At 46.0% G+C, this 70,993-nt stretch overlaps 4 protein-coding genes across 4 annotated transcripts; 2 read left to right on the top strand and 2 right to left on the bottom strand.

Moving 5' to 3' along the window:
- Window positions 1-20,142: 20,142 nt before the first annotated feature.
- LOC115311899 (myb/SANT-like DNA-binding domain-containing protein 3) lies at window positions 20,143-24,994 on the bottom strand. The gene is made up of 3 exons (XM_040207988.3): window positions 24,303-24,994; window positions 23,525-23,737; window positions 20,143-20,787 (listed from the first exon to the last, which is right to left on the bottom strand). The coding sequence occupies exons 1-3, from the start codon at window positions 24,619-24,621 to the stop codon at window positions 20,411-20,413; spliced, it is 909 nt and encodes a 302-aa protein (XP_040063922.1). The 5' UTR covers window positions 24,622-24,994; the 3' UTR covers window positions 20,143-20,410.
- Window positions 24,995-43,375: 18,381 nt separating this feature from the next.
- On the top strand, window positions 43,376-44,704 carry LOC8040954. The gene has a single exon (XM_040500144.1). It carries the CDS (start codon window positions 43,376-43,378, stop codon window positions 44,702-44,704), a length of 1,329 nt encoding a protein of 442 aa, XP_040356078.1.
- A 5,108-nt stretch (window positions 44,705-49,812) lies between these two features.
- On the bottom strand, window positions 49,813-65,603 carry LOC115324952 (acyl-CoA-binding protein homolog). Its single transcript, XM_029985644.4, has 4 exons — window positions 65,443-65,603; window positions 55,279-55,393; window positions 53,467-53,529; window positions 49,813-50,152 (listed from the first exon to the last, which is right to left on the bottom strand). The coding sequence occupies exons 1-4, from the start codon at window positions 65,455-65,457 to the stop codon at window positions 50,079-50,081; spliced, it is 267 nt and encodes an 88-aa protein (XP_029841504.1). The 5' UTR covers window positions 65,458-65,603; the 3' UTR covers window positions 49,813-50,078.
- A 284-nt stretch (window positions 65,604-65,887) lies between these two features.
- On the top strand, window positions 65,888-70,660 carry LOC8040946 (60S ribosomal protein L37a). The gene is made up of 4 exons (XM_029985643.4): window positions 65,888-65,975; window positions 66,151-66,279; window positions 66,385-66,467; window positions 70,554-70,660. Exons 1-4 carry the CDS (start codon window positions 65,973-65,975, stop codon window positions 70,615-70,617), a joined length of 279 nt encoding a protein of 92 aa, XP_029841503.1. The 5' UTR covers window positions 65,888-65,972; the 3' UTR covers window positions 70,618-70,660.
- The last annotated feature ends 333 nt before the right edge of the window (window positions 70,661-70,993 follow it).

The following is a 70,993-nucleotide window of genomic DNA, read 5'->3' as shown; positions in this document are numbered from 1 at the left end:
CCCTGCCTTGCGGCGCATTTTGTGCAAATAAGTCATGTACCAACTCGCCCATCTGTCACTATTGATGCTAGCCTGGGCTTTAACGTGCATTACGCAGTAGTGACACACGACCGCAAGCCTGTATACGATGCACATCCAGATCGAAACGGGGTGGGGATTGAACCCTGATTTCTGGGTTCTTCAGCGCGAGTTGGTGTGTGCTACCGCGCTATACGTATACTTGGCCACCAGTCCCCTGGAGGTCGACGTCTATTGTTTCTGCGTGTCGCTCGAGTGGCACTATGCGCCAAGAAACTGAGAGAAAGGAGGAGACGAGAGCGCGCTGGGACGTCAGAAAGCCGAGCCCTGATTGGACTAATTAGTGGGTAGACCTAAAGCTAGAGCTGCCTTTGCCTCCACTGCACTCGTCGAACGCGTTAGACTTAGAAGGCGGAATGGCGGCGTCCAGCGTTTGGCTTTCGCATTCGATCGCGTTCGACGAGTGAAGGGGAGACAAAGACGGCTAGCATCAGGCCTACCCCAGACGTTGTAACAAAAAGAGACGCGTATTTAAAGCCGCTAAAGCTATACGCTCTGTCCAGTCTAGTGGCAGAAATACGCCGGACGCAGCTGTTGCTTACAAAAATTCAAATAAAAACGCTAGGCTAAATTCTCATAATAGACCTTGCCGTCAATGTTACTAATTAACCTTCGACAGATTTGAAATGTTGTGTCTGGCCGCGATAAGTCATCTCTGATTTCACTCGAAACTGTAGATGAATTTCGCATTGAAGAATCTTTGTGTGCTTCAATCTTTAATCAAGTTTTCATCGAGTGTTTTTCTAATCCTCGCAGAAATACAAATCCACCTTACCAGGATAACGATTTTTTATTAATGGATCATATTGTTATCAACCATAATACCGGTGGCAGCTGTGCTAACGCTCCTGTTTGCGGTACAAACGTCGCGTCTGTGCGCGTGTTACGTATTTCGTTCTTTTTGCAAATAAATCACCAATTAATCGTCACTCTATTAGTGCAAAATATGATACGCATTTTCAAAATTTAAAGCACAATAAGAAAACAAAAAGTGCAAGTTTAGATATTTTCAAAGACATACCTTTATGCATTCCAACTTTCTAGACCTGTAATGCATCCAAGAGGCTTTCTTATTTTCCTTTTTTATTAAATAGATGAAGGACTCGTCTAGTTCCGTGTGTACTTGTTTTTCTTAATTAGCACACTCACATTTTTTTAAATAGTTATTCAAAAGGAGTTTTTTTTGTGAGATTTTGAAGTCCCATAACTCACTTTCACATCATAACGCAGCAACGACATTTAAGGGAATGCTTGTGGTAAACATAGGAACTCAATACAAAATATTAGAAGTGCAACGCCAGCCGTTTTCTGTAAACACAGCTTGATTGTGTTAAAATTTCTAAGAATTCCCTTAACGCGTTCTTGGTTTTCTCAAACAGCGTTCTGGCATCTAACCAATTTTTTTTTTTAATTGTATGCTAGAGGAATTGAGCTCGTTCACTGTAAGCGTGATTTTTTCGTATTCATATTCAGATTTGTTTAAACTAATTTTAAATCATTGGACTATCTTGAAGCTCGACTCTGTGTTCCACGCACCGCACGTACTGGCGTCTGCAAGAGTAACTATTCTAAAAGAAAAAAGAAAAGTCTAAAACAAATGGCATTTTGCACGCACGTTCATTAACGCTTTATTTTGGTTATTTACGTCGAATCTTTTATACGGGGAAAGCGTGCCCGTGCGGCGCGTGGAACACCATTTCCCTGCATTCTCCTTGATGCTCGGATAATTTAGCAATAGGTCTCTCGTGAACATATCAAAGGAGCCCCTTACTGCTAGAAAATGTTAACGAACTGTTCTCTTCTGCGGCTGAAGTAAAAATTTGTAAGTGCGGCTAGCCTTTCGACTGTTCTCAAGTACACATCAAAGTTGATCTTAAATTTCAAATTGTACATTTTGCCGTTTATCAGAATTATAACAAAGGCAAAGAAAAAATTTCATTTTGACTTTTCTTAGAACTATGATGCAAGGGAATGTACGAAACCTATTAATATACTTATTGCTATATTACCCAACCATCAAGGAGAACGCAGGGATTGGTGTTCCACGCGCCACACGTGCTGACGTCACCCGTAGTAACTTTTCTAAAGCAAATACCTAAAATAAATGGCACCTTGCACGCGCGTTCGTCAACGCTTTATTTTGGTTATTCACTCCGCACCATTTATACGGGGAAGGCGTGCGCGTGTGGCCCGTGACAGACCAATCCCTGCATTCTTCTTGATGCTTGTGTAAAATAGCTATAGGTATAGAGGCTTTGCAGCAGCTGTGCATGCACGCCGCCATAAATGACCCTCAGTTTTTGTTTCCTCTTATTCCGTTTATTTCACTTCATCATTACCATAGCAGGCCAGGTTACTGCCATATTAGATTCAACTGTGTCCTATTCTAAAGCATCGACCCTTGTAGAGGATCGTCAACTACCGTTTCAGTTGCTCGGCATCTCGGTAAGACAAGAGAAGGTCAGCAATGGCGGCTGTAATTTGGCGCGTGTGGAAAGCGTCTATATTGATTAATTCTTCGATTAAAACTGACACCCAATCCTAGTTATAACTTAGTCCACGGGACATCTGTGCCTCATATGTCGCATGCAAATCTACTCTTTGAGTTTGATCCCGGGCCTCATTCAAACCACGAATGTCCCGTAGACTTCGAACTTAGTGTATAGACCGTTTTACTGAAAGAGGGCGAGAGAGAAAAGGGGAAAGGGCTACCGGCGCTTTCCCCCTTTCTGATTGTGTAGAAAGAGTAAAAGACCCGGATGAGAGGCTTGGCCGGTGTTGGGTGTCTGCTGTGCCCCAACTTCGTTCGCGCTTTCTTTTCTGTTTTGAACTAGCAAACTTGATTAGAGTAACGGGCTTCGATGGCAACAGTTCCCCGGTCATCGGGACACCATTGCTCGGTCATAGGGTGCACGAATAACGACAGAAAGCGTCGAATACCGCCCAAGGACCTATGTAGATTGCAATCTTCTCGACTGTGCTTGGAACAGCTTGTGAATGGAGCGCGCACCGAACGCTGTACCGCCGATGAACATGGGGTACGCTCGCAAAGTGCGTGCCAGTTTTCTCGTGATAATTGCTGTTTCAGCTTGTAAAATTTTGTAACTGAATTTATCTTAATATTGATAATTTGCAGTGGTGACTGACTCGATTTCATCATTTACAACACTTAGTTGAAGGCTTATTTCCGCCGCCGGGTCAGGCTAGAAATTGTTGAAAAGGTAGTTCTATCGGTTTTCCTGAATAGCGATCCCCTGTGCGATACCAGAGAGCCGACAAAAGCTCTCCTTGGAGTGCCGCTGGTGAGTTGTTTGGGTTGTTTCCGTTGATTGGGCGCTGTGAAGCGCTGGATAGTTGCTCCAGGGTACGACTCGTGTGTTGCGATCTGCGTCTTCGAGCCCAGTGTGTACGTTTCTTTGTTCGAGTCATGGCATCCGCCAGTGCGGCAACGGGGGAAACAGCGGCAGCGAACGTGTCAGTGATAGAAATTGGAGGTTAGTACTCAAAATATTGCATCAAATAGTAAAATAATTCGTGGCTGCTTTGACGCTTTCTGCGGTTCGATATAAGCACATCTAGAACGTCTTCGTCGTTCATCCACAATGAAATATGAGAACACGGACACGCAAGATAAAAGCAGCGCAGCAAAACGATATGTAGCAGCTCCGGGTGTTTACAAAAGTTAATTGAGGTTCCCGTTTCGTGTATCGCTTGTTCATTACTAAAAACGGCTGCGTTAAAATGGGCCTATTGCAAACAAAAATTTATGAATGGTTCATCATTTCCAGTCACGCGGAAAGCGTTGGAGCTTCAAAACATTGCAGCCGCAAGTGCCTTGCCGAATTCCATGCAAGCTACGAGGTCCTTGGGCGGTATTCGACGCTTTCTGTCGTTATTCGTGCACCCTATGACCGAGCAATGGTGTCCCGATGACCGGGGGACTATTGCCATCAAAACCCGTGGCTCTAATCAAGTTTGCGAGTTCAAAACAGAAAAGAAAGCGCGAAAGAAGTTGGGGCACAGCAGACACCCAACACTGGCCAAGCCTCTCATCCGGGTCTTTTACTCTTTCTACACAATCAGAAAGGGGGAAAGCGCCGGTACCCTTTCCCCTTTTCTCTCTCGCTCTCAAAATGGCGCTACCCACGATAAAACGGTCTATACAACGCTGTCAAAGCTGCTTGAGCGAGCATGGCGTTTTATCTCGCAGATCTTTTGCACGTGTTCTCGCGGAAACGAAACCATAAATGAAGCCACGCGCCCACGCAAGTAACGGAGTATACAACTTTCCATAGAAGCGTACAAGGTCGCGTTCATTGCTGTGTTTGTGTGTTATGCACGCGCACTTTCTGGCTGGCTGCAACTGCGATCGAGCGCTGGCTGGACCGTGATCACCGTGACCGTGATTTAGCATGCGTGGACTGTGCTTTTTGTGAACAGTGGAAACGTGCACCGATGGCGAGAGACAAACGTTCGTTGTATAGACCTTTCCAGCGGCAGTCTCGAACGAAACGATTTACAGCGCGCGTCCCTGGTTTTGAGAGTGTACGTCAGTGTTTCCCGACTGCGCTGAGCTGTGGAGTTTCTCGTTAGTGAGCAACAAGTGAGCGTCAGTTAATAATAAAATAACAATCCTTATTTCCAGTCATACATGTGCCTGAGGGTCTGTGGCAAAAGAATACAAAAGGAAATTCGGAGAAGACACTTCAGACATGCTTACGTGTGGGAATGCGAAAGCATTGTAGTCCCTTCGGTGAAATGTTTTCGATTTATTTCTTCGACATGCGTGAAAGTTATTTCTGCTGATTCGATGTGTGACGCGCGGGGGGCAGCACGCTTTTTTAATACATTCGTGACGTGGCGCCAGCTTCTCCCCATTGGGTGCGCCGTCACGTGCCCAATGACGCATGCACTTGGCCACACCTTCAGTCAGCCAGATGGTTGTGACGTGACGTGTGCAATGACGCACGCACTTGGCCCACCTTAGTCAGCCAGGACCGTGGAGCTAGAGTGCCTAGAATATACTGGCTAGTGTGACGAGCGCCAGCGCTCCCCTAAGGGAGAGGGTGGCAACTCTTGTTATGAATGCCCACCGAAGGCAGCAGAGGGCGCTGGCTGTCGGGTGGGTGCTGCTGCAGCAGACAACGCGGCTTTCTAGCTTTGGAAGTGTACAAGCGGTTGCTCTTCTGCGTATATGTGATTGTTCTTCTGGTGCGCGCCCTTTTTTGTTCACCGAGCTACAGCGGCTGTTCTTGATGCCACTTCTGCAGGCATTGTCACCATAAAATGTCCAAGCCCAAGAGGCAGTGCAAAGAGCGAACATGTTTTGTCCCGCTGTGCACGAGTGGCTACCGTTCGAACAAGCAGCAAGTGTCTCTGTTCACGGCACCTGACGACGCTACGCGGCTGGCGGAGTGGGAAAGGGCGATAAAAAGAGAAGACAGGAGGTTGACATTAGCATCTGTCGTGTGCGAAAAACATTTCGAGGACAGCTGCATTGAGCGCGCGTTCAAGGTGACGGTAAACGGCGTGGTGAATGAGATCGCTCGAGACAAACCACGTCTAAAGCCTGATGCTGTGCCAACATTGTTTGAGCAATATCCGAAGCATCTAGTGCCCAAGAAAGCACCAAAGAGAAAGGTGAGGAACCTTTGCTTACAGGAGCCGCCTCCACAAAGACGCAGAGAAAAATCCCATCCGCTGGACGGCGGTGTGATCGGCAACATTGCAACGGATGAAATTGAAAGTTCCGTTTGTTCTGACGATTCGGCCGCGTGTGCCAAACGCACCGAAAGGTTGGATTCGCAGGGAGAGCCGGCATCACAGTCTCAAAGCGACAACCAGCCTGTACTACAGTCATCAACCGAGAGTGGCCACCCATTTAGTGGTATCTCGATTCCTGCAACATGGATGGAAGTTCCAAGTGTATCTAATGACTGTTTGTCCTACGCATCCTGCGAAGCCGAGGAAAATAATTTCGGAAACCTCTTCATTGAAAGAATGGTAATTTTTGGCAAGGCCTTGCCTGAGCGGGGGTCCATTTTAGCCACCGTGTATCTAAGAGGAAGGGAGCATAGCAAACAGGTGCTTGCAACCCGAAGTGAGGCAGAATTGTTGGTGAAGAAGATTTCCATGATGATCCTTTGCTGTGGCTGTGGCATGAAGCCAGTGTCAAACAAGTACTCCATGTACAGAAAAATGTTCTTTGCTGCAAGGTGCCTGTTAACAACTGAAACCGAAGGAGGTTCTTGCGCCCAGTGCAAATATCAACGAGTGCTTGCTCAGAACAAGATGGGCAGGTTGAGAAAGCAGAAGGGGTCCACATGTGAGAAAAGAAAACACCACAACACATCCCGCACTCTCACAAGAACAAAAAAGAAATTGGCTCGCGTGCAGGCACAAGTGGCTCAAATGAAAGAGGAAAATAAAACAATAAGCGAAGAGGCTCTAGAAGCGAGGATCCGGGCACTCCCTCAGAAACAGAAGCTTGCTGTCAAGAACTGCTTCACTGCTGCTCAACGGAAGTCGCTCAGAGGAATGACTTACGATGACGAATGGATTGTTGAGTGCATAATGATGCGGATGCGAAGTCCGAAACTTTATGAGCACTTACGTAAAGAAAAAGTCATGATCCTCCCAGGCCGAACCTGCTTTAAGAAATATCTGCAACGCTTTGAAGGCGGTTTTGGTTTAAACCCAAAGGTGTATGCTGCTCTGGCTGAAAAAACGAAGGACATGGATGACTTCAGCTGCCATGGTGGTCTCGTAATCGACGAGTTGAAGTTATCAGAGCACCTTGATGTGAAATCTAATGGTGAGTTTCACTGTTGAGTCCAGAACCCTACTGAAATAATAGCGTATTGTTGCATTAGTCACATTGGTTTAATTTGAGGATGTCCAGTTCTAAAAGCTCATGAGTATGCTTGGTCTAAGCTGTGCATTCCGTTTTCTGAAGGCCAGCTCGCCTTGGCCTCAATTGATGCCTAGGCAAAAATTCACAAATGAAGATGTGTAAGAAAAAGTTAGGGACTAAATATATTGTATTCTTTATTTTATTTTTGCAATTCAGGTGGCATTGAGGGCTTCGTTGATCTTGGCGAGCAATCACCAAGTGACCAGAAAGGCATTCTGGCAGACCACGGCATGGTTGTACTTTTCCAGCCATTCACCGGTAAGCCGCATCAAATCTACATTCCTTAGGGCTACGATTTAGGGACTGTTGCCAACACTACATCCATGTTATTTCTGATTGTGCCTGTTTTAGGGAACTGGACACAGATACTTGGTGTTTTTGCTGCGAGAGGCAATGTGAAGGCACCAACTCTTGCTAAGATCATCATAGAAACCACCATCCTTGCAGAACAAGCTGGCTTGGTTGTTAACACCGTAACATGTGATGGTGCCAGCTGGAATAGAAGCATGTGGCGACACTTTGGTGTACAAGGTAAGGGGGTCATGCAAACTTGCAGGGTGTAAAGGGAAGACGCGGGTTCCAAAATCGAAAAAAACCTGAAAAAAATATTGATTTTCTGGAACTGTTTTTTCTACTCTATATGGTGCAATATATCACCCAGTAAAGTTCCTCTGCATTGCTGGGTTGAGTAATGCCATGTTAGCGATAAAGTAGTAAATGAGCCCTTAAAACGTGATGAAAAGGCGCAGCTTTGGAGAATTTTAAATCGCGAATGGCATGGCGGATTTTCGCCTTCTTGGGCACGTTCGAAAGGACGCCTTTTACACTGCGCGGCGAAACATTAAAAATGTTGTAACTTGCAAACTGGCGGTCGGATATGCCCCAAACTTTGCACCGCCTAATCTAGTAACGAAGTAGAAAACTGGTGCAAATTTCAACAACCTATTTCTAGCATTTCAAAAGTTTCAAACCCATGTCCTCCGTCAAATTGTTATCACTTCTTTTGTTTTAGTCTCTGCAGATGGCCGCATCAAAAACAGCACACGGCATCCTGTGGACCCAACGAGGCAGCTCTTCTTCATTTCAGATTTTCCTCATTTAATTAAGAATGTTCGGAATGGATTTGTCGCAAAGGGCTATTTGACACCATGTGGTCATGTCCACAGTGGCGTAGTACAGGCAGCCTGGGACGTGGACCGTGACAATGTAACATTGAAGGCCATGCCTAGCATTACGCTTGCACATATCAAGCCTAACTGCTTTGAAAAGATGAAAGTAAATCTCGCTTTCCAGCTTTTCGGGGATGAAGTTATTAAGGGGCTCTTTGAACACAGGAAACACATTTTATCACGGTACAGAACAATGGAGCCAACAGAGGATTTTATTCGGCAGATGAACAAACTCATTCGTATTATGACAGCAAGGATGAGCGCCAGAGCATTGAAGCCTGGCAGTCCAAACGCAACGTTTTTACAGAAATTTTTAGTATATCTGAATGAGTGGGAGGCCCACGCGAAGCCAGCTGGAGGAGGTTTTTTGACAGGAAGTACAGCTTCTGGGCTCAGGGTCACAATTAAAAGCACGCTTGACCTGCTATCTTACCTGAACTCTGTTGCAGGATTTACATACCTTTTAACTGCTCGTTTGAGCCAGGACAAACTAGAAAATCTCTTTGGGATAATCAGGCAATCCGCAGGCTGTAACGACCACCCAACCGTGTCACAGTTCTTAGTAACTGTCAACGTCTTGTCCTTTTACAACCTTGCGAGGTCACCAAAGGGAGGCAATTGCCCTCCTGCAGTCGTTAAATCGCTCTTGAGTACTGCAGATGTGCCCACTGTCACAGCGAAGTGTCTGTCGGACCAACTGGACCATTTTCTGGACAATGGAAACATTGATGAAGCAGAAGACGTTCTTCAGTCCATTCACCCAGAAAATGACCATGAAGGGTATTCTAACAAAAAAAGCAACGCGGCTTTGGTGTACTACGTTGCTGGCTATGTGTCTAGAAAAACGGTAGCTAAGAATGCATGCACGAGTTGCGCAGCCGAGTTGTGCGTGTCTCAAAAAGAAGCGATGAATGATGTTAACTCTTATTTCACGGCTCATTTTGATAACGGTGGGCTTATTTATCCCACTGATAACCTGGCAAAGACAGTAGCAGCCATGGAGGATGCATTCACTAGCTTCTTCAGCAAGAACAGTGTGCCTGAAAAGAGCATGCAAGAGTTTGCACGGAGCCTGCAGTCCTCGAAATTGCCTCAGATAGGGTGCCCCGAGCATGGAAAGAAAACCTTGGCAACTGTAGTGAAGTTCTATATTCTTTTAAGGTTTAGATTTTTCTTAAAAGGTTCGAACAGAGACCGCGAAGGCCAAAGGCAGCGACTGAAATATCTTAAGTTGCGCCTCTGCCAATAGCTTTTCCTTGCTCAAATTGATGTTAGAAATTTTGAATGCAGGCTTTCATAATTTGTATTTTGTTCCTATTTTGTTGATTCCAATAAATGTCTTACATGCCTAATAAAGTAAAACGTGAAACTATTTCGAGTCCCGTTATTTTTCTCTTCGCGATTATTATTTAATGTTCTACCACAGAAAACTGGAATGGACAGGCTAACAACTGCCACCGGCATGGGCACATCACCAGCCAGTTCCAAAAGAAAAGAAAAAAGCACGAAAGAAAGAAAAAAAAAAACCAAGCGCAACCTGATGCCACAACACCGCTCAAGTACCTGCAGTAAATGCAAAAACAAAAATACCCGGATAACGCTACCAGCTGAGCGGTGCCGGCAAGAACTGCTAACTACGCCTGAGAAAAACATTCCTCGCAACCCGACACTAACACTTAAAAATACGGCCCAGCGACGCCTTGCTCACGACGCGCGATAGGAAACCTGACAAGCGAGCGGACCGGCAGCACCCACCCTTACAGCAGCGCCCCTGCGCGGCCGCCGATGACATTCATAGCTCTCCGTGCCACCCCAGCGGGAGCGCTCGGAACACTAGCCAGTATATTTCTAGGCACTGTAGTGGAGCCGCCGTAACGTCGACAATAAAGAGAAGAAGAAAAAAAAAAAGCCGGGGCGTGGTGTCGGGGAAGCGTGCCCGTCTCGCACCCCGGAGGTTCGGGTTCGATTCCCATCCAGTCCGAAATGTAACAGAGTTTCTTCCAAAGCCATTTATTTACTTTGTTTATAAGAACCTTCTTGAAAAATGCGACGTCAATCCGAGCATATCTAACGTGTTTTTACTCTTTGCGCCGTCGGCAATTTTTGGTGCCATCGCTCGGTCATGCCGCCGACGGCGACGCCGGATTTGCGCGTTACGAGGCAAATAACCTTTTCGCATTGAAAGGTCTTCTGACCAGGCCATCAGCCCCTTTTTACAGCATTCAACGGTGTACAGGACCACCAGCATAAAAAGTAATTATACATAAAATATTCAAATTTACATTAGCTAAGCATCGTAGTCACATTAGTTAATATCAACGTCATCAAACGTTTTAAATAAAAATCAATCACATCGACATCATTGAGATCACATTCATTAACACACAATGTCAGCGTTACAGTGAAATTCTCCATATATGTTGCATTCATACAGAATATATGTATATATATATAAAGATACATGTAAGACGTTGGTATATTTTTTCAACATCAAATTATCAACAGATTTAATTATTAATAAAAAATATCAAAAGCACTATAAAAACACTATGAAATCTGCTAGCCACTCGGCTGACAATTTTTAGGGTTGGGACTAAAAAAATATACTTTTACTCTTTTCTTGAACACGCAGATTCTTCGACCTCGGCGCACTATTTCCACAATATATGGAGTGGTTATTTATAAGGTCAGATAACTGATAATCAAGTTTAATCAAATTATCATCAAAATGATGAGTTATATAGAGCGTCCCTCTGAACTCCCGTCTTGAAAAAGAGTCTGCTATTTCTTGTTTTATCATAAATCAAAATGCAGTCAAAGGCTAAGGTACACAAACACAATAATAATTGGGGTTGTGGGGATATTTATACAGCGTGTAGTTGGTCTGCCATTAAAGTTGCGACGAGTCACACGCTGTAGATGAGCAATTTAGCCAGTGCAGTACAACCGCTAGCCTGGGGTCTTTAACGTGCACCACGCAGTAGTGATACACGACCGCACGCCGGTACGATGCTCATCCAGATCGAAACGGGCAGGGGTGGGGCTCGCATTCAGGATCCCTGGGTTCTGCAGCGCGAGCTTTCGCTCCACGCGCGTCGAGCTGGGTGTGCGCTTCAGCTTACTCGGCCACCGATCCCCCCTACACAAACACAAATACGCATACTAAAAGCGCAAGGGAATGGTGCATGCTCTGCGCTTGATTGCTTTGACCGGTGAAAACAAACGGACTATAAGACGTTGAGCTCCGTGACATAGTGTTTTTGGCTCTGCTTGATTGGCCTCATTGACCTGTTATATCGGCTCCGCTCCGACTTACAGCGAAAATGAATTGAAACGTTTATGTCGTGCAAAAGCTCTTTCATTCCCGAAATGCTGACAAGGTATGTCTTATATGTTCTTTATCCTTTGACACTCTTCACTGATTGATTGACTATGTTTTCAATGCTTTAATAGTTAAAACGATAGCTACTGGTTTGGGAGCCTCTAACAAAATCGCTTTGCCAACCCTGCAGGGCGGAACAAAGCCAGGATCAAAAAACCAATTTTGACCAGCTAGGCGCTCTCGATCGAGTCGATGAGCTAGCTGGGCTCCGCGGCTGTGCGAACTGGGCACTGCTAGCACCACTGGCACGCTATTTGGCATTTGTGTCAGCGGGAGTACCCGCTGAACGCTGAACGTGCACGGACAAGCAGCAGAAAGGAGGACATTAAGAGCAGAGGAGGAACATCACCGCCACGAGCCTGCTTGGTGGTGGTCACCGTGGTGGTGGTTAAACGTTTTTTTTTTTTTGTTTTTTTTGTTTTTTTATTGATGAAAGGGTTATGTCAAGGCCTCTTGATAAATATCATCTGGCCTTGATGTGGATAGGGAAATGGGTGTTCAGGGTAGGAAAATCGGAGGAGGTTAAATGAACCATTTCGTCGTTTACCCTGAGACTGGGTTTTTTTTTTAAGAGCAGAAGTAACAGAAAAAACAGACAGGTCTCAAACTCAGTTATACGTTTATTTCAACAACTTCCTCTTATATAGTTCGCTTTCGTCGTCAACAACCAATCACATACGACTTGTCCTTTGCACCGTGACTTTACAGGTTCCACTATATCACAAAAGAAGCGGACACTCCCAACGTTTCCAAGTGAAAGCAAGTCCGCTTCTTTTGTGATCACTCTAAAAAAAAAAGGTGTCAAAGGAGAGTAACTGCCCTAAGTTACCCTACTTTAACCCTCTCTTCATCAAAGTTACTCTTTCGCGACCGCTTCTTTCGATGATACTCTCCCTTAACCCTCACTCGAACTCTAGGGTAACTGTAGCTAGAGTTAGTTTCTCCTCGCGATATCACGGGCTGTCAACAGATGGCGCCGCTATGGGGTCGGCGCATTTTCGACGCTGCTCGGCGCAGATTTTTGTTGTTGTGTTTTTCTTTTTCCGGGGAAGGTTTTTTTTTTTCCCTAGCCGGTTTTTTTTTTTTGGGGGGGGGGGGGGGGAAGATGGGCAAGGATATTTTAATAAGTGAGTTGATACAGCCTACCTTTACTTAATTTTGTCAACGCGCAATTCAAATGTTTTTTCTGCTAATTAAAAAAAAAAGTGCAGAATTTACAGGTGGTTTTTTGCTGCTCCTTTGTGCATATGCGTCGCCATCGATACGAGCTTATATATAGGGACCACCAAATGAGGCCGCCGATGTCCGCGTCTATGCATCGCCCTCCCGTCGCGGCCAAACGCATGGGACTTTCGCTTTCGATTATTATGTTGACTTACGATCTTGATAGAAAAGCTTCATACCCTAACTACGGGTTTATGGACTGCACTTCGTGTCAGGAGAAGAACATTTTTTGGCTCCAACATGGTGACAAGGCACTGATAGTAGACGACAATGTTGGTTTTGACCTACAGTTTAGCCGGAAGTGACGTTAGCTGCAACAAACCTATAGACAATTTCCACAGGAGCGCCGCCATCTTGAATTGTCGTCACTTCCAGTATGGGCGACGACAAAATAGTAAAACGTTTCAACCTGTAACTAGTTAAAAAATAGAGGGGAGCCAAATCGAGAATGTGTGACGGTTAGGCTTATATCCTAAATGTCTTCTATTGGCGTGGTGACGGCAAAACAATGTTTTCGCCCATACTGGAAGTGACGACAATTCAAGATGGCGGCGCCCTTGTGGAAAACGTCTATACTTAGAAGCGCCAGAAAAAACAAACAACCGAACTGAAAGAAGTAGTAGTGCAAACTCAGAGCGGCTACCGGCAGCTCAATTTTATTTGGAAAACACGAACATATTTGCACACCAGCGGCGTAGCCAGGGGACGGGGTGTTGGGTGTTGAAGGGTCGGGACGCCGCCGAAGTTTCATGGTTGTCCCCCTTTACCCCTTCCGCTTTTCCAATGTCAGTATTTTTTGTGTGTGTGTTTCGTTTCGACAATCCACTACGGCGAGGGGCGGTGCATACCCACAACATACCGAAGCAGAACGGAAAAGACGACGCTGTCCGTGGACTGCGTGAAAAGCACATCTCCAGCTCCGGCTCTTCGAACAGCCCTCTCCAAACTCGGCCACGTTTGTAACCGAAGCCTTTCTTCAGGTTCGCAGGTGCGAATGGCTTAGCTCCCGACGTCATAAAAGCCGCGAAATCCTGACCTCCAAAGACGCTGGCCTCGCTTCGGGGAATGCAGGCGGCTTAACTAAAGTTCCCCTACCCTTTGAGTGTCAAGGACTCGACGACAATTTCAGGGCAGCACAACAAAATTCCAAAATAGCAATGATTTGACTTTACGAACCCTACAATGCGGAGAAAACCGGACGACAAAATAACAAACAGCTTAGCGTTTTTTTTTTTTTTTGCTCCGTCTTTTTTTTTTTTTTTTAGGGTTCACTCGCCTGCGCTTATTTAGCTTCAATATGGCACAAAAATGCAAAAAGCGCACACACACAAACATCCCCATCGTTAAAAAAAACAAAAAAAGAAAAGAAGCAACAGAGAAAAGCGACAGCATATGCACTGTTGAAGCATATTTGTAATGCTCATAATCACTTGGTTTCAAAGTGTATCTAGTTGACTTCTTTAATCGCCGAAGTGGGTAATGTTTACATGCTTGCGTTCAGCACGTGAGTCGTGGAACTTTTTCAAAAATGAGTTCAAAAGCCAAGCCGTTCTTGACGTTCTTTTTTTTTTTTCTTTTTTTTTAAGAATGATTATTGACCTACAACTTCAAGCGTGTCATCACCGTCTCCAACAGAGTCGGCACATTCACGTCAGGCAGCATCTTCCGCCCTAGGCGAGAGCGATGTTGTGGCCAACGACGTCGGTCTCTATGTCGCAAGCCTCGACTTCGATCAAATCGGCGGCCTGTGCGGAGCATTCGTTTTGTTAAATACACTTCCTGGGGAAGTACTGGTTTTGACACAGATGTGGAGGGACCGCACCGCGTAGCGCGTCTCGGCGGTACAGGCAACTTGCATTTGCCTAGAGGCTTTGTATCCTAATGTAACTCGCCTGCTTAGCCTAACCCGCCTGCTTAGCGCAATAGCTTCCACCATGCTAATTATAAACACCGTCGAACTTGTTGTCCGTAAGGTAATGACGTCACGAGAGGAAACCATAGGAGGGCGCCACCAAAACATCTCGCCTCTAATAGGGGCTGCGCTTTTGAACATTCACCGAAATATGCAAATCGGCACCGAAAGGGTACTTTCACTTCTTTCTATCGACCGACGGCGGCTTCCACTAAATGTTTAGACCCCACAAAATGATAAAAACTGGTATTTTTTTCTTCCACTTTCTCGTAAAACGACAACGAAGAACGGAAATAGCCTAAAACATGACTATACAACGATATTTTCTGAAAAAATGTGATCCGCGCAGGGGAAGTACTGGTTTTGACACAGATGTGGAGGCACCGCACCGCGTAGCGCGTCTCGGCGGTACAGGCAACTTGCATTTGCCCAGAGGCTTTGTATCCTAATGTAACCCGCCTGCTGCCAATCCTGGCCACCATGCTCGTTAGCAGCGCTGAATCGGAACGTTTGTTTTCTAGACTCCGAATACTGGGACGTTGAAGCACCTGAGTGCTTCAACGTCCCAGGGGCGCTTGCTACTCCGTTCCAAGCTGAGACCAGACGCTCCGCCTTCAACGCGAGCTCGCTGGCTTCGGTAGCGCTTTGGTTGCGCGTGCCTGCGCGATCACACTTGTTTTTGCAAGGGCAGAAAGATGGCGACGTGCGCGATCAAAAGCGTCGCTGTTGTCGGCCTTCTACGATTGGCCGGATGGTGACTATGACGTCAGCAAAGGTTTTCTCATCGACAGAAATAAGAGTAATGAAAGAACTTCATTTTTGACGGTGTTGGTAGCGTTGGTTTCAGAGCGCAATAGCTTCCACCATGCTGATTATAAACACCGTCGAACTTGTTGTCCGTAAGGTAATGACGTCACGAGAGGAAACCGTATACGAGGGCGTCACCAAAATATCTCGCCGCTAATAGGGGCTGCGCTTTTGAACATTCACCGAAAACTGCAAATCAGCACCGAAAGGGTACTCTCACTTCTTCCAATCGACCGACGGCGGCTTCCACTAAATGTGTAGACCCCACAAAATGATAAAAACTGGTATTTTTCTCACACTTTCTCGTAATACAACAACGAAGAACGAAAATAGCCTAAAACATGACTATACAACAATATTTTTTGAAAAAATGTGATCCGCGCAGGAGCAATGAGCGTGACGCCTCACTATTCACTTCGCTCATTGCCCCTCTGCGCATTGCAGTTTTTGTGTTTAATCGTATTCTAAACTTCGCTATTCTCTGGCACTTTTCCATAGTTTTCAGTCATTGGATACCCGAGTGTTCCGCATTGAAGTGCACGCACCGTAATTTTTTGTGAGCCTGTTTAGACTTTTTTGCTCGAAGTCAATTATAATATTTTCTGACTGCGTTCTTTCGTCGTTTAACATTAAATTCTCCTTTTTTTAAATACTGGACGAACGATATGGTGGAAAAGAAGGTTGGACTTTTGTCGTCTAAGAAACAGGAAAATAGCAAACAAAATTGTGTTTGGGCAGTTTCTTTTCCCGGTCTCTTCTTTTCTTTGTGTCTTTCAAACAGCTTAAGCAAAAAAAAAACACCCATGAAAAAAATTCCCTGGCTACGCCACTGATACACACTTTATTATACCTCAAGCCAAATGAATCTGAATTTCTTATTTGATGAAACGAGCGACGACGCACTGATGCAACTGTCATCTTCCTTTACACTGATTTTGAACACCTCGAAATATTTCCCTCTGTTTTCTGTTCCTACTTGCCCGGAATCTGTGTTTTATCCAGCAAAGGGTCGTACGAACATTTATCACAGTGGACTGCCAAGTTCCCTAAAAAAGACCGCTTTACAGAAAGTTCATGCCCTATGTGCGATCGGGTGGTGCACGAAAGCACCCGATATCAAATGCCCCACGACTGACACCCGCCCTTTTGCCCTGCCTTCAAAGGGCTAGTTTTATCAGAAGCCCATGACGCGAATTCCCAGATCATGTGGCCTGGTCCTCACTGTGACGGCGGAGCATTCTGCTTTTAATTAAGAGCCAGCTAGTGTGCACGCTAGCGCGTGGAAGGTAATCATCCCGTCATTTGTAGACCCTCAAGATATTAGGTTATGACATTAAACAACGGCGGTTCAAGCGTGTACAAGGATTCTGCACGTGGGGCTATAATACTACACCCGTACGATCGCCCACATGTCGTTGATATTTTAGACTACCGATGTGGCGCATTCCTCATGTTTGTGTGCATGTCTCTTTGAGCGCATGCTCTCCTGTTTTGTTTATTTTGAGGCATACGCTAGTTAGCTTCACTGGTGCTCTGAGGGAACGCCAAGTGGCCGACAATCTTCTTGCAATTTATATCACCCCTTTTCTTTTCGTTGGGAGACATTTGATTTATCATTATCTTTTTTTTATTTTGACGAGGCTTCAAGCTGAGTTCAGTGCTTCGTGTCTGTCAATTCCTTTTTGTCCCCTTGTTCTAGAGTTATCATGTGTAAGCAATCTCTACTATATTGTTTTTTTGGATACCCGGATAGCAAATACCAGCTGAGACAAACCGACGAATTCGAGAGAGGGAAGAGCGTAGTGGAGGGGCGCGCCGATGGCCTCGAAACGGGTTGCTTACGAAGGTCCCTCGGCCTGGCGCAAGAACTTTTACCGCCGTATTCTTAAACGCTACTCGACTCGAAACTCGACTCGAAACTCGACTTGAGGGTGGTTTTGCGATTCATAAACAAATCTCCACTCGAAACTCCACTCGACTCCAAAATCTCCACTCGAAACTCCAAAATTTACTCGAGATCTCGAGTCTGCGCCGGAGCTACCTTGAACGGCCACTCGAGTCACTCGAGTGCGTTCAGTGTCATGGCGGCCGACGCATCGTTCGCCGACTTCGTCGACTTCGTGTTAAGAACGGACGAAGTTCTTCACGACGACCGAGACCCCGACCAGGACGTCGATGTGCCGAGACGACGTTGCCGGGACCGGCTCAATCCGCTGGAGCATTTCAACGATTGGGAATTCCTGGTGCGCTATCGGTTTACAAAATCGACAGTTGTAAGCCTCCTGCAGTGCCTGCCGCTGGAAGCAAACGAGAGCAGTCGCGGCCTGCCACTGTCCCCGATGCTCCAGCTCCTCGTAGCGCTGAGATTTTATGGCGCCGGGACTTTTCAAGTAGTCACGGGCGACCTCGTAAACGTGTCGCAGCCGACGGTGTGCCGCGTGATCGAGCGCGTCTCCCGGGTGCTCGCTGAGACTCTCTTCCCCCGCCTCGTGGATTTCCCGGAGGGCGACTGCGACGAGGTCATGCGGGACTTCTACAACATCGGGAAGTTCCCCAGTGTGACTGGGTGCATCGACTGCACCCACGTCAAAATAAAGGGACCTGGCGGTCCCAATGGGGAAGTCTTCAGGAACAGGAAGGGGTTCTTCTCCCTCAACGTGCAGGTAAGTTCACTTCTGTTTGTGCTGTTAGCGACAGCGAAAAAGTTGAAAACAACGGCACGCCAAGACGCGGCGTCGCACGTGAAAGCTCGGCGATATTGTGACTGATATGTACTAGAACTTGTGAAGAGATCTGTACTCTGCGACAGTGCAGAGTGGTGGTGGGCCAGCTAGAGAGGGTTCAAAACCAAGAATTATGTATTGTGTGTTTTGAAACATGCATTTGATTGGGTGCCGAGATGGCTTTTGTTATTTTATAGCAAACGCTCATGCTTCATAGTATTTTCCCCTTGAATTATACTTTTCGAAGAAAATATTAGGGAGATTTTATCCCGTGCTCAAATTCTGTTCTATTATACCGCCTGAAAAACCTAGGAATTAAAACCACATTGTGAAGCTTACGTCACATACAACTTCGAGAACTCAAATGCTAGTTAATTTCCAAAGCTTGCAGATGCACTTTGTCAAAAATATACTAATCATAGTAGAAATTTCAGCTTGAGCACTTCTGTGTTCTTATCATGGCAACCTGCTCATCCCTGTACTGCTCCTTCCTATCCACAGGCCATCACAGGACCCCAGCTGCAGTTTTTTGACCTTGTTGCTAGGTGGCCAGGCTCTGTGCACGACAGCAGGATATTCGATAACAGTCGTGCAAGGGTCCTGTACGAGAATGGGCGCATCCCTGGCCTGCTGCTCGGAGATGCAGGCTATGCCTGCATGTCATTTCTTCTGACGCCCCTGACCAGCCCAGGTGTAGCCAACAGCCCAAAGGGCAGGTATGTACTAATTTGTTGGAAGAAATAATGGCATGAAATTCAAAACAGCTAACAAGAAGTGATGCTGTAGCCACAGTGTTCCTATTGGTTACTATTAGTTCTGCAAATCTTTGTCACAGCTAGATTCATGACCTTTGGGCCTTTGTATGGCAAAAAAAGCTGGCATTATTCACTTCCTGTGGACAAATTTTTGTTTCAAAAGTATGTAGCATACAACATTTTAGTTAAAACATATAAAATAGCGCAACAGAAACAAGGACAAGAAGTAAACAGGACAGGCGCTAGCGCCTGTCCTGTTTACTTCTTGTCCTTGTTTCTGTTGCGCTATTTTATATGTTTTACTAAGATGAACCAACTAGCCCAACAACGTACCTTACTAAACATTTTAGTTCTATTTTTATTTTCCTCGAGAACATTTGTTGTTCTTCCTCGTCACAGTTAGTCGGTGTCAATTGTTGCTTTTTGTCACTAGAATTGGACTAGGGCCAAGAACTTGAATTAAGACGGTAATGTAGAAAACACCAGCCAAAACCACTGTATGCAGAACAGTAGCCTCTGGTAAGCAATAGAAAATGCCGAAAATGCAGCTAGCATGGATGGGCCGCACTGTACAGGTTACTGAACCATACTGATGGTTGCAGCAGTGGCGATTTTTACACCTGAAGACCTTTATCTTGCAACGTTGCTTCCATTACCAATGCTGCACCATATAGGTACCAAGCAGCTCACCTAAAAACAAGGAACTCGGTCGAACGGGCATTTGGAGTGTTCAAGCGACGCTTCCCATGCCTGGACATGCGGCTACAGTACAAGGCGGAACGGTCAGCCCTCATCATCACCGCCTGTGCTGCACTGCACAACCTGGCCCTGCTGCGAAAAGAGCCATGCCCACCTGCTCTACCCTCTCCACCAGTACCCCGACGCCGGAGGCGGCTGCGTCCTCATGTACTGCCATCACCTCCAGACCCTGTCGACACAATCAACGGCTCGCTGAAACGCACACAGATCATCGCACTGTGTTTCCAATAGGGATATTCAACCAGTAGCACATGTTTATAGTCAATGACAGGTCAAGGATAGTGTACAAGCTGGAGAGCAGGAAGCAGACAGAAGCTTGAGGTGGAGAGGGGAAACCTCCTCTCCACTTAAAGCTTCCGTCCTACTTCTCACCTCCAGCTTGTACTCTGTTCTTGACCCGTCACTGATTCGTGCAAATACTCGGACACGAATTCAGTAGTAAGCGCTCGAATAAATTGATTTTCAAATCCAATTCCGCGTATTTGGTCAATCTAACATATTCTGGGAAAGACTTGTGGCCAGCACAGAGCTAACGAAAGACCTACCCTTCCCTTCAATTGTAGTGTGCTGTTTCATTCAACTTCCGAATATGCATAACACATTAGGTTCTATCGTTTCACTACAATGTAGCGCACATAAAATAAATAAGTAAATCCTCGGAATGCTTTTAAACTGAAAGAACCCAAATTTAATTGTGATTTCCACACCCTTGCAGCTTGCAGCGCAGGGCTGCCAGCTGCTCCACCTTTATCTCTCTCTCCAGCTGGAGCAGCTGGAACTCTACCCGTCCGCGTCGTCGCTGCTCAAAAAGCTTGTTGCGGAGTATGCGCATTTGCATTAAATGTTGCGCCTCCTTCCGCCGATCTTCCCTCTCGAGGATGTCTACACGGGCCTCCTTTTCGGGAGCCATGATCCGCTCCAGTGCTGCAATGCGGTTTCCAGCTCTTCTGGATGCCCCGCTTGGCAGCTCAGCACGGGGGCAGGTAACGCTCCTTGCCGGCGGAGTCACACAAGCAGCTCCAACGCTGCTGTCTTGGAGAGGTGAGGCGGACGGCTCAGGAGCATCTGGGCGTGCAAAACACATTGGCACTGTGAGTGCTAGGGGAAGAGCAAGTACACAGGGGAAGAGGCCCAACAGCCACATGGGCCTTTCGTAGAAATGTTCAAAGCTAGGTGTTGGCAAATTAGTCGAACCTCGTTATATCGAACAGCGCAAGGACCGTGAAATAGTTCGATATAATCAAAATTCGATATACAAAGTCACACACAAAAAGAGTGTCAAAGCACAGCGCGATTTAATCAGTGACAGGCTAACGGCAAAAAATGACTATACTTCGTTTCAGCTTCCGTTCGAGCGCAGCCAAAGGCTGACGGACGCTTCGCAACTTCGAGAAGAGCATTTTTACGCATCGCAAAGTAGTCCGCAAAAGTAATTCCTTTTAAACAACTGTTTTGTGCGTAAATGCTGCACAATATTCCAGATGTGTACTGCTGAGAATGATTTGCAACTAAAGGAATTAAATATCTGAAGTTTAAGTTCTTATTAATATATGTAGATACATGTGGTTTGGTGAAAAAACTTACGTCCGCTGGCAACACGGCTGCAGCGCTCAGTTTTGATTTTGTTCCTGTAATTGCCGAATTGTGCTTTGCTGCTTGTTTGTTGCTTTCCTCACCGAGTCTCTTCAAAACGTCCTTTCGCAAAGGCATGTCTGGGCGTCAGGCGCGAGAGGTTGTGATGAATGTCTACTTTTAAATTCTGCAGGAGACTCCGGCCGCGTCGTACCGCAAATGCTTCGTAAACAAGAAAAGCGTCCGGGCCACTACAATTCCCTGATACGCAGCGAAATCAGGGCACCCCTTTACCTGCCGATCACATTGTACGCCAAGAAGCTGGTAGAAAGGACTGTGGCTCGAGCCCTGGTATATCCAGACAATACAAGGAAACATCAACGGCTGGGTCGTCGGGCATCTTGCAATGTCTACTTACATCTCGAAACTATGCCGAAATGCCGAACAGGTGGAAAGCTCGGACACAGACGCCAGCGGCCAGCCTACGTACTGACATCCCCTGCGACTAAATTTCAGAACGTGAAAGGTCACTTTTTAAACCTGTAGCAGACGATTTCGTTGATACACCCGTAGCAGACGAAATACTCGGCGAGCGCGGGTGGCGCGGACGACCAGCGGCGCAGCGGAGCGATACCAAGTGCAGGCGAGATCGCGTGACCAATTGCCAACGTGTGATTGGCTCCGGCCACACGTAGCTTTGGCTGCGCTCGGACGGAAGTTGAAACGAGGTACAGTATTCACGTGAAGCGTTAAGGTGAACTATTTATTCCGACGAAAAAAACTGCCGCAGTGTAGATTGCTGCATGGAGCTGACCGCATGCCTTATTACGGCCAGCTCCACTGTCTCCAAGCAGTCCACCAGCGCCAGATCACTACCGTCGATTGCACTGCAGTAGCGGCGTAAAAGTGAGACCGTCTTCCCGACAATGTTGTAACAGGCTTTGAAGCGTTGCAGCCACCCTCTACTTGCGGCGACGTTTTGTGCTTGGTGGATGAACGCGAAGTCCTTTGCTTTCTGTTGAAGCATCGGCCCGACGCCGGAATGTTCCGAGCCCTTGCGTCCATAAACCACTTGTGAAGTGATCTTTCCACCTTTTCGAAGGCCGGTGTCCGAACACGGCGTGCGCTGGAGTGCTTGCTTTGTTCAGCCTTCGGTTTGATGTCACTTTTCGTCTTCAGCAGCGGGCTCAAAGTGCTTCGCAGTATGTTGTACGCTTCGGCAATGCTGGACTTCTTTTCTCCTTTTTCAACGCAGCGGATGATTTCAAGCTTTGTCGCGAACGTCAGCGACGTACGTTTCTTTACGATTGTTGCCATCGCCACATGCGGTTGACGCAACGTCGGAGGAACAAACCCGGAGCCACGAAACTGCACAGGGCTTGAAAAGAGCGATGCTGGCGATAGGATTGAGCTGACTGGACTGAGCCCTAATGTCGCCGAATCTGGATGGCGTTCCCGGCACCACAGGCATAAAGCTTTATGCGGGCATGCGCTTGAATAAAAGTCGCAAACGCCTGCTGCGCCACCACTATCCTACGATAAGTTGCGGGAAAGCCCGTGTTCCAAAACTTACTCGATCTAACTCTAGGGTAAAGGTGGTTGTCGAAAACCTACCCGCGTCCAGCGTTTCTCTATTTTTGATGTCGCGTGACATAATCCGCCAGGGTAACTCGTATCCATTCGAGTAGGTTTGGAACGCAGCCTCGGTGTGTCGTGCTCCTGTACGCTATACGCCGTTTAGTTGCTGCACTCGGAGTAAAAGAGCGCCGACTTAACGCGCCCACTGCCACAGATACGGTACGCCGCCAGCGACGGTTTGGCGGGATGGCGGATGGCTGCGACTGCTGCTGGCGGCAGCTGCCACGACTCGCTCGCTGTCGCAGAAGCGCAACGAGAAGGCACGTGATCTGTACCGAGTCTTCCCAAAATTCTCTGCCGTCGTGGCGCTGTACGCTTTGCAACCACTAGTTTTGGTTTCAATTCACAGTACTATCAGTACTATGTCACGACCCACTGCTCGCATTTTCAATTTTGGAACTTCAAAGATATGTACAATAGTGTAGACGTTGCCGAGCAATAAAAGAAAAAGGCTTCGGTGCCCTTTTTTTCTGTTCCAGATTTGCTGTTAAAATGATACAAGTCGCAAATACAAGTAGACATGTTACGGCTCACAGTACCCATCCTCGACATGTTGGTGCAAATTTGTCCCAATCCAAAAGCCCCCAGTTACCTGGCACGTCGTTCCAGCAGGCGTGATTGTCATTGCCTTCAGTGCCTCGCACCATTGCTTCAAACATTGCAGCCGGAGGCAGCAACAGCACTGGCCGGTCTCTTGCCCTGTCGCTGTCGCAGAGATTTGTCACCACTGCCTCCATGTGGTCTGCCGCCGCTCCCACAAGAATGAGTGAGGGGCTCATCGGCCGGCTTGTTCGTGGCCCACCTCCTGTGACAGAAACCAAAGAATTTGAAGCTCAGATTGGAGAGAGTGAACAATGTATGGGACGAACAATTCAAAGAGCACACTGAATTTTCGAAACACCTCCGTGCGAGATAAAAACAATTGTTAAGGGGACTAGAGCGAACCTAACGAAGAGAAAATCTAGCACAACCGAGTGGAGGCCCACCTGGAACCTTCTTATGGGCAATTGAATGCTGGGCACTTTGTTAGAATAGGCTTCCGGCAAGATGCGGGGACCTCATTTGTTTTCAGTGACGATTGTAAAAAAAAAATGTCAATAACGCCAAATGTTCTACAAAAAATATGTCAAGAAAAAAGCAAAGAAGTAGGCCCACTTTGGATCGAACCTGGATCGGCTGCATGCGTATGAAGCGAACTTTGCTACGCTACAGCTTTGAACAACTCGTTTTGAAAATTCGTTTTATACGAGACCCGGAAAGGAGCACGACGTCGTGCACATAGCATTGTTCTGGCCGAAAAGGACTTCTCTCCGATGTTTACTTTTTACACATCGGGAACGGTTTACCAAATATGCAAATGGTCGACTTACCCGTGGCGTGGATGTCTCTCGTTTCGTCGGACTTCGTTTTTTTGTACCTGGATTTTTCGTTCTCCCAACGCTTCTTAAGTTGCTTAGCGCTTCGTGGGCGGACGTTTGGCTGGCTGTTATACTCGGTGCTGAGTTTCTCCCAAGCTTTAAGTTTAGCCTCCTTCGAGTAGTTATTTGTTTTTTTGCTTTCAAGAACTCGCGCATGCTTGGTTACGAGCGCTTGGAGGAGCGCCTTCTCCTCCGCAGTATAAATAAAACGAGCCCCTGCCCGCTCTTCGCTATCGGCCATTTCCGAGTCGTTGCCGTTGGGGTCCTCCATGATTCGTCGTGCGAGGCGGCGAGGCGACGAAGCAGGGCTGCACGGGGCGAAATCAAGAAAGACCGAGACGAGATCGACAAACCGTGAGATGGACGACCGTCGACGAGAGAACAAGACGCAGCCAGCGAATGCGCTTGTTGCCAGACAAGATAACGACTTTGTCCGTTTTGTCGCTCAAACACGTCTAAACTTTACGCTGCCTTAATAAAACTTCGTAGTTCACTAATTCGATGTTTGTATGGTACAAGTTTTTAGATAAAACGAACGAATATGTTTATTTTTCACGTAAAAATAGTGTTTTGAATAAAACCTTTGGCTATAATCTCGCTCCCAGACGTCCTCAAGCTTGTTGGAGTGGAGAACGGAATCTTGAGTTCGAGTGAGTGCCGATTCGCGTCTGTGAATACGAATGGCACTTCGAGTGGAGTCGCGCGTCGATACTCCACTCAAGTCGAGTCGAGTTTGGAGTCGAGTGGGGGAATGTTTATGAATACGGCGGGTATCTCTCTCTCGAAAAGGGCGAGAGAAGGTGCCGAGAAAATAATTTCCCTCCCGCTTTCCCCACCCACCATCACTAATCCCTCCAAATCTCCTGTGAGCCTAGGGGACTCGGCGTCCGCGTCCTTGAAGGAGGAGGGCTGTACGGGAGGGAGCGTGATCATGTGATTAAAGCCAAATGTACGATTGGCTCACCGAACACCTTAGCTTCCTCTTCACTTTCAGCTTAGGAGTGACGGAGTCCAGCCCGCGAAGCGCGCGCACACACACACACTCACAGAAAGTGGAGTCGCGTGAACCAAGGCCTAACGATAAGGTAGGGACTGGACGACGGTGGGGACGGTCCCCTCGATGTCCAACACGCGCATCCGCGAACTGGAAAGGGGCAGAGGCGCTTCGCAATTTATGGAGTTTTTTTTTTTTCTTTCCGGCAGAGATAGCTCTTTTCAAGAAGGGCAAGATCAACATGCTCATATGAGGACACCGTAATGTCTGTTTCTTAAGTTGTTTAGGTTCATTTGATTGCTTAGCGGACATTTTTTTTTTATCGGGTGAACCGGCTCGGCATCTCCTCTATCCACGCTTCCCCAACTGGAACCGGTAAGAACGATGGTTTATTGCCAAGTGCGATCTTCAGCATGCGGAATGTCAAGACCTTGGATATTCTCTCGGCAGCGCCTACACACCGGTGATCTTCCTTTGTTGCGGCCATACATGTCACCACCAGCTTCGACGGACCGAAGACACGACGGACCACTTTCTTTTGCACGTGAGTGACAATGAGAGGATCCTCTCCTTCTTCTTGACCATCGGAGACATGTGTTCTTGCTACGTAATGTACGTTTTGTCATGATCCGATCCGTTTGAACCGTGTCTAACTCTGGGCCGGGGGTCTCCGACGAGTCCCGCGTGTAGTCCACAGCGATCGGCCTGAAAGGTCCTGGACAGCGTTATTTGTAAATGCTTTTTATTCCAATAGTCTGTGAGAGACGTTCTGATTGGGTATTTTCGTGTTTGAAGTCATTTAGTTCATTTTTTCTGTTAAAATATGGCTGTCTTCTTGAAGGTAGATGTGTGCTGTAGTAAAGTCCTCCCAGTATGTCCAACGCCGAATTGCACGGGGCGTTGAGTAGTCCTTCTTTGCCAAGATTCAGCTAGTCGGGTGGTTGTGGAGTGTCAGCTATGTCAATGCGCTATGCGAGCGCATTTGCCAGTAATCGTCTTTACTCGACAAAGCTTTTTTTTTTTTTTTTTTTTTACGTGAGTGATTTATTGATTCAAGCATCATGTTCCGTTGAACTGTCATATTTTGTTTGTATAACAAGGTATTTATTGGACTGATAATTTAAAAGTACATTTGACACTGGCGAGCTGAAGGGGAGGCCAGCGATTTGATTTATAACTTGTAAATAATATAGAGGCCCCCCCCCCCCCCCCCCCCCCCCCCCCCCCCCCAATATGCGTACATTTAGAACTACATATTTCTGCGCCGCAAACACCGCAATTTCTTAAAACTGTTTCTTTTTTTCTTTCAAGTCAACGTAAAAATATAGGTGCGAACTTAAATGTCGAGGTTGGAATAAACATGTTTTAAGTTTAGATGAAGGATTGAGAGACGCTGTGATGCTGCCAGAGTAGGGCTAAGCAATTTATAGATTAACCTTTCTACTATGTGGAAAAAAAAAGAGCTCTAAATTCGACCTTTCAATGCATGTGCCTGCCCCTGCATTCAGAGTGGTGCAACCAGTTCATCCGCATGCAATAAAAAACATAGAGCCCACATCTATTGCGCAGTAGCACGATGAATTGGCACACATGAGCAGCTCGCTGACTTTCTAGTAGTGTCGGTTGTGGTAGAACTTATGCTCGCCGCGATGCATGTTCTGTTTTGACATGTAGCATATTTATCAGTTATTTTAAAACTCGCCAATCTTAATTTGTATGTTCTTGGTATGGCCAACTTTTAAATTTCTTTTTCTTCTTGTTTTGTTTTGTTTAGAATTCGTGAATTTTAGTAGGTACAACTTTTTTTTTATTAAGGTTCAATGGTACTTTATGGCGAATTATCCCCTTGTAGAGCTGTAGTTACAATATTTAATGATTGGTCTCCCCAAACTTAGATGTTATTTGCATTCGTTAGCTTCCTTTCTAAAGTTGTGAAATAAACTATAATATATGACAGTCAGCACTGAAACGCAATACGTTGTTTACACTAATTTATCGATAAAAATGTTACTAACATATTGTATGCCACTTGGACAAATGCAGATGTTAAGAAATTGCATTCGTCCTACCTTTCAGTCTAGTGTCTATATAATAAAGCTGTCTTGCACCGCTATGGGCGGAGGCCAGCTGATTTGCTACTGTTTGGAAGGTGGAGGGGTGATGTGCAAGGAAGCTAAACTCTGTCCCTCACTCCCATATTGCCTGTTATAATTGTTCCAAAAGTCAGGGAGAAGGGGGAGGGGAACTGCCCCCTCTCCTTGCCCCCTTTTTCTGATCGGGTGCAAACTTGAGGATACCATAAATGAATGCAACCGCTTATGGCTGCTATTGTATACAAAGGAAACAAATAGAGAGAGAGCGAGGGAAGTGGTTTATCTTTCTCTTAGGTGTTCATAGCAGGGTATACGAACGGTTTTGGATTTTTGCAGCTGAGCGAGCTAGCAATCGGTGCTGCCTTAGTGTTCGGTTGGGACTCTTATTCAATCGGCAAGAAAGCGAGCCCCAGCCAATTATTGCAGCGCATCCTATGAATGGCTCCTGGGATTTTCGAAAATGGTCTATTGTCTCGCAAATGAGTGCACTGGTATTAACTAAAAGCACTTCGCGAGCTGTTTCCTCTCTTTTAACATTGCTGACTCTGCATTTAAGCATTCATTCTTCACAGGAGGAGGGACACGGCCGATCGACCTATCCGGTGACGAGAATTGACGAAGAGGACTCAAGTGCCATAACTGTGGTGTTGGAGGACCACTCCTTTGAGGTGACGGGCTGGTGCAGCGCTCGTTCTTGCATCGCATGGAGTCGACGACATTTCTTACCGTCAAAAAGCAAGCCAGTCACTCGCAGTGCATGATTGGGCACTTCATTAGTTTGAAGTACAAATAAAGTTCGTCTTGGCTTTAGACTTGATCACGAAGTTAAAAAAAAAAAAAACTTGTTAGCCAGAGGAAATTTGTGTGCCGGTTTTGCCTTTTTTGCCATGTGCTGAAATTAAAATTTTGGTTTATTAAACTCTATTCTACTGTTTTATTTCAGTGCTGACTTTTTATGAGAACCTATAGCCTCCGTGCAGGCTCATGCTTTATATTTTGTCATTTTTCAGCTGCAATTCCACATTTCCTTTGCACCCATCTCCTTGTGAACATGTACATAGCTGCTTTTAGATTTTAGGGCTTCCTAAAGAGGGTGCTAATTCTTTTATACAGAGTTTAGGCAACACATCAGATGGGTCTGTAATTACTGTAAAAAATATTTCTGTAGAGTAATTACAGTCCCATTCAAGTGTTGCCTAAACTCTGTATTAAAGAGTTAAGTACTATCTAAGGAGGGGTCATACAAACTGCTCAAGTGTGCTGCTATGTGACATTAACTCTTGGTAGAGAGCAGAGTTAACTCTTTAATACGGACTCAAGGTACAATTCAAATGGAGTTGTATTTACTCCACAATAAGGTTAAAACTACCCTTCCTGGAGAGCGTGCTTAACTCTTAAATAGAGAGTTCAGGCAACACTTCTAATGGAGTTGTCATTACTCTCCACAAACGAGTGGATTCAACTCTTCCCGGAGAACATGTTTAACTCTTGCATACAGAGTTTAGGCAACACTTCTAATAGAGTTGTGGCTACTCTACACGATGGCGTGAGGGTAACTCTTCCTGGCGAGTACGCGTAACTCTTGAATACAGAGTTCAGGCAACATTGTAATAGAGTTGTAGTTACCCTACACGAAGGAATGAAGGTAACTCTTCCTGGAGAGTATCCTTCACTCGTCAACAAGGAGTTTCGGCAACACTTTTGATAGAGTTATAGTCACTCTACACAAAAAAGTGAAATTTACTCTCATCAGAGAGTTTAGGCAACACTTCTCATGGAGTTATAGTTACTCTACACAAAGGAGTGAAGGTAACACTTACACTTACACATCAAAAGAGTAGCCCTGACTCTCTCAAAGGTATTGTCGTGACTCTCTATAGAAGAGTTAAATGAACACTTGTATGAAAGAGTTAAACATACACTTGCCTCCGAAGAGTTATAGTTACTCTTTAAAAGAGTGGATTCTGTGACAAGCCAGTTACACTCCAAAAAGAGTTAAATCGACACCTTTTTTTTTTAGAGTGTATAGTGGAACCTGTAAAGTCACGGTGCAAAGGACAAGTCGTATGTGATTGGTTGTTGACGACGAAAACGAACTATATAAGAGGAAGTTGTTGAAATAAACGTATAGCTGAGTTTGAGACCTGTCTGTTTTTTCTGTTACTTCTGCTCTTCAAAAAAAAAAAACCCCAGTCTCAGGGTAAACGACGAAATGGTTGACTTCCACCAGCTAGCCTGTACTTTGACTCTTTTTTGAGGTTAAATGATTTGAGGAAGGCCCGCCGAGCATACGTATTCCAACAGAGAGGTTAATATTTGTTTCCTATTGAGGTTGTCACTGGCCGGTCTTGTCTATTTTCTGTAGTTTGTGGGTCTGGCTTCCGCGGGCAGTTCGTGTATGGCAGCTTGTCTTTGCTTGCTGATGGCCAGACAGTCCCACACAAGGTGCTGGCACGTAGCAGGTACGCTGCAAGTTTTACAGAGCGGGTCTGGGCCGGGGTCGTTCGGTGAAGTAGACTCATAAAATCGAGCACGCCATACTGGGGTCAGGGCTGTGCATGTCTGGAGCCTTCAAATGCATATCCTCTCCAACCTGGTGAAGCCTGGCGGGATGGGGCGGTCGTCCATGGGCAGCAGGGATGCTAGTCGTGTTCTGGCTATCCGCTCCATCTCTTTCTGTTCCTCTGGGTCCGGTGCCACGGGTTTCTTTTTGACCGAAGAGGAGGTGAGTCTTTGTGAGGGTACGTCATCTTGTAGTCTAGCCCTCGCGGCCTCGTTCGTCTCTTCGTTCCCTGGAATTTTCATGTGTCCTGGAATCCATGCAGCCCTGGTCGCCGGCATAGCGACCACGAAGAAGAGATGCGTACGCCGCGAGCTTCGAACCCAAAATCTGATCTTTATCGTGACATGGATGCTCTATATACAAAATGACAATGTTGCCGACACAACATATTCCCTCCCTAAAAACAACAACCCAAGAAACTAAATACAAAGAAATAAAAAAGGAACTGTGTAACTAATACCAAAAAAATAACAGTAACATAGTTGATTACAAAGTCTCTCTGCCATGCAGGCTTTCTCCTCAGCAGAGGTGCTCTCGTTGTCCTTGTATTGACCTGGGCCGAAGCTGCCTCTGACTCCGAACAAGCCACTGAGGTCTGGGGTACCGCCGAAGAAGCCACGGGATCAGTCTCTGGGATCTCGACTACAGCCGCATCAGCCGACTCTAGCATTGACGCCGCTTGCTGTGATGCTGTCGACAGGCGCTTCCCCGCTTCTCCACAACCGGAAAGCTTCGACGCATTCCAGGTCCGGTTGTCGCTGAGGATGTAAGAACTTGGTCCATGTGTACCAGTAATAAGCATTGGGCGCGTATAGTGCGATGTCCCTTTCTTCGGTATGTTTGGCTTGCGAACCCTGACGAAATCGCCCGGCTTGAAGGTGGGCGCCCTTGCTCCCCTCTTGGAGTCTGTGTAGCGCTTGCTGTAAGCCTGCCGCTGCTGCGCTCGCGCTCTGAGGTCAGCTAATTCAGAGCTAGGGTTCACAAATAACTTTGATGACGGGAACCCCACAATATCCAGCCTCGACCGAGGAACTCGACCATGCAACAGCAGAGCAGGCGGCACCCCCGTTGTGGCATGAGGTGTGCAAATGTAAACGCCCAGGTGCTCCAGGACGGCCACTTCAAGAGGCCGGTGCTCCAGAGCTGCCGTCTGGATGAACCGCTTGAAGATCTTGTTAAACCGCTCCACCTGCCCGTTGCACTGTGGGTAATAAACCGACGAGCAGCGGTGACAAATTCCTCGTTCTTTCAGGAAGTCTTCAAAGGCTGCCGACTTGAACTGCGACCCATGGTCCGTCAGAATTTCATCTGGGTAGCCTTCTCTGCTAAACGTAGCAGATAAAAATTTAATCACCGTCTGCGTTGTCACAACTGATGCGAAGCATACCTCTGGCCACTTTGAGTAAAAGTCTACCAAGGTAATGGCATACTCGTGTCCACTCCCAGTTCTGCTGAATGGCCCAACAATATCCACAGCCAGTTTCTGCCAGGCCCGTTCTGGAAGCGGAATTGGCTGAAGTGGTGCTGTGACGGGTTTGGCAGACTTGTCTGCAGACTGGCATTCACAGCAGTTCCTGATGACTTGCTCCACCTGTTGGTCGAGACCCGGCCACCAATATCGCTCGCGCAACCTTTGCTTGGTCCTGACAATGCCAGGATGGGTCTCGTGTGCCAGCTCAATCATGGTGGCCATCAGCGACGCTGGGATGACCAGCCGTTCTCCTCGCAGCAGCAAGTTGTCCACCACTGCCAACTCGTCTCTCACTCGGAAGAATGCGAGTAACTTGGAAGTCAAGCTTTTCTTGTCTGGCCACCTGGTTGAAATGTACTTTATGACAAGTTGTAATGTCTCATCCGTCTGTACAGCCTCTTGTAGTTCATGCTTTGTGATGCAAGATGACACGAATGATACAATTTCTTCCTCTTCTTCATCACCGGTAGGTAATGGCAACCTTGACAAAGCGTCTGCTACTTTGTTGTCGCTTCCTCGGCGATACGCAGCTTCGAAGTTGTAATAAAGAAGGCGAGATGACCACCTTGAGATCCTCAGTGGCCTTCGGCCATTCCCTTGAGAGGATAGGAGAGTTACTAGCGCTTGATGATATGTGCGTAGCTTGAACCGCCGTCCCCAGAGAAACACGTGCCAATGCTCGCACGCCCACACGCAGGCAAGGGCCTCCTTCTCTCCCACGGAGTACTTCCGTTCAGCCGGCGAGAGTGTTCATGAGGCAAAGGCCACTGTTCTCAAGTCATCGCCAACACCCTGCTGAAGCACAGCACCGAGCCCATGCATGGATGCATCTGCAGTGACAACTACCGGTAGTGCAGGATCAAACATCTTAATAGCACCGCATGTTGAGAGCGATGTCTTGACTTGCTCGAAACTCTGTTCTGCTTCTTTGTTCCATATAAATGGGACCTCTTGACGCAACAGCTTTCTTAGAGGCTCTACTACTTCTGCATAATTTGGCAAAAATCTTGCGTATAGTATCCGACAAGTCCCAAGAACGACCGCAAAGCAGCTGCATCTTTTGGTACGGGAGCTTTTGCCACCGCTTCTACTTTGGAGTGAAGAGGGGTTAGTCCTTCTGCACTCACGGTGTGTCCCAGGAAGTCGAGCGCTTGCACGTTGAACTCGCATTTCTGGTTAAGCTGAAGTCCAGCAGCAGAAATGCGATGTAGAACTTCCTGCAAATTTCCCTTGTGCTCTGCTTCGGACTTGCCGAATATGATCACGTCGTCAATGTAACATAGCACCCCCTTACAGCCATCCAGGATCGTGGTCATCATTCTCTGAGACGCCGCCGGAGCTGACGCCAACCCAAAGCATACTCTTCGAAAACGAAAAAGTCCGTCATGAGTGACAAATGTCGTCAGCTCCCGGCTGTCTGCTGTCAGTTCAACTTGGTGATAGGCCGAGGCCAAATCTAGCTTCGAGAAATGAGTCGACCCTGCAAGTTGGTGAAGAAGCTCCTCTGTATGTGGTAGTGGAAATCCATCCACTAAAATGGCCTTGTTCGGCTCGCGCAAATCTACGCACAGCCTAATAGTGCCGTCCTTTTTCTTTACGACCACAATTGGAGATATTCATTCAGAGGCTTCGACCCGTTCAATGATTCCGACTTGCTCCAATCGGCGCAGTTCCACGGACACGGCGTCCTGCAATGCTAAAGGCAGCCGCCGCAATTTTGCCGCCACGGGCTTAACAGTTTCCCGCCTCTTGACCTGGTGAGCGAAGCCCTTCACCAGACCCAGCTTGTCGGTGAATAAGTGTGAGAATTGTTTCTTCATGTCAGCAGGTAGCGGGTTCTCATCGGTTCGCGTGTGCAGACATTGCAAGGTTCCTCCTTCAATCTGAAGTTGTAAATCGCAGATTGCATGTAATCCGATAAGGGTCGTCCCCTTCGCCACCACGTAAAATAGTACGCAAGTCGAACGCTCCTTGTAGCGAACGTTGGCGAGGAATCGTCCCTTCACTTCGATCTTGCATCCCGGATAGTACAGCAGGTTGACAGACGGCGGTGCCAAAGCCAGTCGCTCGCGGAACCATTGCCGATAAATGTCATCGGTGATGATTTACACTGAAGAGCCTGTGTCTACCAGAAAGCGCAGACTCACTGTCTCTACTTCCAGATCGGCGTAGATGCCATGTTGTCCGCTGTCCGTTTTCACCTGAAGAAGCACGACGTCACAATTCATAGTCTCGCTGATTTCTTTCTTGTCCAGGTCCTGCGTCGTGGTGCTTTTACAAACCTTCTCGAAGTGCCCGGTCTTTTGGCATTTCCGGCACATAGCTCGTCGCGCTTTGCAGCTCACTGAACTTGCCACGTGACTTGCCGAGCCACAACGGTAACAACGACGCTCCGTCACCTCCTCTTCATTTTTTTTATACTTGTCAGTAACGCGATGCACCGCCCCCTCAGCCGCAAATTATTTCAGGTTGCGCTGGGTGTCCTCGTAATGCGTTGCCATTGATACGGCCTTTTCTAGTGTCAGCGGTGCTCCTTCAAACAGCAGACGTCCCCGAAGTCTGCCAGATGAAATGCCTGATACGAGCTGGTCCCGAATCATCACGTCGGTGGTGCTATCGTACTCGCATTTGGCGGCTATCTCGAGCAAGCTCGTGATGTATCCTTCCATCGGCTCGCCTGGCTGCTGTAATCTCTGCTTGAATCTATGTCGCTCAACGAGTACGTTAGTTGTGGCTGCAAAAATTCTCCTTACGAGCTTCAGCGTAGTAGTGAACTCGTCCGAGGTATCCCCACTGGCAGGCTTGCTTTCTTCCGTCGCGCCCGCAGTCGCAGACTTGCCTTCCGCCTCTGTGGTCGGCTGCTGCTGAGGTGGTGTCGACGTGGCCACGACGTTGTACTGCCGTTGTCCCTCCACTCCTAGACAGTGGAGCAGGATGGCTGCACGCCGCGACGCCTTGAACTTGTCCGCGCCAGAAGCCTCAAGAAACCTGAGGAACGTTTGTTCCCATTGCGGCCATATGGAACGGGAGGCTGGCCTGGCGTTTGCAGAAACGGCAGCGGCGGCGTGAGCCCGAAGTTCATGGTGGCTTTTTATGGTTTTTTCCTCGTCGCCAATATTATGTTGCAGCCCTGGTCGCCGGCATAGCGACCACGAAGAAGAGATGCGTACGCCACGAGCTTCGAACCCAAAATCTGACCTTTATCGCGATATGGATGCTCTATATACAAAATGACAATGTTGCCGACACAACACATCTTGTAGTCTAGCCCTCACGGCCTCGTTCGTCTCTTCGTTCCCTGGAATTTTCATGTGTCCTGGAATCCAGGACAGTTCGAGCCGTCTTCCTTTAAGACGTAGTGTTTTCGCTAAATTCTCGATTTCTTGTGTAATATTGTTCTTGCTGCCTATGTGAAGGCATTCTTTAACCGCTTCCTTCGAGTCGGTGAATACGTACAGGTGTTTGTTGGTGCTGTCTACATGAGCTTCAATTGCTAACTGGATAGCGAGCAGTTCTGCTGTTTTTGTGCTGCGTGTCATTGGTGCGAGCTTACTCTTTTTTTTTTTTTTTGGAGGATCTCCCTGCTAACCAGGCTACGCCCGTTCTCCCGCCATTGTCTCTAGCTGCGTCTGTATATAGGATTTCGACGTCTTCCTGTTTCCCCAACTCTTCCAAAACCTTCAAAATGTTTTTTTTTTTTTTTTTTTTTGCTGCTGCAGCTGCGCGACGTTTCTTGTGTCCTTCACCTTGATTCATGAGTATAGGTTTGAGGAAGACGACGAGTTCGTCCTCCCACGGAGGCTGTGATGGTTGGTTGCTTGGAATGCACCACGTCCTTCTGCCTAGTTTCTCTAGTATGATGCGTCCGTGCCATGTCTTCTCCAGCCTGCTGTACTGACTGATCTTCATTTCCTGTGCGATCTCTTCGATGGTGTTGACCTGAGCTGCTTTGTGCAGTTCCTTGATGGGTGTAATTTTTGGATTACCCTCATGGCGGACCTGTTGAGAACCTCGAGCTTCTCCCTATGCGTCGCTGTGGGCCTAAGATAGTTTATTCCGTACACTGCTCTAGAGGCGAGCAGCGCTCGGGCTGATCTTCGAAGCAAATCCTCCTGACATCCCCATGATTTGCTGGTAAACCGTTTGAGAAGGTTGAGTCCGTCCTTCCACTGGGCCTTAATTTGCTTCTGCCATCTTGTAGCTCTACAATCTTCGTCGAAAGTTAGGCCTAAAACCTTGATGTTGGGCCGGTTGTATGGCAACACCGTTAAGGAATAGCTGGATGTTATGCTTGCCTCAGGCTCGTTTGCTAGTTATGGTCATATAGGCAGTCTTTTCGGTAGATATCTGCAGTCCCTTTTTTTGTGTGTGAATTTTTCGGTGACGTTAAGGGCTCCTTGAAGTATGGCCTGTTGTGTTGGACTAATGGCTTGTTCAAGATGGCCGCCGTGGAACCGCCGTGGTATGTACGAAATAAACTTAAAAGTCCTAAAAGCAACAAATCAGTAAACTTCCCTAATACTTACACGTATATTTCAACAATCACTAGACCGCAGTTTTACCTAATGACTGGAGAATTGGAAAGGAAATACCTCTGTCCAGACCTGGCGATAAGCAGTACCCTAATAGCTACAGGACAATCTTACTAACTAGACTTTCTTGTAAGGTTTTCGAACATATAATTTACTCTCAACTTGTAACTTTCTTCAATATAACTCTTTTTTTTTTCCACAGCTCAACATGGGTTTTGAAAAAAATGTTTCATGTGAAACACAATTGGTTTGTATTACCAACGATTTTCACACTGCTTGTGATCAGGGATTCCAGGTGGATTGCGTATTCCTTGATTCTTTTAAAAGCATTTGACGAGCTATCTCACAGACTTCATCTTTGTAAACTAAGTAAACTAAATAACTCGGCTGGCAGCATTTGTAACAAATCGTTCTCAGTTTGTAACCTGCAATAGTATTAACTCTCCATTGGCACCCGTTTCTTCTGGAATGCCTCATAGGGTCTGTCTTAGGCCCATTATATTTTAATCCATATTAATGACTTGCTAGGCATTATTTCCTTCTCAATACTTTGTTTTGCTGATGATTGTGTTATTTACTGAATAAGTTTTAATGATTCGGATTCGAAACATTTACAGCATGATCTAAATTCTATAACTAAATGGTGTGAAATGTAGTCAATGAAACTGAGTATTAATGAAGGTAAATTATTGCGTGTGGCTCGTAAACCTGCCTTTACTACTGCTTATAACATAACATTACAGCTTGCAGACACGTACAAATATCTGGGCGTGATACTCACCTCTGATCTCTCCTAGAACGGGCATGTTGCGTACGCATCCCCAGAAATTTGGGCCATCGTATGCTTGTGCCATCTCTTGGCGGGTTACGGCAGCGCTCCCATAGAAGCCCATATATTTAATATACACATATGAGCATAACATCGAAACGTTACACTTTGAACAATTTGCCATGCTACTACTTCATTCTAGCATACACCGTTATTCATGTGCCAAATTTTCAAGATGATGACGTGTAAACTGCAGGTTCGTCAGTCGAATGAACTTTTTCATGTATTGCCACCACGGAAGAGTATCCAAGTTAATTAAAGTGTACAGTTTAGTCTTGGGTATAAAAAAGAATTCGCCATGATTGTATAAAATAAATACAGTCCATTAATTCCCAATATTATGACACATTTTGTAGTGCCTAAGATGTGTACTACATCTGTAGAAAAATATATATCGAAGGCGAAGTTCAAACGAACACAATTTAAAAATACAACGAAGTACAGGATTTGCCATACAACTGCAGTAAACCAGAGGAATCAATCATGTGCTAAGTACATTTTGATTTCTTCCAAAAATAATTTTCTTGGGTTCGTGAGACCAATTTGTCAAATGATGTGGATTCGCTCTTGTTTAGACGTTTACGATCATTTCCAGTACGCTTCTACCGACATCAATAAACTAGCAAACAAAAACAGCTGCTTTATATGACGATAATCTAAAACTTTAAAAACAAGTTTTCAAAATATTTTCGCTAATTAATAATTTTATGTGATCATAACAAAGTAATTTTTATTGTAAGGATGTTGAAGCACTGCGGTGAGTACCCAATTTATGAGAGGATGATCGTTCTTGTGAACTTAATATTCACATCTCAAAAGTGGTATTTAATCACGTAGTGAATTTCTACATTAAATTGATTTTCCCAATCACCCTGCAGAAAAAGAAATCGGAAGAAGAGCGTATTGAAATGTTCGACTCGATGCCACAGTCCTCGAAGAGGGCGGAAATCCAAGATTTTGCAACCGCACCGGCTTGTAGCCGGTGGCCTTAAATTTTGCATTTCGTCGTCAGTTAAAAACTTGGTCGATCTCAAAACGACCCCGAACAAGACGGAGGCTCCCAAGTTTGAAATGATCAACGAATGCCTAAAAACAGTCGAACCATGTCAACTTCAAGACACGTTTTCTCAATAATGGCTCATTTTAGAGGACTTGCTGGAGCAGTAGATTGTAGTCGAGGGCCCTAAAGTTTGTATTTTGTCACCAGTTAAGAACTTTGCCAATCTCAAAAAGTTCCTGTATGAGGCGCGAATGCCCGAATGTAAAATGATGAACGAATGCCTGGAAATGTCCATTTCGAGGCAAGTTTGCTCAAGGATGGCTCATGTTAGAGGATTTGCCATAACAACAGCTTATAGTCTAGGGTCATAAATTTTGCGAGCTGACGTCATCAGTTTGAAGCGCGAAAACGGCAGTTTCCCCGATCCCAAAGGAGCGAAGTAAAGCTGATGGATTTCGCCTTCGGTTCTATTGGCTGGCGCGCGTCGACGGGGCTCCCATTGGCCGCTGCGCTCGTCACTTTCCACGACCGCTCACCCCATGGCGCTGCATGTCCATCAGCGCGCCGTTGGAACGTCCAAGGTCAGCGTGCCCAGGGGAGCACGCGCGCCGACGGTGACGAAAAGTACGCAGCAGACGAAAAAGGGAGTGGACGAGCGGTTTGCATGCTTTCGCATTCACAACTCATAAAAAGCGCTTAGTTGTACCTCGAGCTTTTTTATTGACCAGTGCAGCTCTCGGTCGAACTCAAGAAAGTTCCTGGCCGGGGCGCGGGCGCCAGAATTCCAAAAGATGAAGGAATGCGTAAAAACGGCCGAACCATATATACCACACTTTGAGACCGGTTGACTCAGTAAGGATTCATTTTGAAGTATTTGCCATAGTACCACAATGGGCACGAGGGCTCTACATTTATATTCTGCCTTTAGAACTGGGTTGTCCTCAAAACGTTCTCTGGCGAGGCGCGGGGAGTGGGCCTTTTCTGTTTCTGGAACCGATGACAGGACAGAAACATGGCGAACACCATGACGGTACGCTTTTGACGCATGCGGCTGTCACACAGAGGAATGGGGTTCGAATCCCTCGCGACCCGGGTCCTTACTTTTAGTAATTTTTGTACTCTTAAGAAATCCCAGCCCCTTCTCGACTTTCATCGCGAGTGTTCTTGTTCAGAACATTCCTGAACGCGCCGCGTGCATGAAAGCAGCGATAACGCGCTGCTTCGGGTCAGTCACCTTTCCGTCGCCAACACAAGATGAGTGGTACCTTTCTCTTTATGTTTGTAGGCACAATCTGCCTCATTAAACGTTTTTTTTGTTTGTTCTAAGATCAAAGTTTTTTTGTTTTTTTGTGTGTCTGTGTGTGACAATTAACATTGCACTAGGCGGAAGGTGGATATAAATCAACGCGTAAAAATACTGTATACATATGCTATGCCTGAAATACGTAGGCTGACTGTCCATCCTTAGGTACGCCCTGTACGGAATCAACCAGTAATAATACGCACGTTTTATGCCCTATACTCACTCACATAACACAGTTATCTGTGAGGTTACCTAACGATATCGCACTCCAAGTCAAATACAAGAACTATAGAAATGCGTGCAATGACTTCTGCGAAACTGTTTAGAAGTTTCGATGTTCTTTCTTGGATCACAGTATCGCCATGAAATGGAAACGAAGAATCATAAAGTTATCAGTATGTTGCAACCGCAAGACACTCATTACCTCATTTTTTTTTAATCTTTAAAGTTACTTTTTTTTCTCTTACTATAGCACACATTTTGCTTTGGCGGGAATTTTCACACGGCGAAAACGTTGAAGGTGAATACGTCACTTGGAGGCAGATAAGTGAACTAGAAGCGCCAGTCGCAACTTTCAGGCCACGTGATCGCATGCTAGGTTATCTCAAACGTAATTTGTATCTTTAGTTCCTTCATCTTTAAAGCTCTTTTTTTCTTTATAAAACATTGGTGCGTTCGAAACTTGAATATTCAGCCTCCATCTGAAATCCCGGTACTACTGACCTTATTGACTCACTTGAATCCGTCCAGAACAGATCCGTATGTCTCATATTGGCTAACTATTACCGCACCGCTGGTATAACATCAATCAACTTAGCTATACATCTTGCCGGCCTCGGACATCGCCACAGAAGGCTCAAGCCTTTGTCTCTTTCCCAAAACCTTCCATCATAACCCTGCGCTCAGAAATCAGCTAATAGATCCTCCATCATTTGCTTCAGCACGTCTTGATCATCGTCATAAGGTTGGAATCCCATTTTGTCGTTATAGGACATTTTACTCATCACTCATTCCTAGAGTAATCAAGTGACTGGAATCACCCTTGCGCCAATTGTCGATTCCGCTATCTTTAGAGCGCAGCTCTTAGGCGCCCGTTTCCTGCTTGAGCGGCGTCGGCGTAACCGTGAGGTCACGTGAACCCCCCCCCCCCAAGGTCACGTGACCCCCCCCCCCCCCCCCCCCCCCCGAGGACAAGTAACCCTCAGTACCCTTCCCTCCTCCTCCCCAAGAGCTGCGCTCTAATTCGGCGTTACAGGGAGTTGTAAACGGATGGCATTTTTCTACCGCACTTTTTAATCCTTTGTTTTCTTTTGCTGAATTATTGTTCATGTTCTTTCACTGTTTAACTAATGTATATTTTGCTCCTATTGCTGTAAACATTTGTAATTTTTCCTCTGTTTATATAGAAGAAAAAACACTGCTCCCTTCTTTAGTGCCTTTGGCCTTGAGAGCAAAATAAATAAAACTTATTCCAACCAGAGCTCGGCTTTCTGACGTCCATTCGCGCTCTCGTCTCCTGCTCCCTCAGCTTCGCGGCGCATACCCGCGGACAACGTTCTGTAGCTATGCAGTCTGTGGGTGCGCGTGCGCATGCGCATCTTGAGCGACCATCAAAGATGTTGCATGCGCACTCTTCACTTCTTCTGAAAACGCGTCTCCTACCGGTGTGTTCATCACGTCCTCAAAACTGCTCCCCCTATTTCCGCCTGATGACGTCATAAAAGTGTCATGATCTTGCCTGCCGACATCTTGGCGGTGGCACACCAGCGGAGGCAGCAGGTGCCTATTCTGCTGTAGGTAGCTTTGCAATTAGACAGTTCACGGAAGCTTATTCAGCCAGGAGCTGGGAAGCTGGGACGACAGTGACCCTTGCGTCTGTTCGCCCTTTTCGCCAGCATTTCTACGACCAACCACCAGGATCGCGACCAGCATGACACGCCGACTCCTGTGACGCAATTCGTTGCCACTTCAGTGTGAACGCCTCCACTTCGGACAAATAGTTGTCCGAAGTGGAGGCGGGAGACGAGGACCGAAAAATCTAGTTGTTGTTGTTCTTTTTTTAGCGTAATGGAAAATGCAGCACCCACAATGGGCAGCGGATAGGTACTTACATAACAAAAGGCAGGATTCCGTAGCTGCGGTGCCATTGGTCGGTTAGTTCAGCTTTCCGAAGCTGACCTTGACGTCAGCAGCCTCCTTGCGGCGTTGACGCTCGGTCGTTGTTCTTCTCAGAATTGAAGGCGTCTAGTGGGGGATGCAGACACAACAGATGCGGACACAACAGACTCCAGATCCGTTCAGGATTGGATATTGTCTCGAGTTCCCGTGGAATGCAGACGCCGTATGAGAACACACTGACGGTAACGTCTGTTCCCATGGACTCGAACCGAGGCCGGAGAGCAACGCTTCTTCGGTTTCAGGTCAGACAGCTCGAACGCGCGAAAAGGGTTTGGATTGCGCGCCAACCGTCTCGACGTTCGCTTGTTCGTCGTCCGCATGCACAGGAACTGTGCAACGTTGATCTCAACAACTTGTAACTTGTAAAAATGGCTAAAATAGCTGGTGCTGTCGTACACGAAACGTGAAGCGGATTTGAACTCATCACGATTTGGAGTCCGCAGCACAAGCTTTCGCTCCAAGTATCGTCAAGTGCAGCGATCTCCTGAGCGCTGTGCTGAAATAGAAGATAACTTCACACTTTATCGCAAAACCTAATATCACATCCTCACAAAAAAAAAAAAAAAGAATCGTTGACGCAGAAGAGACAATAATAATAGAAGTGTCTCGCACACAATCTAAGTTCAAGAAAACGCACGCGTGATTGTCTCCGAGTGCTGGAGCGACCGATAGAGTCAAAGTGATTAAAGGATTCATGAGATGCTACCTTTAGGCTTTGTTGTAGGATGGTTTCTGTTTGGGTAGAGTTCAAAAGGTAGAGAAATAGAGAAAAGTAATTATAATTGCGGAGAGTCAATCGGTGTTTACAACTATTCGGTGGCCTAACCCGATGAACGTCCTTAGCTTAAAATGGGTCGTTCAGCAGAGCATGTGTACACATTTTAAGCTGAAGCCGAATTAAATCAAACCGTTTATGCACGCGCGATGGCGCGATGGGTCAACTTCATCATTTGCAAGGAGTGATGGATGTTTGCATGGTACCACGTTTGGGCGAATCCTGCTGTCTACCGCTACTACCGTTGCCCACGAAGATCTTCCTCTTCTTTGACTTGGCGCGGCACTGATGCACAGCCGAGTGAATGGGAAGTCACGTCCACACGAAACAACATTACTTCGAATTTGACTATTCCAGGCCGCGATGTATAACCAGCATTGACGGTGGGGCCAAATCTTTAGTCGTCTTGTGTTTGTGTGCGTTCAATAGATATCATAACCTTTCGTCGTGCCCGCGCTCTCTCTGCCGGTACTTGGCGCGCGTGATGTTCTTTCGTTCTACAGGGAGCTTGCAAAAGCACAGCTTGCTCCGTTGCTAGCAGTACCGGCTTCATCATGGCTTCATCACACTGTCGTCGTGCCTAGTAAGTATATGTCCCTCAAAATACTCTTCCTGTGATACTTTTATTTAATGTGTCCCTAAGCGCTTTCGCCGCGAAAAAAAGTATGAGCCTCTGCCGATGGTACGAGACCGAACCGCTGCTTCTGCTGTGATCTTTTGTTAACTTATGCCTTTTTTGTAAGTGGTTAGCCATGATGTTTCATCAGTCTCTCCCTGCCAATCTTTGTCGGTAGATATAACTTCTTTAATATATACGGAGCGTAGAACTGCCGCTCTTATCGATAAGTGCATGATCAACGGATGAAAGATTGGCATCAGTAACCATCAATATGTGGGTTTTAAAATGGGCTATAATGCAGAAGCTGCTTGCAGACTTTTGTTATATATTTGAGCTTATTATCTGCTGTTTGTAGCTACCCCTGATATATGTCAGAAAACCCAGATTTACTCTGGGTATACCAGCTATTAGCGGATCAACTGCTGTCAGATAACGCCATTAAGAAACGGTACTCTTCTTATATTATGCTGACGACGCGAAGAGCCAACCAACATACATCGATGAAGATGCTCGTCGATGACTGTTGCCTTTTTTTTTTTAATCTGGCGCAGGATTGGCCGATCATTATGTGCATGGCAAAGACGTGTCTTTGGAAATGAATCAAGTGGAATCTTAAGTGAAGCCCTCGCCGTTGCAGGCAACGGAGACCCGTCGGTGATCGGAGCACGATGGCCTCCCGTCAGCGTCACACCACTCGCAGTAGCAGCAGCAGCAACGGCCAGGATCAGCAAGCGGCCCAAGACTCTGACGCTGAACAAGACGCGGCTTCGCACCGCCATCAGGCCGACGACGACGACCAAGACGACGAGGATGACGGTACAACGACCAGCGGCGGCGTCCTGCCATGGCCCGCCATCACACCACCATTCTTCTACATTCCACCGCCTTACGCGGACCTCCCGGAGCTCCATTTCCCCTTCGGTCCTTTCGGGTCGTTCATGGATGACCAGGGCACCGTATTTGACCCTTCCAGTTGTCCTCTCGGTGAATTCGCAGGGCCGGTCGACTTTCACTTACAAGACGAGTCCGTCTACCATGAGCACGACGTGGACGTGATGCGGCAACTCGAGTACGCCAGGTACTTGCAGGCTTCTCCATTCTGGGATTATCCTTCTGAACCCGCTGACGACGAGGCGGGCACCGGTGAGCCTCACGTGGCGACCGTGGAAGACGACGCGTCCCCACACGTCGTCAGTGCAGAGGGTTGCGGAGACGCGCAGCTGGATCCTCTGGTCGAGGCAAGCCTCTGGGGGGAGCTCCAAGAAGTCTACTATGGGCCGGTGGTCACCAACTACGGCACGGTGTCCGTCATCCTGAGACACTGCATCCGCGTCGACATTACAGTAGACAGAGCTGTCCGAGTAGTGAACTTTGAGAGGCACTGCACAGCTGCCATCAGCAGCTGGGGGGACCGCAGTTGCGTGTGCCATCCGTGCGGCAGGGTGCTCCAAGAAGGATTCACAGTGGACATGGCCACAGGAGACAGGTTGGCCAAAATTTCGGGTAGGGGCGTCACGTTCACAGCCTTAAACCACGGTCTTGTTTACTTGGTGGATGCCTCGGGGACCAAGTCGACGACGGAAAGGTTCCAAAACCTTTGCTACGACCTACCCATGAACGTGTTTTACTTCAACTCTGAACAGGGCATGGATACCTTCAACGAGTGCTTCCAAGTCGTAAGTCAAGCGAGGCAGAGAACCACTCGTGGAGGGGACGAGATCTGGATCGTGGCAGGAGTGCGCATCAAGCAGACACCCTGGGGCGACGTCCAGGTGTCTCGTGACTCGGGACGACGGGTCATCTGGACCTCACCGACGGCCGGCACCATCTCTGTCACCACGCCGTTTGTGAAGATGGCCATCAGCTGCGATCCGTGCAAGTACTTCTTTGTCAGGATGGGCCAGAAGAGGCTGAGCGCCAACGTGGAAGGTTTTACAGTTCGTAACGGAAGCCAGAGGGCCGGCTTCGACGGCCGAGGTCGCCTCACTCTTCCTTAGAATCCTTGAAGGGCCCGCTTCTACGCCTCTACCGCAAAGTGGTACAGAAAATAGGGCTGCGATTTCTGCGTCACGTTTTTGCACGTTTGTGATGTCCTGCGCTAATGTCCTGCCTGCAGCAGCTGTGAAAAAAAAAAAAAAGGTTACCTAGCCACTGCTATCGCCAAACGAAGGGCCACTGGAATCAAGACGCCACGCTGTAGCTGCTCCTAAGTGTAGAAATGGTTATCCTTATATGGATTAGATCGATGAAAGTGGCATGGTATCCAAAAACAGCGAGCAACTGCCTGGAAGACTTCAAATCCAACTGGTAGCAACACATGGATTGCAATACAGTATCACGCACGTCGGATCTTCAAATTTGGAGGGTTTCCCTGTACAATGTCCGCTGGACAAGCTGAAGCAACTGAGTTAAACGTGAGCCAAGTGGTCTGTATAGGTGACACACACATCGCGCAATGCCGTCCAAATTACTATCCAAATCCAAGTGGGAAACGCACCGACGATTTGGAACCAAGATTCAATGCGTTCAATATCTGTAGCAAGAGTCGGCAAATACAGTGTCACCCACACGACCAACACAATCAAAAGCGGCGGCTCTAGAGATTCGCAAAACCAAAGAAACCCAAAAAGCAGCTAACAGCACGCTCCCAGTCTGCCTTCACAATTTCAAACGTATTATTTGCGAATTTAATACCTACACACTCCTTGTTACCACAGGCGGCGAGACGGAACAGCATTAGGCGCCTATGGTAACCAGTGACATACAAATCCCCGAATGGTCCCGTGTTGTCCGTCTAAAAGGACGCAATAAGCCCTCCGCGTCCACGGGATCGATTCCTTTCACATGTCGTGCTGCGCGAGATAAATGCCGTTGTTTCGTTGTTTTTTTTCTTCTCTATTTTGCTCGAATAAACGCCAGACACTCTTTTTATCCTGGATGGTCTGACCTTGGCGGTAAGTGCGCTCGGATAGAGCTCTACCATCAGCCCCTTGCAGGAACTTTCCCGTGTAGCATTTCTTGGCTCTGTTTACGTACTTCCTGGAATACTATATCCACGCGCCTCGCATATCCCTCTCCCACATATATGCTCGAGGAACGATTATCTACACAGCCGCGATATCTCGCCTTGTGAAGCGTTCCCCGAATAGTGAACGTCCTCTTCGACCCAGGTGCTCATACATCTTGAGAGCCCGACAGGATGTTAAAAAGTTCGGCAGCTCGCCTGCATGTTCTCCGTTATTTCTATCATATTCGCTATTTCTCGCGTAAGTTGAAACGGGGGGCGCCAGCGCGCAAACTTCCGGTTCTTGAGTAGACGGCGGGTTTCGCAGTATTTGCGAAATCAAATACACATGGCATCTTCTGGAAATGGCCAATTATACACCATTACAATATCTACAATATATTTTTTTTTGCTAAATTTCCCAAGCTTAGGGAGCGTGCGCGAGAGTATACTGCCTTCTACAGCGGTAACTGTTAAGTAACAATCCCGAACAAATGACACTTTGCACGCGCGTTCATCAACGTCTTAATTTGGTTGTTTACTTCGAATATTCAATACAGATAAGGCGAACGCGTATAGCGCGCGTACCTACGTTCCCAGCGTTCTTTGTGATGCTTGGGTACTTTAGTAAAGGCCTGTTCCCACATGCAGCGGAGCGCTACAAGCATAGCGCTCCTCGCGCTAAGCGCGTGCTGATGGGAGCGTTCACCAGCTTTGTGTCGCACCGTCAAAACTGTTGCTCATGGCAGACGATAAGTAGCTGACGGCACGTGAGGAGCGCTACATCAGCGCTTCGCTGCATGTGAGAACCGGCCTTTAAAGGTGCATTCGTCAGCCCAGCGTGCGAGCCCCGCACGTGCATGTTCGTCGCTTCGAAAAGCGAGCAAATCACGCGCCATACGCACGAACACTGAAAATGGAACCGGGCAGGAACCCTTCTTTGGAAAGGTCTATAGCACTGGCAGACTTAGTGCACTCTCAAGTGTGCAGGGGCACTGTAAACAAAAAAGGGGGCGAATCACTGATCTCTATTGTAGTCACTGGGGCTATCGCACACCAGCTCGGAGCACGTGGAGCGAAAGCTCGTGCTGCAGAACCCAGGATCCCGTGCATGGGTTCAATCCGGATGAGCATCGTACCGGCGCGCGGTCGATGCTCATCCGCTAGCGGTTGTACTAGTGGTTGTACTACAGGGTGTCACAAAAGAAAATTTACACGGTCTTTTTTATCGCAAAAATAAACTAAGCATCGCCGAACGCTTATTCTCAGCCCAAAGGTAGAGCTAGAGGTCACTACCAGATGCCAAAGTTTCAGCCCGATTCGATAACTTAATCAAAAGTTATAAGTGATTTTCTGAAACTTTCAACGGGAAAATGGCGGCCGACGGAGTTTTCAAACACATGGGGCTCTATGGCACCAGAAACCGAAAACGGGCAAAAATGGGCTCCATTTTCCCATTGAAATTTTCAGAAAATCACTTATACCTTTTGATTAACTTATCGGATGGGGCTGAAACTTTGGCAACTGGTTGTGACCTCTAGCTGTACCTTTGGGCGGAGAATGAGCGTTGGGCGATGCCTAGTTTATTTTTGCGGTGAAAAAGACCGTGTAAATTTTCTTTTGTGACACCCTGTACATGCGCTGGCTAAATTTCTCATCCACAGTTGAGGCACCCCATTGAGACTTACTTCCGGCTGTATAAACATACTCACGACATTATGATTGAGGGTGAACGAGACGGACTGTCTATTTCCAATATTGGCACAGCGTACGTGTAGGCGGCATGCAGTTGGAACTCAGTGCAGGAATTCTCCGCTGCTGCAGAATGTCGACGGTACAAAGACATACGCTGCGTTTACATGGATGCGAGCTTAGCGCATAAAATCGAAATTTGACTATTTTGATAGGTATAGTAAATGGGTAGAAGAGGAAGTAGGGGGGAGACATTGCGCGTGTGATTGGTCCCCTGCTCGATTCCACGATCGTAAACCCAGCCGCAGGTGCGTAAGCCATATACTACAGATCATCCAAATAGGCTTGTACCACTCAGAGCTTGAGCACACTTTCTCGCCGAGTGTAAACCAAAATTGTCTCAAGGGCAATATTTTTTAAACATTAGTACTCGCAAGAGTTTGTCGTGTTTATTAATTTCTCCTCCTCTTCTAACACCCGAGTGCGGCGCGAGACGGCGCTGCCTACGTTGGGATTGAAGAGAGGGTCCACCTCAAACCATGGGGAGCGTTTGCAATCTAATGGCAGACACCTCCTGCGGAATTTAGTCAAGAAGTGCGCATGCGTTGAGTTGTCGGATGGCGAGGAGGGAAGCGGACGGAAGTGCCGTTTGCAGACGACCAACGCTTTCGGCACCGTCCGCGCAGCTCGCAAACCACGTGTCCCCGATCAAGGAGTTGGCTAGTTTAGAGCAGACGACGCGTCGCGCGCAGAGCACCGGCGTTAGCCTTCCGAGTATGGTGCCTGGAGCGCGTCTCCGACTGGTGTGTTTAGCATCCTATCTCGCCCATACATCAAAATTGGTCCCGAAGTGGCAACAAATGACGTCACAAAAGCCGGAGAGTGTCATGCAGTTGCATGTCGCGACCCTGGCGGTTGGTCGTAGAAATGCTGGCGAAAAGCACGAGCGAACGCCAGTGTCGCTGTCGTCACGGCGTCCCAATTTCTGGCTGCTGACACTTCCGTGGACTGCCGCATTGGAGAGAGACCTGCGACAGAACAGGCGTCTGCCACATACACCTCCGCTGTTGGGACACCGCCAGGATCGCGACCGGCGACAGCACGACACTTGTATGACGTCACCAGGCAGAAATCGAGGGACCACTTTTTTAAGACGCGGTAAACGCACCAGTCGGAGACTGGTTCCAGGCACCACACCATAAAGCAAGCAGCGGCGGCGGCGCGCAACCTCTTGGACGGCGGCCCCCACGGTATTTTCCTCGTTCCGACAGGCATAGACTAACAGGACGAGTTGCCCCAGATCGAAACGAGGGCTGGGCCGAACCCATCCACGATCTCTGGGTCAGATCCCTAATTGTGTGGCAGGCATTGGTAGCAGGGCAAGTCCTCACATAGGGCAAACTGATATAGACCAGTTTATAACTACGACAATTCGTCAAACTCGGTGAGAGAAACTTACATTTTACAAAAAAAAAAAAAATTGGCTTGCTCTTTATGTTTATACAGCCTTGATGGAGATGCGCCTCAACGGGTAATCGGTCTCTTAGCTGTAGATGAGAAATTTGGCCAGTGCGGTACAACCGCTAACCTGGGGTTTTTAACGTGCATCACGCAGTAGTGATCACACGAACGCGTGCCGGTACGAAACTCATCCAGATCGAACCCAGGAGGTTCCCAGCGCAAGCTTTCGCTCCACGCTCCGAGCTGAGACGCGTTAGCGCACTGGCCACTTCCTCCCTTGTCATTTTACACTTTACCAAGCACGCTACCTCCAACGAACAATAAGGACTTTCCCGTTTTGATATAAATGCGCATCGTACCGGAGGGCGGTCGTGTACCAATACAGCGCGAGGCATGTTAATAGCCCCAGGCGCGGTGGTACTGCACTGGCCAAATTTCTCATCTACAGCAGAGACACACACACTCAATTACTTTTAGGAAGGCCATTTCAATTAGCGGTTTCCTCCGACTGCATGCTATCATAGTTCGACGGCACGCCATCTATTTAAACCATGTACTGTACTATACCAGTGACATAGTAATATATACTAGTAATATTCTACTACACGAGTAATGTACTATCTGGAGTCCTAAACGAACAACAAACAAATAATCGTGTGCTCTACTGAGACCAAATGGATCCAAGCACACAGAACAAGTGAAACAAATAAAGCTTTTTTTTTTCGTAAAAATGACAACTAGTGGTTTTTATTGTATTTCAATCGTTCACAAGATGGACGGCCACGAACACCAAAAGTTTGCGTTTTTTCTTTTTGTTTGTTCAAGAGAACATCGCTTTGATTGGCAATTATACTAAAAATAAATTCGGTCAAATAAAATTGGTAACATAGTGATAAAAAAAAAAAGACGATTGTGTATCGCAATTTTTTTTTCTTGCTTTTTTTTTCCCCCTTGTTATTGCCTTGACGGGTTAGCAATAATCCGACTGAATGGATTAAAGCTAGGTGAACATATCACACAAGGGGTTCACGAGGATATGTAAGCATTCCTCTTTCGTGTAAAAACAAACAAACAACAAACTTGTCAGCTTGGTTTCGACGTAAATGTGGGCGTTCCAACCACGAAATATAATACGTAAAAGGTAAAGTGCGCTTATAACAGATACAATATATATATATATATAGTTCCCTCTCGCCCACTCCAACGTGTCCGTGCTACTTCTTGTGCTTTTCCATGAGCGTCTTGACATACTTGATGTACTCCTCCTTCGCCGCATCCTGGGTCAAACCTAAATAAAAAGAAAAAAAAAAAAAAGAAAGAAAGAAAAGGGAGTTTTAGTTTCGCCACTCAATGGGTTCCCGGAGATTTTCAAGTCCCGTAACTCGTAAGCACGTGACCCAATATTAAAAACAAAAAAGAGGAAATATTGTCGAATTCCGAGTTTCGGCTGGTTCGCAGAACCTTCCAACTTTTGGCAAAATTAGAGCCAAGTTCGATTTTCAAACAGTGTTGCCAGATTTATCCGCGACAAATTTCAAATTTCGGAAAACAAAATAACTTATAGAGTATAGTCCACCATTCTCGAAAATTATTACCAACCTTTAATACAGAAAGAAACACAATCTTCCGATCATTTCATCCGTTTGTTGACCACCACCGCCAGGTGTCGCCACGTCGTTATCAATTTCCGCGTGTGTGCGCAACAGTCGAACTTTAGCCGAACTTCAGTCAAACCTGTGACTTTGTAGTTAGTCGAAGCTGGTCGAACCTCGGCAGCTTTGCGACACCCCGTAGTTACACTTTCCAAAAGTTCGTTTTCACCTCAAGAAAAAAAAGAAAAAAGAAAGTTTTGCGCACTGTTTATACGCCGCGAGTAGTAGTTTTCACAAGATTTGGTTGTCGGAGGAAGAAGCGATATGTTGTTGGTATTTGAAACGTGTACGGCTTGATAAGGTAACACACATAATCTAAAATGCACCTACATATATCTTACTTATCCACATAAAGAAGGAAATTAGTAACTCTACGCAAAAAGCCGGACTTTTTTTTTACTGCGTTTTTTTAGATGAAAACGAGTATAATTACTCGATTGACCTGGTGTGACAAAAGTCTCCGTTTCCGGCAGGCACAAAACAACGTTTTATACAGACATGCGAGAAACGTCCAAAGCCACCGAACAAGGACACGTATACGACGTTCTGTGGAACGACAAATGAATATCCGGGAAAATTGCACGCAGCTAAGTATGCATACTTACAGTCACATTCACACTTAACTAGAGCACGGGAGGGAATTTTGATTAAGGAAAAGCTTAATCGTAATGTTCGGGTGTATTAAACGTACGAACCGAAGAGCAGAGATGTAGCATAACATGGACAAGACAGCCAACTCGACCCTAATGGAAAATAATGTTTCGCACTAGTGTCTAAAAAAGTTTGTTTTTAATATATTCTATGTGCACACAGAAAAATATCAACAATATTCCCAAAGTAGGCTTGGCATTCGCTCCATTTTAAGTGCGACAGTGATGCATACAACTACGGCATACAGCTGGCGAAGAGAGGACCGAACTGAGTGCCGTAGAGTCGTTACCTGACTGGATGAACACCACGGGAAAACGTGCTTCAAGTGTGCATAAAATAGAGGAACTTCCGCGAATCCGTTCCTCTATTAACACTATTATTATCCCACCTATAATTCTAACCGAGAAACAAGAAAGAAGATTGACGCTTATTTTTTGTTTAGACAACACGGCAGAAAAAGTGTTTTTTATCTCTTTCCTCAATCCTCTAGCTCATCCCCGGTTGTGAGTTGACCGCGCATCTGGGTTCCGATAGATGGACGAAATATCCCCTCAAGTCAAACAACCCGTAGAAAACTCACAGCGCGGATTGTAGATGCAGCCTACGTGCCGCGTAAAGCGTCACCTGCCACTTGCTATATGACCTTGGTTAAGTCGAAACTTCCCGATGGCGATAGGCAACGACGTCAACTTTCCGACAAAGCGCCGAACAGGTTTGACTACTCCATCCTGCTGTTAAGTACCAGCCTGGACCGCCGACTAATCTCGATATAAAGTTGGTCACGAGAACAGAGCGAAATCAACGACGCATCGCATTAGGAAAATTACGAACGCAAAGCTTCGCGCATCCTTTCGAAGGCAAGGTTATATATACTATACGCAGCTATATGTTCCAAGTTTAGCATTTCTAAGAGGGTTCAGTGCATTCGAATGTCGAAGAGATCGGCGATTATAATCGGAGCGTTCGCTTCGACCTTGATGGCGGTATCCGGAGATCTCGAACGTCATTAGCTATGGAAATACCAAAGAGAACAAGGGAACCTTCACGCCGACGTCATGAACCTGTCTTGGAACTTGAATAAAACATACGGGGTTTACCACAGAGAAGGAGTTAACGCTCAAAGAAAGAAATAAAACAAAGCAAATCGACCAAGAAACTAAACTGTATTCGAAACTTTCAAAACGAGCCTGGAGGCACGGAAGCAATGCCTCGAGAAACCGAGGGAGAGGAGGAGAGGAGAGCGCGCGGTGACGTCAGAATGCCGAGCTCTGATTGGTGCGATTAGTGGGGAGACCCAAGGCTATAGCTGCCTTTGTCTCCACTGCACTCGGGAGATGGCCAAGGAAAAAGCAGAATATTTCTTGCATTTATCCGTGCAGAAAATTAAATATTGGATTCGCTACTGCTGGCGAGAATTTATTCAATGCTTGAATTTGAACACGCAGTGACTAACGCGCATATTCCCGCCCCCTTTTTTTTCTTTTTTTTTTTTTTTAATTTTAAACAACACGGGCATGGAAGAGGAAAGCGCGCAAGGCTTTGATATGCACTTAAGCTTTTCCAAAGTTATACAAACATCCACTTTTAAAGCTAAAAAAATCTTTTTTTCCTATTTTAACGTTGGTTTCCCCCGATAGAGCCGACACTCCGGGACGAACGTTGGAATTAATTCGATCTAAATCAGGCGAGCTATTGAAAGTTACGCGCAGAAAACCGGAGCTCGTGGAAGACGAAAATTTCCAGCGACTCTCAAATTCCCATGATTAATTCAAACTTAATTGGAAGACATTCAACGGTCGTTTCGGCGATTGAAGAACACGTTTATTAATTTCCTCGCTAACTTTAGGAGGAACATTGACGCCACATGACGGCATAGTACAACGTGACATCACAATTTCATACCGTGACGTCACGTTATGTCTATTTCCCCGCTAAATTTAGTGGGTAAATGTATGGACAAACAAACGCACAAAGAAATTTAAAAAAAAAAGGCTCCGTTTAAAAAATATTATATAAGTTACGTTAAGGTCTGGTTTTTGAATGATTCGGTCGTGAATTCATGTCGGTGAAGAAGCAGGCTTGTTAGGTTGATTCGTCAGCCACTGGAAGCCGGGTTTCCAACAGCGCGCAAAACACAGTGGGCGAGCAAAAGTCCGTGGCTTTTTCCTCTTCCACTCAGTGACCCCAAGATACGGTGACGACGATTAAAGTAGAAGTTTGGGCTAGTTGGTATTTCATGATTAAAGATTAAAACAGCGCAAGGACACGGACAAGAACAAGAAGGTAGACAACCGCTCACCTTTCTTCTTGTTCCAGAAGGCCCACTTGGCCCGTCCCTTGGGGTCGAACATGCCCGGCTGACCTAGAGGCGACGAAGCAGCTCGCATTACGCACGTCCCAAACAAATATGAAAACATAATAAACCGCGGTATCTCTCTGCTAATACGTCATACAAGAGACAGTCTGCAGACAGTGGCGTAGACAGGGTGCCTGTAGGCGCTCCCCCCCCCCCCCCCCCCCCCCCCCCCGAAATATCCAGTCAACACTGCAATGCACACAGGCATTTTGGCCCCCGCACCAAGTGATGGACATCCAATGCACCCTGTAACAAAAATTCCTGGCTACGGCCCTCTTCTCCTAACAGCGTCTATGTTCCTTCCTTGTAGCACGGTCTCATTGGTCATACAAAAAGTGTCTGCAGTTCGAAACATGCATGAAGCAAACCTAACAAGCTTGAGGTGTTTCCGCAGATACTAATTCGGTCATCATGTCTTTAGCGAAGCACCGTTGTCTTTCGTATGACGAATAGGCAGTGCGACTACGGCTCGAAGAACCCAGCAGATGATCCAGGTCGAGCGCGAGCTTTCTGCCCTTGACAACACTTTGTCACGCGAGCAGTTAACGGGTGAAGTAAAAAAAAAATCACTTTTGGTTCTTAATTTCTAGGCGAGGTGGCGCGAACTACCGCCCGTTATATAGGGTACAGCCGTCTGCACCCATCCATCCATCCAGGCTTGAAGAGATACCTGCGGGTTCTGCGGCTGCGTCAGCCGCTGCTGGCTTCACGCGGCAGTAGCGTGCCTGCTTCCATTCATTCAGCGTTCGTTTTCACGGTGACAGCGATGAAAGCAGACTGCCTTTATGCTACGGAAGAACACTGCGACGCAGCGATACGAGGTGCGTGCTGAGGCCCTTCCCGCATGCTTTTCAATAGGCGCAACGCGAACAAAAAAAAGAGTTCGAAATTAGAACTTAGCGCAGAAAGCCAATTTTCCCCAGCGCCTCAATTTCACAAGCCTTACGTGAAAAGGATGTTTTTACACCGGAGCTTGGAAATACTTTTTTTTTTAAACACCATAGGTCTAAAGTATCAATGTGCTAAGATTTCTACAGCGTGCCCCCAAAAATTTTACAACGCTTTCTTTACCGCAGAAATAAACTATACGCATCGCTGAACGTTCATTCACCACCTAAATGCGCTAGCGGTTCGAACCATATGTCAAAATTTAACTAACCGGTGTTTAATTCAAAATGTAAAGTGATTTTCTGACTGGAACGTTCAATGGTAAAATTAGGCTCATTTCCGCCCGTTCTCGGTAACTGGCGCTTTCCAACACCATACACATTCGAGAGCTCTGTTGTCTTGCCATCTTCCCATAAAAAAAAAATTCACAAAACAAAAAAAAAATCGCATAACTTTAGAATAAGATAACGGTTGGTTCCGAAACTTTGGTTTGGACCGCTAGCGCTATCGTTCGGGTGGAGAATGAGCGTTGGGCGATGCATAGTTCATTTTTGCGGTAAACAAGTCCCTGTAAATTTTTTTTGGCCGACACTTTCTACATTACTTACGGGACCGGAGACCAGCGCGGGACACTGATTGAACACGGGTACCGCGTCGTCGGCGTTCGGCTGGAAATCGTGTCCTCACTGACTGAACACGAGTCTGAACGCTTACGACCGCGTCTTGTCCAACCTGCACCCCGTACTGGCCTCCAGCGGGTGACGAGATAATCCAGCACTGGGGCCTTGCTATGGTGCTGGTAAAATGACCGAACGTTTAACCACCGAAAAAAAAAAAAGAAGAAAGAACAGTCGGGAGTTTGCTCACTGGTGGTGTTGTCGCCGAAGTTGGCCTGCTTGAAGAGTCCGTACAGCTCGAGCAGCTCCTCGTCCGAGGGTCGCTCCGTCAATTCCTTCACCTGTTCGGCGGCCTTGTTGAATTGCTGCGAGGAGGAGGGAAAAGGAATCACACACAGATGCGTAACTGGCATCACGGTCCTCAAGCACGCTACCATGTCTTATTTTTTTTTTTAGTAGCTGTTTTTAGAAAATTGTTTTCTGTAACACTAAATGCGTGCGCATGCACGAAAAAATTATAAATGCACAAATTAAGAAAAAGAAATTCGAACTTTCCGAAGAAGAACCGAACCCCAACATATCGTGGCCGACGCTCCACTACTGTGCACAAAAAAAAAAAAAAAAAAAAAATCTTTTGGGGACATGTAAAGGAATGGAAGTGCCCTTTTCCTGTTTTTCGCGCGCATGCACGGGACGAGTCGCTTCCTGAATCTGGCGCCGCAGTCGTCATAATGCATCGCAAGATATACCTATATATCTACATCTATCTACATCTATACCTATATAGCTATCTATACCTATATATCTACATCTATCTATCTACATCTATACCTATATAGCTATCTATACCTATATATCTACATCTATCTATCTACATCTATACCTATATAGCTATCTATACCTATATATCTACATCTATCTATCTACATCTATACCTATATAGCTATCTATACCTATATATCTACATCTATCTATCTACATCTATACCTATATAGCTATCTATACCTATATATCTACATCTATCTATCTACATCTATACCTATATAGCTATCTATACCTATATATCTACATCTATACCTATATAGCTATCTATACCTATATATCTACATCTATACCTATAATTTGCTAGCTTTTTTTGAAGCCCTGAAAAACAAATAGTGTTAGATGTTTCTTGATGAAAGACACTGAATTGGATGTTTCTGAGGACGTTCTACAATTTTGTCATTGAAACTTTGCCTCTAAATTAAATATTGAAAAAGTTCATTGGGCAAAGTTCAAAGTAGCCTCACTTGCTCTAAACAATGATATGCTTTTTTTTTTTCTTTTCGTCTTCCTAAAATGCATTAAAATATTTTTTTAAACCTTGGCTCAAGTTACGTGGAATACCCTGTATACAAAGGGGCAGACTACAAGAGATAGCTGAACAGAGGCGGCGACGCGCTGAGTAGAACAATTTTCATGAAATGAAAATGTACGGACATTTCATGCTCAGGTGACCCGCTATTATTAAGGTTCGGGGCAATTTAATCAGTGGAATCTAAACCTTCACAGAACACAAACAAAGCTATCATATTTCCACGAAGCACGGCAGAAACACGAGCCCATTCTTTTTAATAACCAAAGTGATTTAGGAATTTTTTTCTTTTTTTTTAATGATTTTTGAAGTTTGAGGGCAGGGCTCACTCCGCGTGCACGGAATGTTCTGCAACAACACCTTTTGCAAAAGCCAACGAATTGAAAAGCCAGCTTATAATCGAGTGAAAATGAAAATTGTATTTCTAGAAATGGCGGGGAAAATATATATGTATATACATTGCAATTTGAGATGATTAGGTTAAGATGCAACATTTCCAGAAACTACCAAAGAGTCTCCCGGTTATGTCCTACAAGAATTATAGGGTGTGCGCATATTTCGAGTTTCGGATTTCTAGTATTCGAGTTTCCAAATATTTTGATTCATCAAATATCAGTAATTGTGGACTTTGTAATACTGATACCAACACTATCAGTTTTGGAACTAAAAAAATGCTATTCTATATTCGGTTTGAATATCGAACATTCGGCTTTTCGGCCAATAATCGGCGCTATTCGATTCGAATTCGATTCCATTGCTCTAATAAATATGCACGTGATGCTGTTGACCCTTCAAATTAGAGATGTCGCGAATTTTAGTCGAACCAGGTCGAACTCGACTAGGTCGACGAACCTTCGACTAGGTCGACGAACCTTCGACTAGGTCGACGAACCTTCGACTAGGTCGACGAACCTTCGACTAGGTCGACGAACCTTCGACTAGGTCGGCGAACCTTCGACTAGGTCGGCGAACCTTCGACTATTTCGGCGAACCTTCGACTATTTCGGCGAACCTTCGACTATTTCGGCGAACCTTCGACTATATCGGCGAACCTTCGACTATTTCGGCGAACCTTCGACTATTTCGGCGAACCTTCGACTATTTCGGCGAACCTTCGACTATTTCGGCGAACCTTCGACTATTTCGGCGAACCTTCGACCAATTCGGCGAACCTTCGACCAATTCGGCGAACCTTCGACCAATTCGGCGAACCTTCGACCAATTCGGCGAACCTTCGACCAATTCGGCGAACCTTCGACCAATTCGGCGAACCTTCGACCAATTCGGCGAACCTTCGACCTTCTAGCAAAATTCGACGAATGGATGGACGGATGCCAATGGCTGTACCTTTTATAACGGGTGCCACCGAGCCTAGAAAAAAAAAAGTGAATATATCTCCATAAAAAAAGAAGAGATCCTTCTGAACATCCCCAAAGATCGAAGACCTTAGAGCTTGGAGGAATGGACGAGACCATCCGGATCACCCAAGCATCGGAAAGAGATTTTCTAACTCCTTTTTTCTCACTTTGTGAAAGAGGTTAATCGTATTCATTGCATCTAAATTCCCCCTCCTCCTCCTCCTCCTCCACCTCCACCTCCACCTCCACCTCCACCTCCACCTCCACCTCCACCTCCTCCTCCTCCTCCTCCTCCCCCCGTCATATATTGCACCAGCCAAGACTGACTGAGTCGCTTTTTTGCGCTTCTGACCAATAAAGACATTTCCAACCAAACAAAAGTATAGGTTCCTCCCTTCGCCGTCTAAGCCAATTTATTTCTTCGCTGCATTTTGGCAATTATCATTAAACAGTGTGGGATATCGCAAGGATGACCATTAAAAAATCGGACAAAAAGAAAAACACGAAAAACATTTTTTTTTTTTTCTTCCCCCGGGCGGGGGAGTTTTCCTCCGGTCAAACCTAGTCGTCACAACCCCAACACTGGGCCCACTGGGAAACAGGGTTGAGAGTTTGGGCCGAAGCCCAACGGGAGCGAGTTCCAATTTTCCCCAATCCCGCCTCTCCCGTTTTACTTCATTCAATTTTCCCGGGATAATTTCCGCGCATCTTCCAACCTCCTCTTTTCCGCTGTAATCCTTTTCTCCTCCATTCTGCCATCAGCAAACGGTGTTGACCGACTTCTACACAAAACTTTAGAATTTTAGGGGAAAACAGATACATGAAGTAATTTATTGTATCTGTTATAAAATTATTACCAACGTTCACGCAATATGAAGTCAAACCTTTGCACTTTTGATAGCTTAATAATGTGAAGCAATATAGGCATACACCCCTCCGCCAGGTGGTGTCAGATCGTTCGCAATTTCCTCACATGCTGACAATGTAGACAGTAGTCGAACTACAGCCGCACTTTCGTCAATCTTTGTGTTAAAAGTGTGAAAAGGGAATGGGACCACCTTATGCCGGACCCAACGTTACCAAAACCACTCAGTTGGGAAACTGCCATAGAGACTGCTCTGAAAAAGTGGCACCGATCAAGGACTGAACTAATGGCGATCAGAGCGCCACCATTTCTCCCGCAGCGGCCACCCGAGGAACTGCACGTGACTTCTATTTTGGCTTTAATCGGCCATTTTGGCGCCGAAACATACGGTGGAAGGAGTTTCAGGGGTGCCACCCCCGTCTCCCATGCGCCTAGGTCGGGACGCGCTACCTGAAAGCACCGCTGAGGCATGGTTGTATAAAAACAATATTGACCCCGTAAGTGATGACGTCATAACATGGCGTCTGGGTCCAAACCATTGCTAGGGACGTTGCTATGGGCTAATGCATGGAGACTCCACATGAGCCTAGATTTTAGCTTATAAGTAAAAACATTTTTGTAAGCAACCTAACTTCTTAATATATAATTATGAAGATGTTATTGTCGTCTCAGTGTCGTATTGCAACAATGAAAGCCATTTCTGAAGTATTATACTCCGCTTTGCCTTGGTAGCAGACGACACAATAGATTTGCTGGCCTCTGTTGCAGCGGTTGACTCGTCGGTAAACAAGCGACGAAAAGAAGTGCATTGCCGTGGCCGTATAGAGGCCTCCGCAATGTGCGGTTTTTTTCTGTGAAGAACCCAGCTTAGTTCAGAGGGGTGAAAATGCCAAAAAATCAAACCACGTCAGGCAGATCATTTACGACGACGACCTGCAGTGCATTACCGGCGTAGTGCAGGCCAGCACGAGAAACAAATCGTACGCCGTCGGGGTAAGTCATTTATTATTATTGTTATTGAGGTTGTCTGGTTATTAAAGAATTGCATGTCTACCGCAAATTCGCAGTACTTTGCTTTTTTTTTTTTTTTGTACATTAAATTTTGTGGATGTGCTCTTTCGATGAAGATCTGCATTGAACCCGCGGAGTACAATCTGTAATGAACTCACCTTATGTTTTTATCCAGTTCTTTCGCGTTTTGCGGAAATCTTAAGAAACTGCAAGAATCTTTCTCCACGCGATGGTTTCAACCAGGTACCACGCGCCCTCCCATAGCGCGAGTCCGCAAACAAATTTGGGATCTCTACCGATCGCCTGAAGTGCTTTTCTCACGGGTGCAATGCGATCTTTTAGCAGACGATCATCTCGATCGACGCCCAGACTTTTGATAAACCATATTTTGCATCGCACCCCACTATAAATTCTTATAAGTGTCTGAAACTCATTATATTTTAAGCAAATGCAATATCAGAATATCGTCTTTATTCACACGATTCAGACGCCGGCGCCGGCTTGGCCGGCGGGCGTGTGGCAGACAGCATACTACTTGCATTCGTCGTCTGCTGCAGGCATCTTGAGGCCCGGAAGTTGCAGTCGTAAATATTTCAGAAACAAGCGATTACCGGCACACTTCTGTCGAAACATATATGGCCTTCAAGCTTTCTATATCTGTTATTTTTAGAAGTTTAAACCCTACTCCCGATTTTTGAACGGTCGGGTTTTCGTAGCGAAACCTAGCCACATGTATTTGTCCATGACAACGACCCTAGCAACGGTTTGTATGGACCCATGACGTCACACTTACGTAGTCAATTAATTGTGCCGCAAAACCTTGCAAACTTAAGATTTTAGAAAACATCACGCGCCCCTCATTTCGCACCAAACTCCAATAAAGGTAACTACAAAAAGACTTTTTCCTTTGGTTTCTACGCAGAAACATGCTTTCTATAAGCTCAATGTGACCACACTACAGACAAATGATAAAGAGTGGCGCTGTTGGCGTATATAGCTCGGTCTCGGTGGACGCCAGCGGCCCAGGTTTCAACGGCGAGTCTCCCAACTTAGGGTTTTAGTAAGGTTGGTCGGACCTGATGACGCTCCATCGTGATGTTGGAAATGTATACGGCACGCGTCTGTCACCATGTCGCAATTTATGTGCGAAAACTGACAACAGTCAACCACAAAAAAAATTAAAAAAAAATAAATAAAGAATAAAATTACCGTTACAGCTTGATTCTCGCGAAGCACGATCGGTGCCAACTTCGTAAGCTTTAAATTAAATTACTCCATCTACGCGTGTGCAACGCGCGCGTTTTCTTTTTTTTTTTTTTTTTTTCTCCCTTTTATTTTTATGAGAGTTTTCTGCCAGACGGTGCGGCGGTAGTTAAAAAAACGACAGGGGCGAGATACGACGCGCTTGTTGAAAAGTCGTGTACGAAGGAAGCTTCTGGCTCTGCATTTCACCCCCTTTATTTTTTTCCCCCTTTTTTAATATTTCGACTGAATCGCCATATCTCGGGCACGATTTTCGCGAGAAAGGACCCAGGCTAAGATTACGGGAAGCAGTAAGTTGTATAGGAAGCCCGCCGAATGCCTAACATCAAAATACTCACTCGAAGCATTTCGTACGCGTCTTCCTTAAATAACTAAACTTCGCGGTATATGACGACGAAAGTAATCCCTGGAGAAGGGGAACAAGAGGGACAAAGGACGAACACAAATCTTCAAACACAGCCAGGCGACTGGTGCGCGACCGAAAAAACCCGCCTGGTCCGGGTATCCAACCTGGGAAATGGAAAGATCCCGGGTATCGAACCCGGGACCTCTCCATTTCCATTGCAGCGCTCTACCAACCGAGCTAACCAGGGGTTAGACGTCGGTAGAGCAAACTGGTTTCATCAGCTGCCACAAGTCTAACACCAACAAGGGTGAAAGCTTGCATTTTAAGGTTATAATTATAATGCAATTAAATGCAAAGGTGCAAGCGAGCTGGACAAGAATGACGAAAGTAATCCCTGGAGAAGGAGAACAAGAGGGACAAATGTGTTAGACTGGTGGCAGCTGATAAAACCCGTTTGCTCTACCCACGTCTAGCCCCTGGTTAGCTCAGATGCTGAATTAAAATTAAGCGTTGGGCTAGTTGGTTACACATCTTAATTACAAAAGCGCAAAGGAGAGCTCAGATGGTAGAGCTAGAGAGAGAGAGAATATTGGCAGGAAAAGAAAACCAGAAACCCTCTCGACTATAATTTTTCTTACACCCGATATCGTGAGACGTTTAGGTCAAGTACCCGAGTTGATATGAACGCTCATATCTACTCAGGCTCATACGCCCTTCGCTATGAACTAGCGAAGGGCGTATTTCTTACGATTTCGCCTTGTTTTATGCAGCTTTGTTTTCCCCGTACAGTTTCTCGCCGATTTCACGTGTCGGATGTTGCCCAAGTTTAGTGGGTACCAATAAACGCTGGCACTATCTTAGCGAGATGGATAGCGATTTGACAGTGCTGCGTTAAAAACAAACGCCGAAAATCAAATCCGTGACTATCCATCCACTGAACGAATTTGGTGCCGAGTAATCTTGATTCCGTGTTGCTGAGCGAATTCCACGCATCCACACTATTAAGGTTGTATCAAATACGTTAGGTTTATCATCGGTAGCCGAAAGAGCCGGTCGCACCGTGCAAGAGCAAAGAACAATCTGGCGGGATTGGCACCACCCGGATGCTCCTTCATGGGTGCGTTTCAGGTGAATAACTCATTTGCCAGGTGGTGACCTGATTTGGGGATAATTTTAGCCAAGATTTGTTTTAGTTTTGTTTTGTTTTTTGCTTCTCTTGCCCGTGTTGTGACATGATTAGTTGATTGAGCTATTAATAGCCAGATTAGGCTTTTTTTTTTGTAATTGGCGTGGATCGATGGTAATGGCTATACCCTGTGTGACGGGCGGCAGCTTGCGCCACCTAGCCTAACATTTTGTCATCCCTTTAAAAAAAAATGTTAGTTTTGTTTTAACACAACTCCCCGCCCGCACCTTCCATTGCTTATTTTTATCTCTATTTTTACCCCTCCCTAGATCTTTTCCACCAATCTTCCAATCTCCACTTACCGCAATTCTTTCCCTATCCATTCGGCCATCCACGTCTACAAATCCCCCCGTTCTAGCTTCAAACAGCAATGAGCTCGGGTGAATTATCACACCAACTGTTCCTTCTTTATTTCTTATTTTTGTGCCCTGCATATTGTTAAAGCTGATTTTCCCCTGCATTCTCTCTTCCCACAATTTCCCCTCAGTTTCCTTTACACCCTTTTCTACTGATATGCTTTGATCGGCCCCATCTCGTTGAATGTATTTAGATCTCAGCTTGCGGGTTCGGTTTATCCACTTTCGCTGCCCACCGTGTATCCTCAATTTCAGCTAGTCTTTGTTTAAATTTTACTTTACTGATCGCCTCTACTCTCGAAGGATGCCCAACCCAGATCCCCCTGTATTCCCTCATTTGGTGTATTCCTATGTGCCCCCAATGCCAACCTACCCACACTCCTTTGCTGTATCTCTAAACCTTCCTGGATTTCTGACCTCATACACAATACTACATTCCCGAATGACAGTCCTCATATCTATTATAGTTCCAGAGTGCCCTGTGTTTCATGATAGCCGAATCTCGTTTCCCCTTGTCTATTACAATATCTTCATGGTCTTTTAGATACTTTCCACCCTCACTTAACCATACTCCCAGATATTTGCACGTTTCTACGTGTTCTATCACTGTGTCCTGTATCTCCAGGGGTTCCCCCTTCTCGTCATTGAAAACTATTATACCCGACTTGCCCCTGCTGAATTTTAGGCCTGAACTGTCCCCTTCCCTGCTGCAAATCCTAATCAGTTCCTGTACTGTCTCACGACTTTCTTATACGAGTACAATGTCTGGTGATGGCCATGCCTTGGGTTACTTTCGGAGGATTTTTAAGTCAGTGCTTGCAATCGGCAGCAAATACACTAAAAACAAAATGTTGACTGATAAAAAACACAAGACGAGATTTTACTTTAAATATACAAGATCTCATCATAATTAGTTTCTAAAAAAACACGCACAAAATTTTCCCGACAATTGCATTGAGCCGGCAGAACGCGACCTCTCGAATGCTGCCTTCTTCATTGAATAGGGAGGAGCCCTTCGGTACCATCCTCGAAACTTTCCACGGCGCGCAGATGTGCTCCCGTGGCGTGTGCTCTAGAGTTATACAGCCCTGATTTAAAGGGGTGTTCGCTGCCTAAAAGGCTATATATAAATCAAGGGTTTAAAAACTTCTTTACTAGGGGGCCGAATTAGAGATGGCTGCAAAAAGAGTAATTATAAAAGTGGAAAAACGAAATAAATAATCCAAACTGACCGCTTAAAAAAGAAAAAAAAAAGATAGATATTGTTAGAGTAAGTATTAAAAACAGAGTCCTAAGGTGGTTGAAAACCTATACTCCAATATGTCAATATGAAATTTAATATTTAGCTAATTATGATCTTACGCAAGAATCATGACCAAGAAAATTTCCCAGGCATAAATCAAAGCGCACGGGAGATTTGGCACATTCGCCCAGTACAAAACACCAATGAAAACGATAAAAGTAATGCTGACAATATGGAATAGTAATGACAAAGGACACTATGCAGAATGTACTACATACATGACAACGCGAAGAAACCGTAACAGTTACAGAGACACGAAGCAGGAGACTAAGAATGGTGACGCCGGCGATGACAATCTTCAATTAATATTATGGCGACAGGACCCGCGTTAAAATGCAGTTTCTCTCGTTCTTTCTGGTACCTTCGCGTTTGCGCATTTAGAGCGTGTTGCAGCGCCGTTTCTTTACATGCACTTCATTTTGCGCCGGAAGCAGCGGGTCTGTTCGAAACGGACCGCGGTCAACAGCGGGACGGTAGGAAGACTTCCGAGGGCCCGCTACAAAGCAACGGAGCTCTAACTGGCTGAATTCCGTTATAATATGACGAGTCCTACGCACGAGCATACAAAAACACATAGAGGAAAAAAAAAAAATGGCTAGGGTTTTAACAATTAAAAGGTTCTGCTCAACCACCTTTCTAACAAACCAAAAAGCTCGCGGCCTGCACGGGCTTAGTAGTGAACGGCTAGCAGAGTTTGATTTGCGTGTAAATAGTGAATGAACTAGAAATGCGTTGATATACGTATAAGCTACAGGTGATCAACTTCTGCGGGCTAAAGTCTCCCCTGAAGAGAGTACCTACAGTAAGAATAGAATGGAATATAAGACCATAATAAGTTATCACACTAAAGGGTTTCATAGTGCACTACTACTGAAAACACTAGCTTACCTCGGTGAGAAAGTTCTGAAATCGGCATACACTATTAAAATTTATACCGCGGATTCGTCATAACAAGAAAGTATTTCAGATGTTACCCCACCCCAGTACACACGACAGACGAAAAGCATAAATACGTCGAGCCTACTTACGTCCGAAAGATCTTCCTGCAAATAAGGTTACTTGATATTGGGTTAATTCAGGTAGCTAGTTAGAGCTCATACGCTGCAAAGCGAAACAGATCGTAAGAACGCCTCAATACATGGTCAGCGGAATATTTGACCTATCGATCTCGAAATTAGGAAATAACACGACGATAGGATAGAGTGAATATCACGAATCGGGAGCCCAACTTCTGCGGCATCCAATGATTCGCACGCCACGTCAAACGTTGGCGACGCTTCTAGGAGGGGCTACCGTGACTGGGATCCCAGGCGTTTTCGAAGCTCGGATCGGGGAAAAACAACGCTTTTGCGGCGATCGTGGTTTTCCTTACCTCGTCCAAAGACATTGTGAGGTTCTGGAAGGGTGTATCCGAGCACAGAAACAACACAATTCGCAAACCGGTCGGGATTTTATAGCAGTAGACAGGAGGTTGTCCACTGCAATGGGCTGCCGAAGAATGGACGGCTGTTGGTTTGTTTCGAGTTTCGGTAAGAACCCTGAGAGTTGCGTCGGGTCACTCTCAAACTCTATTGTACGAATAAGCGAATTTGGTATGGCGGCCATATTCGTCTCATACGAGTTATAAGGTTTAGCATTAGGGTCGCCAGAGACAAATAAACGAACTCAAAAGAAAAATGCAAACAATATTTTAATGATATATTTAGGTATATATATTTATAAATTGTTTAGAAATAATTAAGGGAAATATTTTGCTTCTTGAGCCTGTTTTTTTTTTTACTACCTCACAAAATAAATCCTGTGGTTTGGGGATTTCCGGCATTTCTGGCGGATCATCGTGCGTCGTCTAGCAACGACGAGCCTTTTTCTCGGACGCCGTCGCCGAAAGAGGAATATTCCGAAATGGTAATGTAATTCTGTATCCGTTTTAATCGTATCAAATCGTTAGATAATCCCCTAAATTTCCACAATGAGTCCAAATTAGGCTTTTTACCTTACCGTTTGATATTCTAAGTGTCTCCGCAAGTTCGTTTTACGCTTTGTTTTGTAATGTTGCGTGCGGTGTGTACGTCCATTTCAGGCCAAGCGTACAAAGAAGGTCGGGATCGTGGGGAAGTACGGCACCAGGTATGGTGCCTCCCTCAGGAAAATGGCCAAGAAGATTGAAATTACGCAGCACGCAAAGTACACCTGCACTTTCTGCGGAAAGGTAAGCGTGCTGTCCACTTCGTTCTCACTTGTCGAGCGCATCTCATGGTTGATATGACACACTTGCCCGGCTACGTTTTTTTTCTATTTCTTAAACTTCAAACAGGAAACCATGAAGCGTACCTGCGTTGGAATCTGGAAGTGTCGGTCGTGCGCGAAAACGGTGGCCGGAGGAGCCTACGTCTACAGGTGAGTGTCTACCCTCCAAACGACAACTATGCTTTAACGCTGAACAGTTTCCTGGCCTGTTACGGTAAGCAATGAGTCGGCGTTAATGTCATTTAATACCATTAAACAGGAGAAATAAGGTAAGCAGCTAGATCGCACGCAGAATGCTCGATGTGTTTACAAAATCCGCGTGTACTGTTCCTCTTGTCATTTATATTTATGATAGTGCTACTTGGCGCATGCACATAGCCCGAGCTATCCCGGCACGAGACTTCGTGGAAGCTTGCTGCTGGCATACTAGGCACGGATATTGCAGAACAGGGTCGCAGTCGCTGTGCTGATTGCATCACTGTGCTCCAAATGCCCTATGTGCATCTGATACAAAACTAAAAAGGACCACGTGTTTGTGGTCGGTGAAGACCCTTCTCCTAATAGAAGCGTGCAACAAGACACTGGCACCGTGGTGCGGCTTCTAGCTGAAGCCTTTTACACAGGCATTGTCTGTAGCCGCTGATCTTAGTTTCCAATTAATGTCAACTTACCTGAGCACAGCGCTGTACAAAATGGGGCAAAAGTCGGCACTAACCTTTTAACACAAGGCCCGGGGATTGAGAATATCAATCCTTTCCATCCACTGGTAAAAACAGCCACAATTGTCTCAATCCCAGTACGTCTCACATAAATTTTATGGGTTAATAGTACTGGTCAATGTTGCCCCGTCGCCGCCGCTCACAACTGCAGAATGCCATGAGAACACATACAGAGTAACGCAGGGTATGGATAGGTTTTTGGATGTCAAGGTGGTAAACCTTTGCCCCAGAGCGAGATCGAGAATCATAGGCACCCGCAGCCGAGACGCTACGGGTGCATAAGATGGGGTCAGGGCAGGCAGCACATCACTACGAAAGAAACACAGACAATGTCGTCAGCGTTGCCAACTAGCTGCCAATAAAGTAGGGTTCCAGTTTTAAGAATATGTGCTATTGCAATTATTCTTCCTTTGGTTTGAACTATTCACATTTTATTTATTTATTTCACTACCCTCAGGGCCCAGGGGCATTACAGAGAGGATGGACATAAAATATTGGCTCTGCATAAGTTCAAACAAGGCAACTTGGTCATAAATGTTGGTACGGCATAATCCTAGCAAAAGAGAGTAGATAGAGCTTTTCTAAATAAATCTATTGATGGAATAGTTACTAATGATGCGGGAAGGTGGTCCCATTCAGATGACGTTCTTGGGATGAAAGAGTTGATGTAAGCTGAAGTTTCGCAATAGGTATCCCAACTTTAAGTTTGTGATCAATGCGGGGAGAAATTAAGGGGGGGGGGGGGGGGGGGGAGGCTGATGAATAGTTTGTTTTTCAGTGAAGCGTTTGAATGATAGATTTTATGGACGAGATATTTTCCGACATGAGGAAAGAAGAGGCAGGGCTAGGGTGGTTTTCATAAGTAAGACACTTGCGGTGCGATGATAGTTGCAGACTATGAATCGTGCGACGCAATTTTGCAGGGCTTCTATGTTTGTTATAAGCGTTGAGTGACCTGGATCCCAGATTGCTGTGGCATATTCCAACTTTGAGCATATTAAAGTCTTAAACAAGAGAAGTTTTAGGGACATAGGGGTTAAGGAAAAATTTCTTTTTAAATATCCAAGCATTGAATTTGCGTTAGCGATTATATGATCAGAATGAGTTTTCCATGATAGGTTAGAAGTGACGTGAACACCGAGATACTTGAAAGAGGTTACAGATGCCAGCTGAATATTACATATTGAGTATGGTGATGGTGGTGTGTTACGACGAGACACCCTCATTATTCAAACTGTTTCGTGTCTTGTTTCTGCATCAACAATATTTGTGGCACTAGGTCAGGTGAAAGTTAATATCTGTCATGTGGGGAAGGTCATGAGAGAGGAGACCACTATCCGAGTTTCATACTCCGGGTGTAACAACTAAACGGCGCATGGAGTACAGGGTGCGACGCACCGAGACAAGCCACAAACTCCTTCCGACCGCACGGTTATGACAAACCTGGCATTCAGTAGATACGGGCGGCCGAAGCCGAAATTATTTGGAAGATGAATTAAGGTCTGTATGGAGCGGTAGGCTGTAAAGTAAAGAGACGGCGATGTTGTGAAGCTTTTACAAATGTTTTAATGTTCCCGAAAGATCTTAAGACTCACTTTGAACACATATGCGGAAAGTAACCTTGACCAAATGCTGTGTATTGACCGTGCATGCTGTTCAGACTTAAATGAAAGACAACATTCTTGAACCCTCTTGTCGACGCAGAAAACTCAAACTTGTCGGATGTTCCGTAATTCTGTCTTGACTTTCAAATCAAATCGTATTTTCTTGCTGGATTAAGCACTATTTAACTGAAAAGGAGCAGCGGTACGCGAGTGCTCTTCGTCTCGAGAATGTTTCTGTCAGCGTAGCCATGTGTTTGCGGACATGACGTCGCGGAGTGCAAAGAAGTCACTCGCGCTCCAAGAAATACTCGAATGCCAGTCTCCGGCGGCGCTCCTGTTCATTTAGTGAACGGAGCGCCAACCTCGCGCTCCTGAGCACAGATCTAATGCGCCCAAAAGCTGTCGCGGATAAGGGCAAAAGCCACTCTTAGCTTTAAAAGAACCAGGCAGGGGAGTCATTTAGGTGCTAACTCCGTTGTAAAGTATTTAATATGCCTTAGCACCAGAAAAACAGTCGTTGCCAAACCCTACTAAACTCTCTCCACTTGTGATGCGAAGACTGCATTGAGCTCAGCCGCGGTACGTTGGCAATAAATGCATCTTGCAAAAGTTGTCTCATCACAACCACTATAGTCTACATGCATATGTTGTCTTGTTTATCTCGGCGGCTCATCACATTTTATGTTCCACTGCTAATACTTGCTCATCTGGTTGCAATTTAGTCATTGACTAGCTGGGATGTCGTTTGGTGAGCTGGTTGAATCTTTTGAGAGAACAAACAGATCAGCTGGTCCTAGGTTAAAACTGAAAATATGTGGAACAGTGCTGCCAGATTTAAAAGCGTCTGCTCCATTTTTGGTTGAATGTGAAATATTTTGAAACTCGGTAAATTTAGTATCAAAACACTAATATCTTGTTCATAAGTATTTATGTCTTTTCAAAACAATAAATTGTGTCTGGAAAGAACTCTAGGGTCTTGATGTAGATAAATATGCTAATCTTTATTATAAGCAAAATGTTTCTAGGTTTCCAATTCCATAATTGCTGGTAGTGCAGGCCACTGACCAGTAATAAAGTAGAGCTATTGTGTATTTAGTAGTTTGTTGGAGTATGCTTTATAGTTTTAGCTTCTAGGAACTTTTGGTAGTTTCTAACCCATGATTAGAAAGAGAGAGAGCATACTTCAGTCGTTTCCGTCTAGAGCTGTTAGAGGTAACCGCAGTTTGAACAAACACCCTGAATAAAGGCAGTCTATATTTATACTCAGTCCTCTGCTGGGGAATGAGACACCCTTTGTAGGTTTGGCATATGAAGGTACAACATTTACTTTATGCTTGCAAAAAGTAAGCCACCCACAAAACATGATCTTTGTTACAATGTACCTAGTCATGCTTGTGAATAGGCCCCTTTCAAAAGTCATGTGCAGATTATTAGAAGGTCTGAACCACTGCACAATGGCAGTACAACTGACATCGTAGAATGTGCAAGTCATCGCATAAGGTAGCAAACCAGCCTATGGTTGGTCGACCAACCATAGGAGCAGACCAGTCGGAAGTGCAACGTCATTGCCCCTCGTCATTGCCCTCGCACCTTTGTTGGGGGGTGTGGTTTTGCCTTTGAATCCAACCAAACGCATTAACAGTGCCGTGAAGTTTCCAACAGCAGCCAACAGGGGGCAGTGTTTCGAAAGGGGTCTATAATGAACTCTGGCCGTTTCACATTTGCAATACTGCATTGTAAATGAATCGCTTGTTCACACGGATGTAAGGTCAGTTTCGTTACGCAGTCTGCCATTAAAATTTTATTGATGACTTCATGTAACAAGTCTGCTGTTATAATAGGTGAATGGTGTTTTCTCTGCTTAGAGTTCACAGTCCTTTTTTTTTTTTTTTTTCTTTTGCTTGTCATTACAGCACCACCGCTGCCGCAACTGTCAGGAGTTCCGTGAGGCGTCTCAGGGAGACGAGGCAGCAGTGATCCGGTTCCGTGTAAAAACAAATAAACATCAAAAGCACACACATGGAAGTCTTGAACGTGTCATGCTTGTGGGATAGTGGAATGAGAACACTGAAGAAAAGGCAGACACATGATTGTGGGGAAAGGAAACTGCATTCAGCAGTCACTGTCATGTGAAGCATTTGCACCACTTGGCAATGGTGATTTGAATGTGTGGGTTGGGTAGCGCACAACGTCTGAGGCAGAATGTAGAAGTGGTGTAGGTCAACTTGTACCGTCAGATTTTGTTTGCTAGTGGCACAGGCTGCACCATTCAAGTGTTTAGAAATCGGTGGCCAAGCATACATGTGTTGTTTTGGAAGGTGAGTAAGTGGGTGCCATACATGCCACCACTAAA

This window comes from Ixodes scapularis, unplaced genomic scaffold (assembly GCF_016920785.2).
Source record: "Ixodes scapularis isolate PalLabHiFi unplaced genomic scaffold, ASM1692078v2 PGA_scaffold5__190_contigs__length_132052651, whole genome shotgun sequence".
Classification (NCBI taxonomy): Eukaryota; Metazoa; Arthropoda; class Arachnida; order Ixodida; family Ixodidae; genus Ixodes; species Ixodes scapularis.
Note: the sequence above shows the minus strand (reverse complement) of the source record. Positions and strands in the feature narration are given on the sequence as shown.

What these genes read in the sequence shown, in the direction of transcription:
- LOC115311899 (XM_040207988.3), bottom strand. Translation starts at nt 24,621, where the DNA reads ATGGAGGACCCCAACGGCAACGACTCGGAAATGGCCGATAGCGAAGAG. An exon ending in GAGAGACATCCACGCCACGG is followed by an intron (nt 23,738 to 24,302) that starts GTAAGTCGACCA and finishes TTTCTGTCACAG; the next exon opens with GAGGTGGGCCACGAACAAGC. An exon ending in CTGCTGGAACGACGTGCCAG is followed by an intron (nt 20,788 to 23,524) that starts GTAACTGGGGGC and finishes TTGCACGCCCAG; the next exon opens with ATGCTCCTGAGCCGTCCGCC.
- LOC8040954 (XM_040500144.1), top strand. Translation starts at nt 43,376, where the DNA reads ATGGCCTCCCGTCAGCGTCACACCACTCGCAGTAGCAGCAGCAGCAAC.
- LOC115324952 (XM_029985644.4), bottom strand. An exon ending in CTTCGGCGACAACACCACCA is followed by an intron (nt 53,530 to 55,278) that starts GTGAGCAAACTC and finishes CGTCGCCTCTAG; the next exon opens with GTCAGCCGGGCATGTTCGAC. An exon ending in CTTCTGGAACAAGAAGAAAG is followed by an intron (nt 50,153 to 53,466) that starts GTGAGCGGTTGT and finishes CTTTTTATTTAG; the next exon opens with GTTTGACCCAGGATGCGGCG.
- LOC8040946 (XM_029985643.4), top strand. An exon ending in CCTGCACTTTCTGCGGAAAG is followed by an intron (nt 66,280 to 66,384) that starts GTAAGCGTGCTG and finishes AACTTCAAACAG; the next exon opens with GAAACCATGAAGCGTACCTG. An exon ending in GGAGGAGCCTACGTCTACAG is followed by an intron (nt 66,468 to 70,553) that starts GTGAGTGTCTAC and finishes TTGTCATTACAG; the next exon opens with CACCACCGCTGCCGCAACTG.